Source organism: Marmota marmota, unplaced genomic scaffold, assembly GCF_001458135.2.
Source record: "Marmota marmota marmota unplaced genomic scaffold, marMar, whole genome shotgun sequence".
NCBI lineage: Eukaryota > Metazoa > Chordata > Mammalia > Rodentia > Sciuridae > Marmota > Marmota marmota.
The window spans coordinates 3,922,282-3,994,370 of NW_026000241.1; the positions used below are offsets into that span (position 1 = coordinate 3,922,282).

General features: G+C 39.8%; 3 protein-coding genes and 4 pseudogenes across 3 annotated transcripts; 5 read left to right on the forward strand and 2 right to left on the reverse strand.

The window, feature by feature from the left end:
- Window positions 1–8,454: 8,454 nt before the first annotated feature.
- On the reverse strand, window positions 8,455–10,457 carry LOC107145013 (annotated as a pseudogene).
- Window positions 10,458–13,530: 3,073 nt separating this feature from the next.
- Window positions 13,531–20,045, reverse strand: LOC107145015 (annotated as a pseudogene).
- Window positions 20,046–27,544: 7,499 nt separating this feature from the next.
- LOC125613804 lies at window positions 27,545–28,597 on the forward strand (annotated as a pseudogene).
- A 6,421-nt stretch (window positions 28,598–35,018) lies between these two features.
- On the forward strand, window positions 35,019–35,966 carry LOC107145016 (olfactory receptor 7A10-like). The gene has a single exon (XM_015488860.1). The coding sequence runs from the start codon at window positions 35,019–35,021 to the stop codon at window positions 35,964–35,966; it is 948 nt and encodes a 315-aa protein (XP_015344346.1).
- Window positions 35,967–43,087: 7,121 nt separating this feature from the next.
- Window positions 43,088–44,014, forward strand: LOC107145583 (olfactory receptor 7A17-like). The gene has a single exon (XM_015489604.1). It carries the CDS (start codon window positions 43,088–43,090, stop codon window positions 44,012–44,014), a length of 927 nt encoding a protein of 308 aa, XP_015345090.1.
- A 7,764-nt stretch (window positions 44,015–51,778) lies between these two features.
- Window positions 51,779–52,746, forward strand: LOC107145017 (annotated as a pseudogene).
- Window positions 52,747–66,667: 13,921 nt separating this feature from the next.
- On the forward strand, window positions 66,668–67,618 carry LOC107145018 (olfactory receptor 7C2-like). Its single transcript, XM_015488861.1, has one exon. It carries the CDS (start codon window positions 66,668–66,670, stop codon window positions 67,616–67,618), a length of 951 nt encoding a protein of 316 aa, XP_015344347.1.
- Window positions 67,619–72,089: the final 4,471 nt, after the last annotated feature.

The window sequence follows — 72,089 nt, forward strand, 5'->3', positions numbered from 1 at the left end:
ATCACACCTGTACCATAATTGTTTCTTTTGTAGTTTATAATATGTAACTATGTATTTAAGAAAGAACCAGTAAGTGTAGCCCTTATGATTACAGTGTAGCAAATGGAGAGTAATCCTGAGAGTAACCCTCTGGGCCCCCCAAATTCCAACATACTAATCAGTTTTGTGTTTCTATACACAATAATTGATAAATGTTCTGAGTCTCAATTTTTTAAGTTATAAAAATGTGGTGATCATAGTAACCAGTTTGTAAAGCTCTTGTAAGAATTAAATGAGATGATATATGACAAAATTTTAATTTGTTTGGTAAGAGGTAGGAGACTGTTAAGAGTTGATTTTCCAAAGTGTTGAAGGTTGCTAGGTACATATCCACAGGAAGCAAAATCGGAGAGTGAATAGATCTCTGCATCCCACGTTTATTGTGGAACTGTTCATAATCGTTAAGATACAGAATCAGGCCAAGTGCCCATTCATGGATGAAGAGAATGTGTACAATCAGACAAGTGTTTTAAGTTCAGCCTTAAAAAGAATGAAACCTTGTCACTTCCAGGATCATGATAGAACTGGAAGACATTAAGTAAGTGAAATATGCCAGGCCCAGAAAGACACACACTGCCTGTCCTCACCAATGTGTGGAAGCTAAAGATAAGGGATCTCATGGAAGACAAGGGTGGACTAATGGCCAATGCAGCTGGGAAGAGTAGGGCACAGAAGAGAGAAAGATTGGATTACAGTACCTAAACACAGTTAGAAAAGACAATGTGTTCTGCTGTTTTATAACATAGTAGTGTAATTATACACTAACCAACCTGTCTTTCAAAAAAGCTAAAAAAGAAGGCTCCAAAGTATCCCAAATAAACAGTAATGACAAATACTCACAGAGGTGGAAGTGACAGTCCCACTCAGTTCATCCCTACACATTGGACACATGTCAAGTTATCCTACTGAGTCCTGAAATATGTGCCAATGTTATGTTTCCATTAAAAGTATATAAAAGGTATAGAAGAAGGGGTCTCCTGCTGCCACCAAACCATCAGGACCAAAGGACTGCCTTGGCCCATTTTTTTTTTTTTTTGCATTTGCACTTATTTAAGTTGTCTGAACAACTTTCCTTGAATTGAAATGGATTCTCTTTTTACTTCGATCTATTGTCTTGAGTTCTGGGCTCTGGATGATGAATCCCCATTAGGAATACAAAAGATCTTCCCTAATTTATTATTTTTATAACTTATATTATGGCCTAATTAACCTAGAACAAGTGGAAAATACTGTAAATTGAAAATGCCTTGACTGTCTGTAACCTACTGGGCATCCCAGCTGGGCAACACAGTAACTGTAGCCTCAGTGCAGTTCTGAGCCCTTGCAAGCCCTTGCAATGTTGAACTGGCAGGGCACATGCTGTCTGTTCTCAGCATCATGAGGGTATCATACAGCATAACACCAGCCTGGAAAAGAATCTAAGTTCAAAATTCAATGTACAGTTTCTTCAGAATGCACATTGCTTTACACCGTTGAAAAGTCAAGGAATAACAGGTAGAACCATCTCACCTTGGCGAGAGTCTGTATACTATGCCCAGGTACCTCTCCTCTGAAACCTGCTCTCCTCCCTAAAGGTACACACACCCACCCAACACACACAGCCCTGTACACACAGCACGATGTGATAACACAAGGCTCTTCTCACTCCCAGCCACACCATAGGAAAGAAATGGATTCCAGCTACTGATATCAAATTAACTTGCCTGAATGAATGTAGAATTGCTTGTCAGAAATGCTAAGCTGTCAGTTTTCAATCACAGGTTACATAGGAGTTCCCTTTTGCTATAGCCATTATCTGACCTGTGTTAAAATAAACAATCAAAAAATATTCTCAAAAACAGGGGGTTGGCAAATGGACCTGGAGGAAGAAGTTCTAATAAGCACAAGGAGGTCCCCAGGAGACGTTAAGGAAGGAACAGTTTCCATTTGTCTGGTGGCATTCCAGGTCCCATTCTATCTCCTTGATGTCCTTGAGGTCAAAACCACATTAGCCAAGAGAACAGAGTGAGGATAACATCAGAGTGTTGAAAAGCACATACGTCAAACATCTAAATAGAAGAAACTGTTACCTAGAGAGTAAATCAACAACTCACCAAAGGAAATACACCAAGAACCACAAATGCTCTTTGTCCTGTTTTGTGAGACAGAATGGCCTTTCATGTGCTCACCCCCATTGGTTTCCCCACTGGTCTTCACAGGACTGGATGGCAGGTGAGGAGGGCCTCCGTCTTTCCTCAGATAGCTCTTTTCTTGGGTCTTAGACTTTCTTTATAATAGTTCTAAAATTTACCACTGATGCATCATGTTTGTTGATATTTGGGGTACAATGTGACATGTCAATATACATCCACACTGTGTAACCATCAGGTCAGAGTCATGTGTGTATACAGCACCTTGAACCTTCATGGTTTCTTCATGTGGGGACATTCACAAAGCCTCTCCACCAGCTGCTTTGAAACCCACAAGTATTGTCCACCACAGTTACCACGACATGGGAAGTTACTGCTCCAGGCTGTACCCATGGGCCCTCCTCTCTCTACACCATGTCTTCCCAGCCTCTGGCAACCACTGTTCAGCTCTCTGACGCACCAGATGGGCTCACCCTGGTCCTGTTCTGGACTTAGTCCAACATTTGAAGGCCCCCCCTACTCTACAAAATTGTGCTCCTGTGATGAGTACAACCTTTCACACACATGACACTCTCCATATGGTATATATCTGAGGACACGATGCCACACACATTTATTTGGCTATACTCTGTGCCATTTTAATGCAAGGGACAAATGAGCAGGGATTTTCATCTGTTATTTTCACCTTTATGTTTCCACAATGATATGTGAATACATGTGCATTATTTAGAAAGTTTACAGCATGGGAGAAGTTTTTTTAAATGTTTTTGTTAGTATATTATAGTTATATATCATAATAGGGTTCATTTTGAAGAAGTTTTGAAATAAAAATAATTGCAAGGCAATAGAACCAGGTTGAATACCTTGGTTTCAAAATAACCATAACAAACAACATTTTAAAAAGAATTAAACATAAAGGAAGAAAGAAATTTTAGCAATTTAATTATATCAACATGGGTTCATAATTAAATTGGTACATAATTTGATATGTGTATACACACATATACACACATACATATATAGATTTCCTATAATTATTTGCTGAATTAGGAATTATGTCTCAGCATATATGGAAATTTGTTAAATGGCAAAATTATATTTGGTAAAGCTTAAAAAGTTAAATAAAAGCTGGTGTAAGTGGCTGTGTGCTTTAGTCAGCTTTTTCACTGCTGAGATCAAAGGACCCAACAAGAATAATTTTAAGGAGGAAATGTTGATTTGGTGACTCACAGCTTCAGAGGTCTCAGTCCATTAGATGGCTGACTCCACTCCTTGGGGCTCGGGGTGAGGGAGAACACCGTGGTGGAGGAAAGCAGGTCAGGGCATGACAATCAGGAAGCACAGAGCTCCACTCAATATAATATAAATACAATATAAACCCCAAAGGCATGCCCCCAGGGACCCACCTCCTCCAGCCACACTCCACCTGCCTACAGTCACCACTCAGTTAATCCCTATCAGGGGATTAATTCACGGACTGGCTTGAGGATCTTATAACCCCAATCATTTCGCTTCTAAACTTTCTTGCATTTTCTCAAAAATGAGCTTTTGGAAAACAAGTATCTAAGCCATAACACTGTGTATCTGGAGTAAAATAAAGGTGGCCCCCTAGCTCACATATCATATGTTACCAAAAGGTCAGAGGAGTTAAAAGAACTTGGTGTAAACGTAATTAATACATTTCAGATAAACATCCAGGAAGACTATATACAAAATCTGTGAGTGGGAAATTTATCTTAATTAAGACAAGAAAATCAGAAGTAAGAAGCGAGACACATATTTCACTAAATAAAATATTAAAGTTTTTACTGCCAAAATATATGAAAACCAGTTAAGAAACAATAATCTGTATGCTCATTTGAAATGTTAACTGTAGATAATGAACTGTAATAAAAATAGATTGAAATGGTGATTGGACATATAAATATTTACTGAAAATTTTACATGGGAAAAACATGAATAGCTATTAAATCAATGGGGTTGGAAGTTTTAAAGAGGTGGGAAAAGGGATGCTCTGATTTTTCCGGAAATGGGAAGAGTCATGAGCCTGGGAGAAAGATCTAAATGCAGCTGTCAATACTAAAAGTGCAAGTGATCCTAACTCTGCTTTCTCAGCCAAGGGACATTGACTTCCCAGGCCTCCTTGCTGTGCTGTCCTCTGCCTGGTGCGATATTAGCAGGTCACCCCTCCTGGTGTTTCAGTCAAGGCAATCTCTAGCCATTTCCCAGTGTCCCCAAGGGGTCCTAAATAAACCTTGTCTACAACCATGGTTTTAAATAACCAATGCCCAAATACTTCTGTAGACATTATGGTAGATAGATTGTATTATATCGGTTTAATGAAGAACAATGTCATAGACAGTCGGAAGTGTAAATGTTAAGCCATACCATAAAATATTTTGTGGTCAGTTAAATAATTAGTGTTTGCACTACTTGATAGGAGAGACTTTCTAAGATGCTGTTGAATAAGAAGTAATAAAAGAAACAGGATGTAACAAGATGATGTATTGGGTGAAACCAAATTAGTCGATTTTCACACTTTCCACCAAATACATTTAGAATAATAAATGAACAAGACAGCAAACATTAAAATTGGTTTTTAAAAAGTCCAATTCTTAATTTTGAAAGCATGTGTACCTCTGGACAAGGGTGAAGCATTGGTGCACAGCCTGAAGGTACAGAACACACATCAATTTCATGTTTAGGCTTGTGCCCATTCCCAAGGTAACTCATTATGCATGTGCAGATATTCCAAAATCAGAAAAAAATCCCAAACCTGCAACACTTTTGGTTTCACATATTTAGGATAAGGGTTACTCAGCTTGTAACATTTCCCCAACTAAATTAAAACACAACATTATCAACTATTAAATTTCTAGACATATGGAGACTTCTGATTCATTCAACAAATAATGAGTATCTGGCAAGTTTCCAACATTCTAGAAAAATCCTGTATTATATTTTTTATCAGTCGCTGTCAATTTAATTACTAACTTGTAATTTATTGATGTTTTCTATCTTGTTTCAGTTAATATTATTGTTCTGTCAAATTTTGTTTATTATCATTTTAAAAAAATAAAATTAATTTTTAATTGAAAAAATTATGTGTGTTTAGGGCTTACAACATGACATCTTGATCTATGTATACATTATACAAAGACTCAATCTAGTTAATAATTCTATTACCTCACCAGTGTATCATTTTATGTGGTGAGAACATGAAATGTCTATTTTATTTTATTAAGTATTATTATGAACATGTATTAATTGTATAATTTAATGGGATTCACTGTGATATTTCCACCCATGCACACATTGTACATTGACCATGTCCATCCATTCTTCTACCCTCTCCCACCCTCCCCCAGCCCTCTTCCCAAGTGCCTGGAAATTCCTCTTCTACTTATAGGTCATCTTCATTTTTCTAGTTTCCACATATGAAAGGGCAGATGCATTACCTGTCTTTCTGTTTCTGACAATTCTCCAATTCTATTCATTCTGCTGCAAATGGCAGGATTTCCTGCATGTCTCAAAAATACTCCCTAGTGTTGATATACCATATTCTCTTTATCCACTCATCTGTTGATGGGCACTGAGACTGACCTCATGTTACAAGCTTATTTCAGGAATTTTAAAATATTAAACAAATTGTTATAAACTGTGGTCACCCTGCAGGGAAGTATGTCACTAAAACTTATTCCTCCAGTCTGATTGAAACTTTGTGCTTTTCCATCTCTCTCCCAATACCTTCCTACCCTCTGGTAAGCAAGAGTTCATCATGACTCTGTTCCTGTTATGGTTTGATTTTGAAATGTTCCCCCAAAGTTCCAGTATTAATGTTCAGAGGTGAAATGATTAGAGTGGGATCTGTAACCTATTCAATGGATTGATCCATTTTGTGGATTAATAATTTTAAAGAATTGCTCTCTGGGTGGCAACTGCAGGCAGGTGTGGCAGGGCTGGAGGAAGTGTGTGCCCGGGGGTGTGCCCTTGGGGATTAGGCATTGTGCCCCTGGATCCTCCCACCCTCTCTCTACTTCCTGGTTACCATGAGGTGAGCAGCTTCCTCCACCATTACTTCCTGCTATGATGTTCTATGTCACCTTGGGCCTAGAATAATGGAGTTGAATGACCGTGGACTGAACCTCAGAAACCATGGTGCTAAATGAACTTTCTTCTCCTCTAAGGTGTTCTTGTCTCTTATTTTGGTCACAGCAGAGAAAAGCTGACTAATATAGAAACTGTTATGAAGAAGTTGGGTCATTATTGTGACTAATCTTACCACATGGTTCAGAAGACATTGGAAATTATTTGCAGGAGAAATTTGAACAAGTTTGGAAATACAAATAGAGAAGTCTTAGAATGTTATAAGTGGAGCTTAAAGAGTGATCTGGTGGGAGCTCAGGGACCAGAATGCAGATAAGAATACAGATAGTAAGAACGGTGCTCCAGAGGTTTCAAAGGGGAATGAGGACTCTATTGGCAATTGGACTAGAAGCCACTTATATTACATTCTGGAAAAGAATTTGTCAACATTTTCCCCATGTTCAGAGACTTTGTGGGAGGCTAAATTTAAAAGTTATGGACTAAATAATCTGGCAGAGAAAATTTTAAGGCAGCACAGCATTCAGGTAATGGCAGGGGTATTGTTGGCCACCTTTAGCCACATTTACTGTGAGATTCAGAAGTAAAAATCAGAGAGGCAAGAACTGGAAAACTTTCAGTTTAGCCAGAAATGTGTGTGTGTGTGATGTTGGGGACAAGGAAGATGTGGTTGTTGAAGAGGTTACTGTCGCTAGAGTGAAGCTAAGTATTTTGCACAGAGACAATAGGAAAAATACCTTGAAAGCATCTCAGAAAGACCCCACTCACTTCAGGATCAAGGGTATAAAAGTGAAAATTCTAGTGAAAAATCAAAACTATATCAACATTGCATCTCATTCCAGTGAGAATGGCAATTATCAAGAATTCAAGCAACAGTAAATGTTGGTGAGGATGTGGGGGAAATGATACATGCATATCTGGTGTAAAAAAGACACTATGAAATGTGTAGCTCAAAAATTACTGTTGCAACGTTGCCAGCATTCCTTGTCTGGATCATACTCATTAACAAGAAAACTAACCCATAGATCAATGGCACAATATGGCCATAAGTGGGTTTGAGACATAAGAGTATGACATTGTGATACAACATTGTGGCTGGGCCTCAGAATCACAATGCAGAGACTCAGCTGATTAGGCTCAGGAGGCCAGGAGGGCTCAGGATGCCTCTGCCTCCTCATACCCTTCCATCTCCTCACATGGCATTGGAAGTAACTCTCTGGTTTCAGGATGGGTGGATGTGCAGCAATAGCCCCTGGGAGGATATATAGCATAGAACACATGTCAGTTATAATATTCTGCTGCTTCTTATTTTTAGCATTTCTTCGGATGTTTAAAAACAGTATTCATAATTGCTCCACTTTCCAAATTCACTTTGGAGAATTGTAAAAAGCGGCTAGACTGAAGTTCCTTTCATGGCAACCAGAGGAGGTTGAAAGGATGTGGAGATGAGTGGACGAGGACCTAGGATCCTGAATCATGGGACCAGGCAGGAATCGAGCACAACTGCAAGTCATTCTGTGATTGGGAAGATGGAAGTCCAAGCATAAGAAAGACCTGTGATTGGTGATATTGACACTGTCCATTCACTGCTCCTTTAATAGCTGTGACAAAATTTGGAAAAGAAGAGTATTTAATTTAGCACAATGGGAGGAGTCATATTTGTGGGCAACACTGGAAGTTTTCAAGCAGAAACACTATGCTTGAAATAATTCCACATTTAAACATGAAATATGTCCCCGGTCCTTAACTCCAATGAATAACCACCTTCCTCATGAACACCAAACGTGCATACATTAAATGAGTTAATATACAGCATGAAAACAAAATATTTTACATGATAATACCATGCATGATTTGAAGTTCACTTCATCATCTTTCAGGTTATCTCCAACTGGAAATACACAGGCAGCTTTCGGATTTTGAACTGGTGAATATTCTAGATGTGTAGAAAAAGCATGACACACACTGGGATCTCAGTCACACCACTTGGGATGCTGTGTGTGTAGGTGCAAGACCTAGAAGCCGCCAACCTGCTTGTGATTGGGTGACTTTGTTCTTTGCTTTTTCGTTTTGCTGTTTCTTGTAATCCACACACTAAACTTTAAAATTAAAGACTATTTTAAAGACCTGAAAAAAATTTCTCTTTCGACATAGACTCCAGGTGTAGACGTATCTTTGATAATTACTTTTTATGAGTGATGATAACACTGTGGAAAATAAGCGGAAAAAGGAACACAGGCCCCATGAGAATAAAACCTGAGACATTTACAAAGTGTGCTGGGATACTAAAGTCTATGTATCTGATAGAGTAGAAAACTAGAGAAATTCAAAAGAAAGTTCACCACATTTACTACAGGATTGCCTAGACATCCTAAGTTACCCAAAGCAGTATTCTCCATAGGAGTAATAAAACTCATATCTAAAATTACAACAACCACCAAAGAATTACTTGGTATGATATATATGTCATTGGTGGAAATATTATTTTTAGAAATATGGGTTTATCTGTTTTAGTCAGTTTTTTTTCAGTGACCAAAAGACCTCACAAGAAAAATTTTAGAGGAGGAAAAGTTCATTTGGTGCTCACTGTTTCAGAGATTTCATCCTATAGACAGCTGACTCCATTCCTCAAGTCCCATCATGGCAGAAGGGTGTGTCAGAGGAAAGCAGCTCAGGACATTGGCACCAGGAAGGAGAGAGAGAGAGAGAGAGAGAGAGAGAGAGAGAGAGAGAGAGACTGCAGACATGGGAAAAAAATATATATATATACATCAAAGAGACACCCCCCCATGGACCCGCCTACTCCAGCCACACCCCTACTTGCCTACAGCTATCATCCATTAACCCATTCAGGTGAGTTAATGCACTGACTAGGTAAAGAATCTTATAGCCCAATTATTTGACTTCTAAACTTCCTTGCATGGTCTCACACCTGAGCTTTTGGGGGACACCTACTACCTAAACCATAACAACCTTTGCATAAAATGAAATTTCCAAATACGTATGATTCCAAGTATGAAAACTTGAGAAGAAGAAAAATGATGAGAAAAATATATCGGATTATCAGTGAGAGCCCAAAGCTTGGTGAAGAATATTTCTTAAATTGTATACAGAAGTTGCAGTCAAAGAAATAACAATTTAAAGAAATACACAAAAGGAGCAAGTTCAACTCCAACAATCTGGTCAAAGTAGTCACAGTTCCTGGGTCTGAGTCTTTGAGTTCTGAAATCATGGGAATTGATTCAATGACCCTTTTATAGTTTCCCTCCAAAAGACGATTTTTAGAGCACTCTTGATGTCCTTATTCCTCAGGCTGTAGATGTAGGGGTTCAGCATGGGGGTGACCACACTGTACATCACTGAAGCTATAGTACCTGAGTGTGAGTTTTGTGTCACAGAAGAACTGAGGTACACACCTAGGCTTGTGCTGTAAAATAAGGAGACCACAGAGAGGTGAGATGCACAGGTGGAGAAGGCTTTGTACTTGCCCTGAGCTGATGAGATTTCACGGATGGAGGAGACGATCTTGGAATAGGAGTAAAGGATGCCAGTAAGGGGACCAACAGCCAGCAGCACAGCTGAAAAATACATCACTATGTCATTAAGAAAAGTGTCAGAGCAAGCATGGTGGACCACCTGGTTAAGTTCACAGAAAAAGTGAGAGATGTCCAGGTCTGTGCAGAAGTTCAGCCACAGCATCATCAAGCTGTGTAACAAGGAATGCAGGCCACTGATGATACAGGATACCAGAACCATCAGCACGCAGAACCTGGGGTTCATGATGACTGTGTAGTGCAGGGGGTGACAGATGGCCACATACCAGTCATAGGCCATTATGGTCAGCAGAATGATGTCCAACCCTGCAAAGAGTAGGAAAAAATACATTTGGGTGATGCAACCCGTGTAGGTAATGGCCTTGCTCTGTGCCTGGATGTTCACCAGCATCTTGGGGATGGTGGTGGAGGTGAAGCAGATGTCCACAAAGGACAGGTTGGAGAGGAAGAAGTACATGGGCGTGTGCAGGTGGGAGTCTGAGATGGTGGCCAGGATAATGAGCAGGTTCCCCAGCACAGTGACCAGGTACATGGACAGGAAAAGCCCAAAGATGAGGGGCAACATATTTGGGTCCTCTGAAAATCCCAGAAGAAGGAATTCTGAAATTTGTGTGTCATTCCTCGGTTCCATGTGGTTGATGTGACTATCACAGGGACGTGGGAAAAGAGAGAGAGATAGAGATAGAGGTAGAGATAGAGATAAAGAGAGAGAGAGAGAGAGAGAGAGAGAGAGAGAGAGAGGCATTACTAATCTTTTTAGAATTTCTATCATTTCTATTTCACTGTTCAGAAATTACCTTTATATTTCATTTATGAATCTGATCACCTTTAATGCATCACCCTGCATCTCTGATTAGAAATTCCTTTCAGATCTCCACCTTTCTTCAAGGAGTCATGTATTCCAAAATTGTATGAAGAAATTCTTTAAAGAATGATGAAATCATGCCATTTGTTAGCCAATGGGTGTAATTGGAGAGCATGACGCTAAGTGAAATAGGCAGGCTCAGATGTCCAGGGCCGGATGTTGTCTCTCATATGAAAGCTAGAGAGAGAGAGGAATGTTTTAAAAGGGGGAAAACCCAGGAAAATAGAGGGTAGAGCAATGGCAAAAAGGAAGAGCATCAGAGCAGGGAGAGGAAGGATCAATAAAAGGAGGAACTGCTGAAAATTTTTGACCCAAATATGCTATGTGTATGTGTCAATATGTCACAATGATTTCCACTTTCGTACATCACTATAATACAATAATTTTTAAAAAATAATAAAAGAAAAATCAACAGAGGATGAGGGGAAGGAAGGATGGGAGGGAGGAGGTAGTACCAGGGATTATGATGGAGCAATTTATGTTATAGGCATCCATAACTATGTCCATATGAACCCGACAAGTAAGTAAAGGTCTCTACAAAATTCTGCACACCCCAAGACAGTCATGTCCTTTCACATTGAATAACACTCTGCATAACACGTCCCTGGGGACATTGTGTCATGACCAAATTTATTTGATTATGATCTGTTTGCCATTATATTGCAGGTTACAAATGAGCAGTAGATTTCACGTTATTTATTCAGCATTGTATTCTTAGAGAAGTATATGAACCAGTATGCATTGTGTAAAAACACATTTAAAGGAAAGGAAAGTATTAAAACAAAAAGAATGGCACGGAACAGAACCAGGTTAAATAGAACGGTTTAAAAAAAACTCTATTAAACAAAAATTGAATGAAGTATTGACCATGAACTGAAACAGATATAACATAGGAATTCTTTAATGATATCAATGTGGACTCCTAATTAAAATGGTAAGTATTTAGAAATAAAATAAAATAATGTTACTAGAATGTTCTAGAACATACAAATGTTATTATTTGTTGAGTGAGTCAGAAATTATGTCTCAGTATACTTGAAAAGATTGTATTTCACTTGAGCTGGAAAAGGTTCAGTAGTCCCATAAAAGCTGACATAAATGACTGCCTACACAGAGGAGAATGAGGGTCGTCCCAATGTCATGCCTTCGTTTTAAAAAATCAGAGAAAGATTGAGTAAGAAAATAAATAATATGTTTTCTTGGAACAACAAGAAACCATCATGAAAAGCTCATAGATGGGCAAAATCAATTTGAATAGGCAAGAAACTCAGACATGAAAAAATATATTGAAATGCAATTTAAAACTTTTTGTGGACAAAAAGTATTCTTCAAAAATGAATTGAATAAAATAACCTATAAAAATACCTGAAATGCTGATAAGTGCTGAAAAGCAGGCACAGATTGATAACAGAAAAATTGAAATGGTGATTTGGATTAAGAATATTTGTTCAAACTTACTAGTAATTGAAGGAAGTAGTAGTAGTAAACCTTTTTCAAACCTATCTATGTGGGGAAATTTTAACCTGTCACATTATGGGGTCCAAGCTTTACACAGGAGCAGAAATGGAAGTGTTACATTAATTTGGGACAATATCTACAGACGACTATAAGTATGAAAAATTCAGATAATTTTCAACTCAAATTTTCTAAGTTAAGGGAATATGGACATTCTGGGTGAGATCATCAATGGTGGTCATGTCCGTCCTGTGCCCTGTAGGATGTTTAACAGAACATTCTGGTCCACTCACCCTTCTCAGTGACAGTCAAAATCATCTCCAGCTAGTTCTCAATGTCCCCTGGGGGGCGAAGAATATCTTATTGAGAGCCACAGTTTTAAATAAACAATCTCCAAATATCTTTGTATAAATCAGGATAGATCATATCAATTTAATGAGGAAAAATACCAAAGGTCATCGAAAGAATAAATGTTGCAGTATACCATGACATTGTACACAGTCTATTAAATAAATTGCATTGCACTTGATGGAAGAAACTTCCTTAAGGTACCACTGAACAAGGCAGCAAGGCAGATGCACAATAGAGAAGCAGGCTGCCCTAAACACAAGCAGGGTACATGATGTGTGGAGAGGGCTGATTATTCATTGGTAGGAAAAGTGCAGGAGTTGAGCAAGTGTGTGACAACAAAGAATCTGTAAACTTTCACACATTCCCTCCAAGTACAATTTTACTACATTGTGGAACAAAGGGGCAAACCCTAAGTTGGTGAAAACTCCTATCCTTAAGTTTGAATGAGTGCAATTAAAAAAAGAAAACAGGAATGAAACCTTTTTGTACCTTCCACACCAAACAAAGTGTTCCCACAGAAATTTTCAAATACAGAAAAAAAAAACTAACAAATTCAAGATATATTTAACATAATGCTTTGGGAAATACTTGCAATCAAAACTAGTGAGTGTGGTCCCTTTCTCCTACAAAATAACTTTTTAAATGTGAACATGAAAGAAGATACTGCAATATGATTGACACATGACTGTTGTTGCCAGGTAAGATTCGCAAGTCATCCCTTGGTCTAATCTTATCAGTATACTCATATATGAAGGTATACTCATATATGCTCCATCTTAGAAATAAAATTGAAATGCCGTCATTTAAATGTTTCCATCCGTAGCAAAGGCCCCATTTCTCTATCCCCCTTAATTGCGAAGATCCTAGGGAAAAAAAAAAGTATCTACTTTTACTGAAATGACAGTACCCCTCCCATGCCCTCTTCAAATTGTGCTTTGATTACTTTTATTGCCAGTGATGACCCTGCAATACTGAGTTCAACTGACACTTCCCTATTAGCATCATAAATATATACATTAATTAACTCAATAAATCAAGTGGGCAAACAGCCCTGACGACTGCCCTGTCTCGGTTCAGGGTGAGTCAGGTTTGGCTCAGAGGACCTCAGATGAGCACCCTCGGCATCCATTCTCTGAACCTCTCCTGCCAGACTGGCTGCATCTCGTACTGACCCAGATGAACACTCTGAGCAGAAGGGCTCTGTGTGGAAATCCGGATTCCTCTCTGAACAGTTGCAGATGAAGATTGGAGACCCAGACAAGACAGGAGGAATGAGTCAAGCATTGGTCTCGGAGCCAGACTTTAGACCTCAGAAAGAACGATCACATCCTGCCCTGCCCAAGGTCAAGTATTCTGAGAGAGCGCAGCAGAGGAGATATACACAGCTCCTGAGACTTCATTAGACTTTTCTCTTGCAACTCCAACCCTGGGGCACCTCATTCCTCTGTGGGACTTGATTCTACACAAAAAAAGATTTCTCTCCCCTGCAGATTCTCTGTTCCCAAGAGACCAGGTGAAAATCCAGGGGAATCCATTATTTTTTACTTCTTCTCCATTAACTTTTCTGCCTTCCAGAGCTCTAACCTCCTAACACCTCAATCCCAGCCCTGATTTAAAGTTTTCTTCCAAGCCTGACGCTGAGGAACCTGCTTTAATGAGGCCACTTGGGTCCCCAGAGCCCTGTATGCATTGGGGACACAGTCCTGATAATGCCAGGAAATTGCTATTTGCTCTTCAAAAAAAAGAGTTAACTATGACTCTTTGATTTTAAGACTATCCCTACACATTCCTTCGTTTCATGACACTTCCCCCCAAACATTTAGAAAATGCATACTTACAATATATACTTACAATGTAAAGAACCATTATTTACTCCTTGATTTAGAAAATTTTTAGCAATTTTAAGTAATACATTCAGATCTTTTTATGCATATTGCCCCAAGATTATTACCTTACATATATTCTCATTTGTTTTTCACATTTTGTGAAAACCTCCACACACATGCACCTGTTGTCTGAGCTACTTAAGAAGCTGAAGCTGGAGGATCCACTTGTGCCCAGGATTCAGGACCAGCCTGGGCAAAATGACAAGTGCCATCTCTTAAAACAAAAATGGAAATCAAAGGATTAAAGCCCATTCTGAGTGATCAATACTGTGATGACCTCATTCTTCATTTTGCAGATGTGGATCTCAGAAGGATAATTAATCAAATAAAGTTATACACAAGGTAAACTGCAATGGCTTTCCTTGGAACCCCATCAAGATGTTGCTTATTCTATGCAGGTGACCTCACCCAGGGACAATTTTGTCTCTAATGGACACTAGGAAATAACTGGAGAATTCTGTTTATCCCAATTGGGTGGTGCTTCTAATGGATTAAGGCCAGGGGTATTGCTGCACCAGCCCTCAGCACAGAGTTATCTACAGAAACATCAGCAGTATGACATTGTGAAACCCTGCTCTAAACCAGAACATCTTCAGCCTCAATGGAGTCTATGGATCCCTTGGGAACATTGCACAGATACAGATTCTGATTCCACAGGTCCAGGGTTGCGCAGAGATTCTGCATTTGTAACTGTATCCCACTTAATACTGATGTTGCGGGTCATTGTAAATGGTCTGCTCTTGGAGTATTACAGCTGTGGTCCAGTGTAAAAATCCAATGTAGGTGTATTGAGGTTTTCTGAACCCTCCATCCACCTCACATCTGACCTTAGGTGTCAAATGTTGGATTTGGTACCTGAGTATCTGCATATAGTAGCTTACAAGTACCTGAAGATCCCACCTACTGTATGAAGCTGATATGAGAAGCAAGCTATGTTTTAGAGCTCACAGGAAGTTACCTGGTACAATAAGATCATCTCCATATCAAATCCATATCAATTCCACATCAGCTATTGAGAATATGCTCCACATTTTCTAAGCTTCTTATGATACCAGGTAAGTCTCTTGGAGCATTAAGTGAGTCCAGAAATGCCCTATTCCTAGGAGTCAGAAATTGTGATCATACATGTTGACACACTTGGGGTGCAGCACTGGGGGCCCCCACCTGCAGGAGACTTTGTACTACAGATTCAACATTTTCACTCATTAATGGTCTGTTCAGGTTTTCTACTAATGATGGTTCAATATCTGAGGGTGGCATATATCCAGGTTGTACATGTCCAGGAATTTATCCATTTCTTCCTGGTTTTACAATTTGTGAGAGTTTAGTTATTTTTATAGCCTCTGATGATCCTTTGGGTTTTTGTGGACACAATTGGCAGAGACCACATGGCTGGAAATAGCAGGTGCTCAATAGACATTCAGGTTCCACACATAAAGAAACAACACATGTTTCAGGAGATGGGAATGCCAATAACCCTGATTTGATTATTGATATATTCCTTTCAAATTATTACTGTATCCCATAAAGATATGCAATTATGGGTCCAACAAAAATGAACTTTAAAACCCTAAGTCATCTGCTGATGGGTGATTTGACTTCTTGCTTTTCAACTTAGATACTATTTCTCTTGTGTAAATTGCTCTTGATAGAACTTCCTGCACCCAAACAAAACACACATTGGATTTCCTATCTCAACAACTGGAAGGTAGCAAAATACTGTTCTTTTTATGCTGATTTATGTCAGTTGTTAATAAAGGGAAAGAATCATACACACACAGCAGCCCTTATAATTGAAGTGTTTGACAGAATGTATTGACAGCTCTAACAAAATCCATGTTCTGGTATTGAGGAAAAGGCCAAGATTAGACAGAAATTGGAAAGGCAACAACTTAGCTCTATTTTCACCGAGAAAAACTGGGCAAGATTATTTTATGTTAGAGGAAGTAAAAGGGCAAATTTTGGCTTGCTTTTTATTATGAACCACAAAACATTGTTTTCAAAACATGGTAAAATTAGCCTAAATTTTAATAGACATCTTAACAAAGCAGAATTACTACAAAATCTTCAATCAAATTAAAAAGTATTATATTATGAACATCACAAATTCATGAAGAAGAGAAGGATTTTGAAACGAATGGTGCTTGGATGATAATTTGTTGAAATAAAGTTTGATTTGTTAACATGAATAACCATAATCAATTGAATTTGGAGTACAGAGTCCAAGAGGATACACCTTTTGCAAGAAATGGAAGAAATATAGGAGTAGAACTGAGAACATGTTCAATGGTCTCAAATGCACTGAAGTCATGCACATTCCCAGGACATTATTTTTCATGAAATAAGGTGCATGCAGACAGACAAATTCCACATCTTGCCTCTCATATGCAGTTTTTTAAAAGGTAATTAGAATATGTGCTAGTGATTGCCAGAAGCTGGGAAACGTTTCACTGGGAGGATAGAGAGCCAGCACAGAGACATGGAGAGAAAAAGGAATAAGTTCTATTTTCTACAGCCTGAAAGGGTGATCATCCTAGAGAATAACCCACTGTAGACGTGAACAATGAGAAAAGAGGAGCTCAAATTTTCCAAACAAGCAGAAGAATGGAAATGGGATCATTTGATTCACATTTACTATTTACATGTATTGAAACATATAGCATTTCCCATAACTATGTAGAATTATTAAATTAATCAAACAAATTTTTAAACTTGTTTAAATAAATATGAATGTTAACTATCCTGGTTTGATCAATATCCAGTACATATTATCGAATTATAATACCATATCCCATACTTTTGTATGATTAAGATATTTTTAAAAATATTTTTTAAAAAATGTTCATGTTGTTGGGGCTCGGGATGTGGCTCAAGCAGTAATGCGCTCGCCTGGCATGTGCGGGGTGCTGGGTTTGATCCTCAGTACCACATAAAATAAAAAGATGTTGTGTCTACCGAAAACTGAAAAATAAACATTAAAAAATTCTCTCTCTCTCTCCTCTCTCTCTCTCTCTCCTCTCTCTCTCTCTTTAAAAAATGTTCATGTTGAAAATATTGTTAAGAAGATACAAAGCATTAGGATACAATATGTAATATATTGTATATTAAGGAAAACTGACTTGCTTTGGTAACATTTTACTATCTGTGTAAATCCCATAATACCATGTTGTAAACCTCAAATATACACAATGCTACTTAATTCAAATATAACGGTATTAAAATAAATTCAAAATAGCAAACAGGCATATGCAAACTGTTTCAATTAGAATTTTAAAAACACAAAATTATCTAAAAAGTTTGTGAATCAGTGATTTAAAGAAATAATTCAAGTGTCTCATAAATGTGAAAGGTGATCAATTCCATGAATGTACAAAGAAAATCACCTTAAACTATCAAGGGAAACTTCAGAAACCTTACTTTGGTGTTTGCTTTATTCCTAAGACTGCAACATTCTGAGATAGAGCACTTGTTTCTTGGGGAGAAATCCAGAAGCAGGAGTTTATATTTGAAGGCTTCCCTTTGAGCTTTAATAATTATCATCATGAAGTTTGTCTTCAGGCAACTTCCCATCAGGCTAAGAGAGCAGCCTGGTTGCTATAGCCTTGGGTTTGAGAATCTTCGTCTCATCTGTGACCTGGAGCTTGTTGCCTAGTTACCATGAGCTCCTGCTTCCTCATAAAGGAGTTAATGGAATCATTCAAGCTAGTGGTTCAACAGCACTGGCAGATACAGAGTGTCATTTTATTAATGTGTTTTAATGAGCTCCAGCATGATATTTCAAACATGCATATAGTGTGCACTGACCGGGTCAGGGTAAGTAACATTTCCCTGCCCATATCATTTCTTAATATCTGTTGTCTTTGAACTCCACCCTCCTAATCTTCATAAAGTATATAACAAGATATTGCACTCTGTGCTCCCCATGTTGGGCATCAGAACTTAATCCTTCTGTCTGTGTTTGAGTGCCATTGCCTCACATAAATTCATCCCTCCCTCCCTTCCATCCTTCCCAGATTTCAGGAATCACTATTATATATTCATCATAACTTTTCTTTAGCTTCCACATAGGACAGAGAATGTATAGCATTTGTCTTCTGGTTTATTTCACATAACAATGTCCAATCCCATCCATGTTCCTGCTAATGACGAGATTTCATTCATCTTTATATCTGAATAATATTCTATTGTGTATAAATACCACATTTTCTTTTTTCATTCATCCATCAATGGGAAGCTAGGTTAATCCATATATTGGCTATTGTGAATAATGCCACAGTAAATGTGGGGCTTCAGGAGTATTTCTGCAGGCTGACTTCATTTCCTTAGTGGTGATACAATTATCAAAATCAAAGTCAATGAGTTTGAAATATTTTCCCACCTCAAATTCCCTTCTTAAACTAACCCATTCGTACTTTCTGGTTCAGACTCTATACAACAATCCCCTGTGCAAATTTTAACAAAAATTCAGAATATAAACACCTTAAAAAGAACTGTACTACAGATCACAGATGCAAACATTCATGCAATCTAGTCTTGAACATCAAGGAATCCATATTGTGTGTGAGGAGAAAAACGGAATCAAAAATGAATCAAACAAAAAAGAATCAGAAAATCATTGAGGATTGGATCTCACTGAGGGCAGAAAGTGCAACAAGTGAAATACATAATTGATTATATGGAGAAACTGAAATCAAAGAAAGTAAAACTCCAACAGTAAAGTAGAAGGAGCAAGTTCTGCTTCCACCTTCTGGTAGGACCCCAGTTTCTGGCTCTGAGGCTCTGAGCCCTGAGATCATGAGCACTTCTTCAATCTCAGCACAAATGATGCTTTCACAGTTTCTCTTTTCACAGAGTCTTCTCAGAGCGTTCTTGATGTCCTTATTCCTCAGACTGTAGATGAAGGGGTTCAGCATGGGGGTGACCACGATGTACATCACCGAGGCTGTTGCAGTAGAGGGTGAGTTTTGGGTCACAGTAGAACTGAGGTACACACCTAGGCTTGTGCCATAAAACAAGGAGACCACAGAGAGGTGAGATGCACAGGTGGAGAAGGCTTTGTATTTGCCCTGAGCTGATGAGATTGCACGGATGGAGGACACTATCTTAGAATAAGAGTAAAGGATACCAGCAAGGGGACAACCAGCCAGTAGCACAGTTGCAAAGTATATCACCACATCATTAAGAAAAGTGTCAGAGCAGGCTCGGTGGACCACCTGGTTAAGTTAACAGAAAAAATGGGGGATTTCCACATCTGTGCAGAAGGATAGTCACAACATCATTAAGCTTTGCAACAATGCATGTGACATACTCACAACCCAGGACACCAGAACCAGCCACACACAGAACCAGGGCTTCATAATAACTGTGTAGTGCAGAGGGTGACAGATGGCCACAAAGCAGTCATAAGCCATATGGTCAGCAAAAAAATGTCTACCACTGAAAAGAGCAGGAAGAAATGCATTTGAGCGATGCAGCTTTTAAACCCGATGACCTTGCTCTGTGTCTGGATGTTCACCAGCATCTTGGGGATGGTGGTGGAAGTGAAGCACATGTCCACAAAGGACAGATTGGAGAGGAAGAAGTACATGGGCGTGTGCAGGTGGGAGTCTTAGATGGTGGCCAGGATGATGAGCAGGTTTCCCAGAACAGTGACCAGGTACATGGGGAGGAAAAGCCCAAAGATGAGGGGCTGCTGTTCTGGGTCCTCTGAAAACCCCAGCAGAAGGAATTCTGAAATTCTTGTGTCATTTTCTGTCCCCATGTGTTTGATGTAACTGGGGAGAGAGAGAGAGAGAGAGAAAAAGAGATATGACCCAACATGCAATGCTAACCTGATGGGAATGCAGTCATTTCTATTATGCAGTTAGGACACCAATGTCTCAGTTCTGGTGTGATTCTCCTTTCCTTCAGGGATCCCTCTGTCATCTCTGATCAGGAATACCTGTATTACTCTCAGCCTTTCCCCCAAATACTATGGATTTGAAATTTTCCCATGTATTGGAGGAATGTAATTTAGTGGCCATCATGTTCTAGGCATGGTCTAGGCAGTGATTGGTCAATGCTAAAAGACAAATGTTCCTTTATCTAATGATGGAGGAAGAGTACACACAAATGTCAAGAAATAATCCTGTGGCGTGCCAGAAGTTAACAGGTTCTCTGAAGAACAAAGGGCAGGTGTGAAGGAGAATACGGAGAGAAAGTCTTCTTCTCTTCTGGGTGTTCAGGAAAGACAGGCAGAGGCTGGCACTGGAAAAGAGACCCAGGAAGAGTCAGAAGGATCCATGGAGTCATCTGTAGAAGAGTGTACCTGGAAAGGAGAAAGCTAGTGCAAAGGCCCCAAGGGAGGTGCCTGTTTCACATGTCCAGGGTCAACAAGGACTCTGTGACCAGTGGAATAAGAAAGGGGGAGAGGGATGTGAGCTGCTGTTAGAGAATAATGAAGCTCACAGTGACCTCATTGCTGCTGAATGCTCAGCCCCAACGAGACTGTGGGCACATATTGCATTTGCATTTTAAGTTGGTTGCCAAGATGCCTTCTGAATGGAAATTCATCCCTTCGTTATTTCTATCTGTTGTTTTATCTTCTGGTATTTGGGTTATGCGTTGGTTTTGCAATATATTGAGCCTACAAACTAAAGACACACACACACACACACACACACACACACACATGCACACACACATATGCTATGGTCTTCTAGGGCTATGTTAAGAGTGGCTTCCTGTCATGCCCAGGGCACTCTTAGGAAGGAGTAAACACCAGGAAATCTGTTGATATTAACTTATCTTTATCAGGTTGGACAAATAGTACCCATAAATTCCTGTTATTAAATATTCCATACACATGGCATCCTGGAGTTCTTCTTTGCTTTGGCCATTTTCTGCCCTGAGTACAAGGAAACATCAGACAGGTTGGGCATGTAGCTCTGTGGTAGCCCACCTGGCTATCATACGCAAGGCCCTGGGTTCCAGCCCCAGCACAGGAAAAACAAAGAAAAAGAAAGAGGAAGGGAAGGAGGATTGACCCTGGGTTTCATCCCCAGCACAGCAGAACAAGAAGAGCAAAACCCAGGAAATATAAAAACTCTTCAAAATAAGCAGAGAGCCAACGAAATGGCTTAAATGGGGGAAAAGCTCTAATAAGCTCGGGTGGACTTGGAGAGAAAGTAAGAAAAAAAGAATATTCCTCATCTATGGCTGCATCCCAAGTCATATCTGCTAAGGATCTGGGGTAGGGAGGGGGAGCATGAGAGGAATAGATGAATTCTAGATAGGGCAGAGGGGTGGGAGGGAAAGAGAGCGGGCAGGGGGTTAGCAAGGATGGTGGATGTGATGGGCATCATTATCCAAAGTACATGTATGAAGACACAAATTGGTGTCAACATACTTTATATACAACCAGATATATGAAAAAGTGTGCTGTATACGTGTAATAAGAATTGTAATACATTCTGCTGTCATTTATTTTTTAAATCAATTAGAAAACACAAAATTCTCAAAAACAATGTAATAATAATATTTTTGGTGCCAATATAGTTGAAGATTGATCTACGTGGGGGAAAAGCAAATACAGAGGAAAGGAAAAAGAAAAATTCAAAACAGGAAAACAAAATTTGTATATTTTATATAAAATATAAAGAGATGTTTTCCTGTGCCATATAAAACTGACAATTAGACAATTGGGATTTATGTTTCATTTCCTTTTAATTGACACATATAATGGTACATATTTAAGGGTATAATGTGGATTTCAGGACATGTATACATTGTGCAATGATCAAATCAGGTTAATTAACATATCCATTACCCCAAATATTAATCATTGCATTGTGCTGAGGATATTCAAAACTTTTGCTCCTGGTGATTTTGAAATGTATGATTCTTATTTGTTAACCACAGACACGCTACTGTGAATATGATTACCAAAGTTGACGCAGCTGCCTAACTGGGAATTAATGCTCATTTGTCAACTCTTCTCCATTTCTGTTCCCCTTCCTCTCCCCACTCTCTGCTAACCACTGTTCTCTCCACTTCTGTGAGATCAACGTTCTTTGGATTCCACAGTGAAAACCAGTTGGTATTTGCCATTGTATGAAATAAGCCAGATGCTAAAAGACAAATACCAACTGGTGACTGTGTGGATGGTAGTGGTTAAGGTGGCCCCCTCTCCAAGGACTCACATGGTGTCTTTCTGTGTTATTTCTGGGCTTTCTGTTTGGAACTCTGGTGACAAACCCAGTGGGCACCTTCTAGTTCACTGGTTGTAGTTCTCAGTCAACAGGAAAAGGACTCCTAACAGCATATTCTATAAACTCCTGCACACACCATGACAGGACCATCCTTTCACAATGAATAAAATTCTGCATGTGGCTTATCCCCGAGGCCATCACAGCACACACTTAACACAAGGTACAACTGTCTTTGGCCTCATGAGGCAAGATCCAAAGAGCTGAGTTCACCTGTGTGGTTCGCCTTCCTGTTTTCACAATGGCATGTGCACACATTATCTAGAGTCAAATTAAAGTAAAGGAAGGTTGTCTAACCAGAAGAATGGTAGGGGAATAAAACTAGTTTAAACTGAAGGGTTTTAAAACAACTGTTAAATAAAATGGAATGGAGCAACAAGCAGTATGTGAAAGAAGTTATATAATAAAAATAGTTTGATGTGATCAAATGGATTTGTAATTAAATCAGCAGAGACTTAGACATAAAAGAATATAATCAAAGACTTTCCTCAGATTGTGCGGCTGGTTAGTTACTATTTGATAGATGGATCGGGAATTCAGCCTCGGTATAATAGTCATTGAAAGATACCATCTCACTCCAGTAAGATTGGCAGTCATTATGAAGTCAAACAACAACAAGTGCTGGCGAGGATGTGGGGAAAAGGGTACACTTGTACATTGCTGGTGGGACTGCAAATTGGTGCGGCCAATTTGGAAAGCAGTATGGAGATTTCTTGGAAAGCTGGGAATGGAACCACCATTTGACCCAGCTATTCCCCCTCTTGGTCTATTCCCTAAAGACTTAAAAGGAGCATACTACAGGGACACTGCTACATCGATGTTCATAGCAGCACAATTCACAATAGCAAGACTGTGGAACCAACCTAGATGCCCTTCAATAGACGAATGGATAAAAAAATTGTGGCATTTATACACAAAGGAGTATTACTCTGCATTAAAAAATGACAAAACCATAGAATTTGCAGGGAAATGGATGGCATTAGAGCAGATTATGCTAAGTGAAGCTAGACAATCCCTAAAAAACAAATGCCAAATGTCTTCTTTGATATAAGGAGAGTAATTAAGAACAGAGTTGGGAAGAATAGCATGAGAAGAAGATTAAAATTAAACAGGGATGAGAGGTGGGAGGGAAAGGGAGAGAGAAGGGAAATTGCATGGAAATGGAAGGAGACCCTCAGGGTTATACAAAATTACATACAAGAGGAAGTGAGGGGAAAGGGAAAAAAAACAAGGGGGAGAAATGAATTACAGTAGATGGGGTAGAGAGAGAAGAAGGGAGTGGAGGGGAGGGGAGGGGGATAGTAGAGGATAGGAAAGGCAGCAGAATACAACAGACACTAGTATGGCAATATGTAAATCAGTGGATGTGTAACTGATGTGATTCTGCAATCTGTATATGGGGTAAAAATGAGAGTTCATAACCCACTTGAATCAAAAGGTGAAATATGATATATCAAGAACTATGTAATGTTTTGAACAACCAACAATAAAAATTATAAAAAAAAAGAAAGTAAGACAGGGTTGTATTTCTGTTTAGTAAAAGGAACATTGAAAGGTTCTTAAAAGACTGACATAAATGGCTACCTGTCCAGAAATATTGAAGGAGGCCCCCTTGCTCATGTCTCACAACAAATCTGAAGAACTTAAAGACTCAGTATGAAAATAAACAATACATTCTAGAGGAACATTGGGGAAATGACATATAAAACTTATGAGTGGGCAAAATCATCTAAAATAAGGCAAGAAACTCAGAAGTAATAAGATACACATATTTTACTAAATAGAATCTAAAAATTTTGGTGGTCAAAATAATCATTCCCAAAGTTAATAAAGAAAAATAAACTGGAAAATTCCACTCATGGTAATACTGATAAATTTCAAACATGGGCACGTGATAATAACAAGAAAATCGAGAGTGGAAGCAAGACAAAAATAAGGAAAAAGGGGGTCCTTGTGTGAAAATAGAAGAGCAATCAGGGAGCAGAAGAAGGGATTGAGAGGGAGGGAGGAGGGAGGGGGAAATGGAGGAACGGTGGTTGAATCTGACCTCACTTTCCTGTGTATGTATGTGAATGTACCAGGGATTTTCACCATCATGGAGATCCACAAAACTCTAATTAAAAATAAATAGCAGAGGAAAGGGAACAGGGGGAGGAAGGAAGGAGGGAAAAGGGAATTCCTGGGGACTGAATTGGAGCTACTTTTATTTCATGCTTGTATAATTACATCCAAATTAATGCTAATGCTATGTAGAACTAAAACAACCTCATAAAAAAAAATTAAAATGAGCAGATAAAACCGCTGCTCCATCTCAGAAATTTAAAAAATGCCCTCCTTTCCTTTGGGTCCCTCTACAGATAGTGCACATTTCTCATTTCCATACAATTGTTTGCAAAGGTCCTGGGACACACACTCTGCTTTCACTGAAACCACTCTGAACCTCCACTCCCTCTTCTGTGGGGATGCTTTTTCCCTCACCCCATGGTCATCAAGGACCTGCCTGGCATTGCTGAGCTCACTGTTCACTCCTGTTTTTAGCATATGGTAAATACATGCATCACTGCATAATCAAATAATTGAGCAAACAACCACAGCAACCTACGGCTCTGGGTGAGGCTGTATTGGCTCCAAGTGACCTTAGGGCCATGTTCTTGGCTTCCAGCCTGCTCTCTGACTCACCTGGGCAGGTTCTGAATGAAGGGTCTCATGGAACCAAATTCTTCCCTGGATGTGCGATGATGGCGACTGAAGCAATGTTGTCCAACTAGCCAGCAGGAAGGGGTCACACATCAGTCCCTGAGCCAGATGCCAGGCTCCTAAGTAAAAAAAGCTGTGTCTCATGCAATTCAAGTCTGAGGCAGCAACGGAGAAGGGCAGGGAGCTACCTCCAGCTCTGCGTGTCTGCTCATTAGGCATCATGTTCCTCTGGGACTTCGCTTTGCATTGGAAGCACTTTTTTTTTTTCTTGCTGATTTCTGCTCCCAAGACACCAAATTAAATTCCAGGGGAATCACTCTTTGTTTCTTCTTCTCCGTGTAATCTTCTGACCTCCAGAGAGCTGAACTCCTAACACCTGACCCAACCCTGACTGAAAGTCTTCTCCAACATCTTGGATGGATGAATCTGTCTTGGCCAGGTCCTCTGGATCCACAAAACCTTAGCTTGTGTTGGGGACACAGCCCCTGATATTTTGAGAAAATGGATTATTTTCTATGATCCTTGCATATGTAACACTTTTCAATATTTAAAAAATACCATATTTGTAACCCATGTGGAGAGCGGTCATTGAGTCCTGTTTCTATAAATATTTTGATCATTCAAAGACGTAGTTGGCTATTTTTATGGATGTAGTCCTGAGGTTAGCAACTTAAATGAACTCTCTTTGTTAGTTTTTACACGAAGTTCATTCTTTGTGTTCTGTTCCACCATGAACCTCATTCTACATTCATACAAATCATGCTCAGGATGGTTAATGGGACCTACACAGTTGTGCCCAGTAGGAGTTAGACTCTCAACATGGAACAGAATGGAAACACTCTGACGACAGGGACTGCCTACTCTTTGCCACAGTGCCCAATAGACATTTGGGCTCCACACACAAAGAAAGAAACAATAAATGTTTAAGGAGATGAACATGCTAATAACCCTCATTTGATCATTGCGTAGGGTATGCACATTTCAAATAATGCCTGTGCCCCATAATTATTTATGATTATGTGTCAATGGGAAATATATTTAAAAATCATGTCTTTTGCAAATGATTAATTTGATTTCCTCTTTCCCAAATTTAGGTGGCCTCTTTCTTTCTCTTATCTACTTGCTCCAGCTGGAACTTCCAGTACTATGATGAGTACTACTGATGGTGGGCATGCTGCACTTGTTGTAGGTCCTAGAGGAAAAGCTGAAAGCTTTGCAGTATGATATAAGCTGTGGGTGTGTCACTGGTAGCCTTTATTGTGCTGAGGACCATTCCTTCTACACCTAATTTGTTGAGAGCTTTCCTGTGAAGTGATGTTGAAGTTTATCAAGTAGCTCTTTCTATACCTATTGAGATGATCAGATAGTTTTTTGTCCTTCATTCTGTTGCTGTGATGCACCAAGATTGACCTGTGTCCTTTTGTTCTTCAGATATATGCTACTCCATAAGGGTGTCATCATTTTAATGTGCTGTTGGGTTTGGTTTGTCGGTATTTTGTTGAGGGTTTTTGCATTGATCTTCATCAGGGACCCTTCCCTATAATTTTCTGTGTCCTTGCCTGGAATTGGTATTAGGGTAATGTTCTCCTTACAGAAGGAGCTTGGAAGAGTTCCCATCTGTTTTATTTTGGAGGGAAGTTTAAGAAGCTTGCTGTTAGATCTTCACATGTTAGGTAGAACTCAGCTGCGATGCCATCAGGTCCCGAGTTTCTTGGTGGAATACTTCTTACTGCTGATTCATTCTCTCCACTCCTATCAGGATGTTCAGATTTTCCATTTGTTCCTGATTCAGTCATGATGTTTTCTGTTTCCAGAGATTATTTTTCTCTCAGTGTTCCCATATATTGGCATATTTTTATGGTAGTTTTTTGATTCTTCGTGTTGCTGTGGTGACAGCTGTCATTTTTCCACTTTCATTTGATTTTGCATAATTTGGTCTTTTAGATTTTTTAGTTGAAAGTGATTTTGTTCAGAGAAAAGTTAATTTTGTTGATCTTTTTTATTGTTTTGCTAGTCTCTATTTCATTGATTTCTGCTTCAACTGTATATATATATATATANTTTTTTCTTTTTCTTTTTTCCTTCTGTTAACATTCATCTTTGGATACCAAATTAGATTTTGTGTCTGGGTTTTCTAGACAGTGGGGCTACAAAGGGGAATTTGTTTGCATTAAGAAGCCCCAATTTGGCCATCACCAGAGAAGGGATCACCAAGCTAATGCCTCCTCTCCTCCGAGCACCGAGTCCAAGCTGCAGGCAGCCAGGTTCTGGAGATGGCTGCAGACTCCTCACTTCCCAGACTGCTGCCTCTCCCCGGGGACCTTTGCTTTACATGGAACCAGAAAACCACATGGGGACTCCAGGATTTCTCCTCCAGGGACTTTCTGAGAAGCCAGGGATTCAGTCTGTTCTCTCTGGGCTGTTCCTGTCCTTGTACTTGGTGACCATCTTTGGCAACCTGCTCATCATCCTGGCCACCATCTCAGACCCCCACCTGCACATACCCATGTAGTTCCTCCTCTCCAACCTGTCCTTTGTAGACATCTGCTTCACCTCCACCACCATCCCCAAGATGCTGGTGAACATCCAGACACAGAGAAAGGCATTACCTACGCAGGCTGCATCACCCAGATGTGCTTCTTCACGGTTTTTGGACTGCTGGACAATGGACTTCTTACCGTGATGGCTTATGACTGCTTCGTGGCCATCTGCTATGTGAACCCTGCACTACACGGTACTCATGAGCCCCAAGCTCTGTGCTCAGTTCTTCTCCTGAGCTGGCTCATCAGTGTGCTGGGAGCCCTTCCTGAGAGCGTGAGGGGACTGAGGCTCTCCCCCTGCACAGATGTGGAAATCCCACACTATTTCTGTGAATTTCCTGAGGTCCTCAAGCTCGCCTGCTCATACCTTCATCAGTAGCGTCATATTGTACATAGTGACAGGCATTATGGTTTATTTTTTCACCTCTTGCTGGGATTTTTTCCCCTTATTCTAAAATTGTGGCTTCTGTCCTGTGAATCTCCACAGCAGGAGGGAAGTACAAGGCCTTTTCCACCTGCGGTTCTCACCTCTCAGTTGTCTCCCTGTTCTATGGAACCTGCCTGGGGGTCTACCTCAGCTCCACAGGGACACGTGCTCTTGGACAGGGGTGTTGGCCTCCACCCTGTACACCCTGGTCACCCCCATGGCGAACCCCTTCATCTACAGCCTGAGGAACAGGGACATGAAAAGGGCCCTGGGAACACATCTGTGCGGACTGCTGACCTCATGATGACAGTGATACTGACCCTGTGCCTGGACAATTATCACCAAGGATGACGGAACAGGTGCTTCATAGTTTGGACACCGAATCACCCTGACTCAACTAAAATATAGATGCTTTGCTTATTGTGCTTAATGACAATTTATAAATATTCTCTTACAAAGGGTGTCTTTAATCCATTGCCATTATGTATTTATTTCTTTTCAATTTGTAGGAAAAATTAAATTCTTTGTTGGATGTATATGTGTGGTTCTAACCAATGTCTTCCTTTTACACTGTATTCATTGGGTCTACCAGGAATTAAACCAAGGGGTGCTTAACCCCTGAGCCACATCCACATCCCTTTATATTTTTGTTTTGTTTTGTAACAAGATTCTGCCCATGTCCTGTGTGGGGAAGGAGTAGATATCTGTCACAAGTGTGGGCCAGCTGGAAATAAAAGCTAGAAAAGTAATACCAAAAAAACAAAGACAAGAATTACATATTCAAAAGTGGGAGCATTTACAGGGTTGGACAGACCTGTTGGGTTTGATCCAAACAAAGAGAAAAGACCATGAATGCTTTATTTATAGCAATATATACCAAAGGGACTCAGTGAAAAGCTTCTTTAGGAAAACAGGATAAGAGTGGGGAAAGCAGGTAGCTTGGTGCTTGGCAGGTTATGCCCATCTCTCTGTGGCTGTATTTGAACCTGAGGCTGTGAGCTAAGGCAGGGTGCATCATGATCTAGCCTTTTTCAAACTGAGGAATTTCACCCAGGACCTCCCAGAAAAGGCCTCCCTGACTGATGATGGCTCAAACAGACCCATAATTCACACACAGCTTCCAACAGCTAAGTTGCTAGGGCCTCACTAAGTTGCAGGGGCTGGCTTTGAACTTGAGATCACCCTGCCTCAGCCTCCCATGCCAGCAGGATCACTGGCTCGAGCCACCATGCCAGCAATCTTATACAGTCTTAATGAAGTTCAATTTGTCTCTTTTCAAAAATTCCCTTTCCTTTCTGTAGATCACAATTTGGATCATGAAAAGTATTAGAGCTCAAAAGTAAGCCATCCCAACTGTCCCTAACTTACCAGTTTTGAACTTTAAGATGATGTGAAGGTAATAGACATTCAGTAGAAATCCTACTTCGCATTCTGGCTTTTCCCAGGCTAGCGATATGTGACATAAAGCTGAGCAGGAAAGAGCAACCCACAGCTCCCAGTCATCCGCACCATCAGATGAAAATGTAATGAATAACTTGATGAACTAAGAAACATCATCTTCATAGATATTCTCAAGAGCTGACCATACTAAAACAGATTAAGAGTCCAAAATCCTGACTGTGGCTACTTAAAGCCACCATGAGTGGATCAGAAATAGCATCCATTAGTCCAACACAGCATAGGGAGGTGGACTCAGGCTCTGAGCTTCCTGCCTGGATCCTGGAAGGACGTCCACTCCACCACCCTCCCTGTCTCCCAAGAACAGCTCAATACTGGACTCACTTTCTGTGCCAGGAAACCCTTGTGATGTCACAGTGACCTGAGCCAATGAGGAGCAAGGTTGTGGTCACCATGGCAGCTATCTGTGGAGCATCTGCTCTGAGCAGGTCATTTCCTGTGAGATTTAACCTACAACTTAGTTCACACAGAAACTGAAGAAGGAGGAATCTACCAAGTATATAAGGAGCCAAGGTCTATAAGTTTGATTTCCTGTCATAAAGGATGTATACAAGGGCAAGTGTCAACTTGTCTAGGCAGAAGCTGAGCTACTGAGTCCACATCTGACCACCTAAGAACAGAACTGAGGTGGGTGGAGGCCTTCATGATGGAGAAGGCTTCAGAATGCCTGCATTCCACTCTTATGCTGGACCACAGCCTCGGTGCTGAATAATGGAATCACCGTAACTACATCTAAATATACCTTTTATAATTATCAAGTGTTTCATTAATGACATTTCTTGTTTTTTTAAATTTTTTTCTTAGTTGTAGTTGGACACAATACCTTTATTTTATTTATTTATTCTTATGTGGCACTGAGGATTGAACCTAGCACCTTGCACACGCTAGGTGAGTGCTCTACTGCTGAGCCACAACCCCAGCCCAGTTGTTTCTTAACTTGTGTTCCAAGCATGACCATCCTTACATGTTCTGTAAAAAGCCTCATGAAGCAAAAGGGTAACTTGCCATGGTATTATTAAAAAATGAATGCAGTCCTCTCCTTTGATGAAGGGGGAATAGCCATTTTCTGAAGATAATAATAGATGTGTTCCCTGTACAAGCCAGTGCTTTGGGTTCCCAAAGACTAAAAGTCAGGTACCTCAGACTTAATACATCAAAAGTTCTAGGGAGGTTAGACTTCTAGAGGGCAGGACACTTCATGGAGAAGGAGCATCAGAGACTGGATCCACCCGATTTCTAACCAGATGTCTTGGGACTATAAAAAGAGCAGGAAAAAGTTCCTTTCTGCTCTGACCAGTGTCCCATAGGGACATCAAGTGATCAGGGACTGAAGTAACTAGAGGAAATGTACCTAATGAGCAGACACAGGGAGGTATAATAGACACTCTGATGTCAATCAGAGGATACAACCTTGGATGGAACAAGACATGGTCATTTCTTTTGAATCCTGAGTCAGGCTAGGTTCCAATGCTTCACTCCTTCATATCATCTTATATGGGCACAGGATTTCACTCTCCATCATCAACCAGTCAGGGAGGAATCCAGACTTTTACCGGGAGGCTGCTTTTCAGAGACAACATCCAGGTGAGTCTGAGAGCCGAGCAGGTATTATAAAAAGGTTCAGCAAGAAGAGAAGGAGGCTGAGGCCACCTGAGAACCGAGCCAGCACAGTCCAAAGCTGAAAGTCACTGTGTGCTTTCATCTCTGACTAACTCATCTGCAATTTATTGAAAGTGTTTTAAAGGGTGTATTTCTGAGACTTGGCAGTGTGTAGATCATTTCTGACAGAAATGGAACTGCAGTTGGATGGGTCTGAATGAGGAAGTGGTGCATGGTATTATTGGGAAATATCCAAGGAGGTTCACCATTAAGGAGTAATAAAATTGTGTACTAGGCATGGCGGGGTGTTCATGAAGCTAGGGTCTTTTCCTCTGTAGTTTTAACATGAAGTCTATTTAAGTCTGTTTTTCTCTTCATTACCAAGACCAGACTAATACTCTGTATAAAAAACCTCTTTGTAGTAAAAGTTCATGAGACACTTCAGAATACCTTCTCTCATGCAGGGTGTTCACATGAAAAACAAATAAATTTTGTTTGGTAGGTAAAGAGACAACTAAGGGCTACAAAGTGAAATTCTTTCTCTACTGTTGATGCTGAATATATTTTGAAATTTGTTAGTTTTTTTCCTTCTCTTCGTGATTCCAAATTGTTTATGTAAGCTCTATGTTTTCATGGAGTCTGTTTTTTATCTTTTAAATTTCAAAGGAAGTACTGGAAGTTTTTTCCCACTGAATTTTCTGCTTGCCATCTGGTTCTCTTGTACAGGTACAAGACATGTTTTAGAAGGAGGGTATGTGAGACTTCATGAATCTTGTGCGACCAAATCTGCCAGTCATCTTGATCATCCTATCACCTTTAAGTTCAGAGAGTTCTTCTGCATCCAGATATCTGTAAAGTACCTTGTATACCTGTTGCCTTCTGATTTCATATCAGCTTTTCCTTAATATGACAGTTTTGCCTTTTGTGACTGCTTGTTTTTTATAAATAACCACCATCTCCTAACGTCTTGTGGAACATATTATTTTGCATTTAACTAGGGATTGTCTACATATTTTAAAAATAAACATGCCTTTATACATACAAATATCAGTATTTTGGGGGAATCCCCTTTTTACAAAAAAAGCATAAAATTTGTTTTCTTGAGGTTCCTGTGAGAAATAAGGAAGATCATGCATGTAATTAGTCCAGCTCACCCAGTGGGTAGGAACTCATGAAGGGAGCAATGGTAATATTTTAATCACTGTTATTAATTTCTTTCCTGTTGCCACTGTGTTCCATGTCACAAGCACATTTCACATCATTTATATGTAAGATGAAATTATAACCTTAGATATTGTTTCTTCCTTGCTCCTAAACAGATCTATTTTTTATTATCTTATTTCTACCTCTTTGTCAATTAAATCTTGATTTAGAGATCCAGATTGATGTGGTTAAATGATGGCTATTTTAGATAGTTTTGATGAGAATTTATTTTAGGTTATTGCTGAATTTTATTTCATGTGGTTGTTTTGAGTGCATTTTACTAGCTCGATCCTTCTCTTTATTGTACAATCTCTTAATTTCTTACATTTTTTCTATATAAATGCCCACCTTCATGAAAACACAAAAATGTGAACAAAGCAGGTAAGATCTCTTCTCATTTGGATTTTACATTTTTACTGCTAAACCCTGCAGACAACAATGAAATAAATGCACCTATGCTATAACACCCTTGGGGATAAATCCTATGTGGAAGAGGACAGGTTGTCATGACAGATGCAGGATTCTATAGATTGCTACCGAGTAAGCAGTCCTCAGAGCAGCTGCACTTGTACTCTTATGTTCAAAAGTAGGAATAATATTTCTATTTATTTTTTTATTTCTTATTGATTCATTTCTGTTACATACAACAGTGGGATGCATTTTGACATAAGCACAAAAACAAGGAATTTAATTTGCTCTAATTCAGTTCCGAGCACTTCCCTCCTCCCTCTCCCAATCTTTCCTATGTACATACATGAATTCAACACAAGACACATTAAAAAACTATAAATACATCTCACAAAGTTTAGTAAAGGAAGGAAGCAGGGAGAGAAAATCATGCTTCTAACATGCTATTGAATTTGGTATTACTATTAATTTGAGGAGCATTTTGGCATCTGTGTTTATCAGGAATATTGACCTGGAAGGATCTTTTCTTACAGAGCCCTTCTCTGGCCAAACTGTGATTCTCACAGTTCAGACAACTGATCCTAACCCACAGAGAGAACTCAGGAGGGATTCAATTGGATTCACCAGATGCTTTTGAAATCAAAATAACGGGGGGCTGAGGGTATGGCTCAGTTGGTAGAGTGCTTACCTCATATGCACAAGGTCCTGGGTTCAATCCCCAGCACCAAAAAAAGAACAGTTGGCTTTGAATAAACTTTAAAAGAAAATCAAAATAATGCAAAATTGCACTTAAATAACTAAAATAGTCAAACTCATGAATGCCAGAATACGATGGTGGTGATGGGGTAGTGGAGGACGGACACATGAGTTATTTTAATGGTTATAAAGTTAGACTTATATATGATGGTGGGTTTCTAGATGCTTGCTCTGTGACTTACTGCCAAACGCTAACTGTATGATATTGTGCATGTATGAAATTACTGTTAGGGTAGGTCTTATGTTAAATGCTCTTAGCCCAGGAAAAATGAAATAAAACCCAGAAGGGACACAAGGACACTCTGGGAATCAGTAGATGTGTCTAAAACATGGGATGTGGTGATGGGATCACTAGGGTTTGCATATATCTAAATACATCCAACCAAGCACACTGCATACATGCAGTTCTTCATATATCAACTGCACCTCAACAAAGCTGCTTAAAACAAAGCAAAAGAGACAACGTGTGGTCCAAAGACCCTCTGCTTATGGAGAAACTTAATACCTCTGTAGAAGCAGCCAGGAGGCCAGCTCCTTCCTCAACATTCAGACACAATCTCTACACCTCCCTCTTGCTATCCTGGCTGCCTCTATGGCTCCCTTTGGAACTGGGGTGTATGCAGCGAGCCCCATCCTCAGGGCTGCGGCTCTGTTCACTCCTCCAGGTGGGCTCCTGCAGGCAAGCACAGGTTTCTGCAGACAAACACATGGGTCCCCTCCTCCTTGAAGTCTCTTCAAGTGCCAACTTCTTTACCTGTATTTCCTGCGCCCCTATAAAAAGTAGCACTTCTGCCTACTCTCCATATCACCTGTCATGTTTGATCCAGGGAAGTTGCACTGTATATGTTGAACGATCACTGCTTCTTTTGTTTTTAACTCATACATGTTTATGAGATGCCATGAGCTGTTTCAATGTATGGATACATTCTATAATGTTTAAATGTCTCTTTCTCTAAACATGTACCCTTTCATTATGGTGTAAACATTATAAAAATCTCATTCTAGCTCTGTTATTTGAACTAATTAACCTATTAATATTTCTTCTTCAGGATTGGATTGTAAGTGATTTTATATTGAAGGTATCACTGCCTAGACAGTGCCAGGAACATCATTTTAACGCAGTTTACATTCCTCAGAAGCATGAAAGAATTGCTCCCGAAAACTGTAGAATATGCAATATATTGAGGACAAGGCAGAGAGGAACAGGAACTCCTAATCAGAGATGGCACAGAGGATCTTCTAAAAAGATCTGATACAAAAAATAGTTGTATTTTTCTCTTTCTAGTGTTCACCTACAGCACATGGAACCACAAAACGACACACAGATTTTGGAATTCCTTCTTCTGGGATTTTCAGAGGACCCAGAACTGCAGCCCCTCATCTTTGGCCTTTTCCTGTCCATGTACCTGGTCACTGTGCTGGGAAACCTGCTCATCATCCTGGCCACCATCTCAGACTCCCACCTGCACACGCCCATGTACTTCTTCCTCTCCAACCTGTCCTTTGTGGACATCTGCTTCACCTCCACCACCATCCCCAAGATGCTGGTGAACATCCAGACACAGAGAAAGGCCATAAGGTATGAAGGCTGCATCATACAAATTTATTTTTTCACATTACTTGTAGGGTTGGACAACTTCCTTTTGACCGTGATGGCCTATGACCGGTATGTGGCCATCTGTCACCCCCTGCACTACATGATCATCATGAAGCCCCAGTTCTGTGTGTTGCTGGTTCTGGCATCCTGGATCACAAGTGCCCTAAATTCTTTACTGCAGAGCTTAATGGTGTTGAAACTATCCTTCTGCACAGACATGGAAATCCCCCACTTTTTCTGTGAACCTAATCAGTTGGTTCACCTTGCCTGTTCTGACACTTTCTTAAATAATATGATGCTCTATTTTGTAGCTGGGCTGCTGGGTGGTGGATCTCTTGCTGGTATCCTTTACTCTTATGCTAAGATAGTGTCCTCCATCCGTGCAATCTCATCAGCTCAGGGCAGGTACAAAGCCTTCTCCACCTGTGCATCTCACCTGTCTGTGGTCTCCTTATTTTATTGCACACTCCTGGGAGTGTACCTCAGTTCTGCCGTGACCCAGAATGCACACTCCAGTGCAACAGCCTCCGTGATGTACAGTGTGGTCACCCCCATGCTGAACCCCTTCATCTACAGTCTGAGGAATAAAGACATCAAGAGCGCTCTGAAAACACTCTTTGAGAGAGAAACTCTAAAAACTCTTGCATCTTAAAAGTTACTGTTGATTGCAGGACTTGAAAGCTCAAAGCCAGAAATTAAATGATTTTGATCCAACTGTAGAAGTTCTATTTATTTTCTAGAGTGTTTGTTTCCTTGATTTCAACTTATTTAATTCTCCTTGCTAAGCTTTGTGCTCTCTCTGGCATCCAAACCTCTCTGACATCTCCTCTATCATTTCTGTATTTCCTCAAAGTTATCTTCAAAACTGGATTGGAAATATGGTAATTCCAATTTATCTCAGGAGTCAACATGGATTTCTGGAGAATAATTTCTCCTCAAATGACATAAATCACAAGTTATTTATTTCTTGTTGACATTAGAAGCCATAATGTATCATTGTACTCCTTCCACAGATAAATCACATTTGACAACCAAGGCCGCTTGTGTAATTTTTTAAAAAAATATTATGTAGTTGTCAATGAACCTTTATTTTTGTTATTTATATGCAATGCTGAGAATCAAACCAGTGCCTCATGCATGCTAGGCAAGCACCCTATCACTGGACTATGACCCCAGCCCTCTTGTGTAATTTTGTACTAGAGGAAATCCTGGGACTACAGTTTTACCCTTGTGGGTTGCCTGCCTGCAGACATCACTATCTCAACTGCCCTTTCTGATGATGTGGCCTTTAACAGAGCAGTGAGCTTTGTGACTGAGCCGCGGCTTTTCTTGTCATTTTCAGGATTCTGTTTTCTTACCCAGCTTGGTGTCCACAGTGTCTACCACCATCACTGGCAAAAGAGAGAGAGAAAAAAAGATTAGCGAATACATATCTCCAAGTGAAGTCCACATGGAAAGCTTCTAACTGACTAACTCCACATAGGGACATTACCCTGGATTATCTGATGAATCCAAAGCAAACACAAAATGCCTTAAATATGGAATAAACTGTAGAAAAGTCATTGTGAAGATAATGCACTGAAAGCAAGACCCCACCTTCCCTAGCAGGCCTGCTTTGGTCATTATGAGCTCTACACATGCATCAGCTTGTCACACCACACCACATAAATATTGTTAAGACAAAACAAATGAAAATGTAGGGGAAATGTATAATATATTGCATATTACAGAAACCAACATTTTAGTAACCATTTTTATAATTAAGTTAAATCCAAAATAGCAAATTAGACATAAACGAATTATTTGAAACAAACTAGAATTTATAGAAAAAAAAACTTTTAAAAAATGGTTGAAATATATGAACCTGTGATTTAGAATGATAAATACAGTTAACTTATAAATGCAAAAAGGTGCTCATTTTCATGACTATACCAAGAAATTTACATTAAAACATTAAGGGACCCTTAAGAATTCTTACTTTGGAGTTTATTTCTGTGATTACAACATCTGGTTACAGAGCTTTTCTCTTTTGTGGAGAATTACTGAAGTAGGAGTTTATATAGGAAGTTTTCCATTTTATTTGAGCTTCAGCTACCGCTATTATAACACTTCTCTAGAAACCACTTAATATCAGACCTAAAAGAATGGCCTGATTTACACAGTCTCCTAAAGAACTGTACTAGATATTGCAGTTGCAAACACAGGTAAGTTATAGTACTGAATTTTAAGAAAACCCTATTGGGCATGAGGAGAAAAAATCAGTAAATTGGGTAGGACTGAAAGGAGAGAGAATCAAATAAAACGGAAGGAAATCTTTGATGCTGAAATCATTTATATTACCTCAGAACAAGTCTTTGTAAATAAATCTTCAGGGTAACATTTCCAAAGAAGCACAAATAACATCACTTCCAAAGATATAAATTTAAATATTCAAGATTCGATTTATTAAAAACTTAAAAAGAAATCATCACTGTAGATAACTGAAAAATTGGGTGGCTGCACTAATTAAAAATTAAAATTACTCTATTGTTTAATTTAATTGGTGCTTGGTACAAATACATAAAGCTGGGAAATTCGTTGTGGTCTGTTCACGTGTGTACATAGCATAATTTGGTCAATTTCTTCAAACCTGTAAAAGAAGGGAAAGATGGACAGGGAGACCTGCCCCCCTGACCTCCCTGATCATAATCCGCATTCACACAAATCCCCAAGTGATTCATATTCATATTGACCCTGGAAAAATTCTGGTGTTTCTCAAACTCCCCATGTTGACCTCTGTGTTAGGTGACTCTCTGGGGTGTGTCATAATACCATGCACTGTGGAATGACAAGCAGCATCCCTGGCTTCACCCACTAGGTGCAACACCTACTCCCAGCTCTAAACTCCAAATTTCTCCCAATGTCACCAGTATCTCCAGGAGAAATCATCACCCTGGTGGAGGACCACTGCCCTGGAGCAGAAACAGGAACATTTTGAGCTCATTGTTACTCAAGTTGTAACATTAGGCAGGTCACTTAGCTTCTCTGAACCTCATTTGTGCAAATGTAAAGTCCCTAATAGGGTTAATTTCTTATAATGAACATGTAGAAATTAAATATCCTCATAATATTTCAACTTCAATCTAAGGTGCATAAAAAATATAAAATATCTCCTATAATTTCCAAAAGTTTCAGAAATGAAGGAATCAATGAAAATTCTTGTGTTCCAAACATGAAATTGCTACATTAGTTGTAAATACTTGTTATAGTTTTTGTTTAAAAAATGAACTCAGTTCTCTCCTTCTATGAAGGGGGAATAGCAATTTTCAAAAGATCTCAGGAGCTTCGTCCCCTTTACAAGCCAGTGATTAGGAGTTCTGAGGAATCTAGCAAATTCAGGTAACTCAGACTTTAGAGAGAATTATAAGTAAAACTTGGGCAAAAGTGTAAGGAGTTTAGATTTCTGGATGGAAGGGAAATTCATGGACAAGGAGTAATAAAGACCAGATTCACCTGATTTCTAACTGGTCACTTGGGAACAGAGAATGAGCAGGAAAAGTTTTCTTTCTGCTCAGACCAATATCCCACAGGGACATCAGGTACTACTCAGGGGTTGGAATTAACAAGAGGAACTGCACTTCCTCAGAAGAGATGGGGAGCTATAAATAGAGCCTGGGATGCTGTCCCTCAGAGAGGTGCTGAATAGAACAATGTGGCTTATTTTGGTGTTTGAGGTCTGTTTAGGGGACCAGGGCATCAGTCCGTCTGCTGTATTGTCTGGGGACAGAGCTTCGGTCTCCATCATCACCAACCAGGGAGAAATCCAGAACTCCACACAGAGTCCTGCATACTAGACACCCCGTCCAGGTGAGCCTGAGACACAGGTACTGCAGGAAAGGGTCAGCAAGGATGGAACCTGAAAAAATGAACCAGAGGTCACCTGAGGACCAAGCCAGCTCAGCCCAGAGCTCAGGGACCTCTGTGTTTCTTTACTGGACTAATTTCAACTCATTCACTGTGTTAACAAGAGAAGTGTCTTTTAGACTCTGCAGTGCATAGAGCCTGTGGACAATGACATGGGGAGCAGGGAAGACCAGTGGGGGTGAGACTCATGCATGACAGGCAGAAAGCATTCCCATAAAATCAGATTATATTCAAGGAGATTTTCTATTAGGGAGCATGAAAACGGAGTTAGCATTAGGTTAGGGGATGTAGAGTGAAGAGAGGGTGTTTTTTCTTCTTTAATTTTTAACATGGAGTGTATTTGAGCCTATTTTCTTACCTGTTACAAATATCTGACTAGTGTTTTGCTTACAAATACTACTTTACAACAGCAGCTCGAGACATGCATTTCATGGATCTTCTCTTCATACTTAACATTCACATAAAAAAGCTTTACTTGATAGGTCAAAAGAACAGAAGGAACTTTACCTTGTATCTTTTTTATTATTATTATTATTTTACTGCTTAAATTGAATATATGTTTGAGTTTGTTGGTCTTTCCTTCCTCTGCAATTCTGAATTGTTCATGCAAAATGTTTGTTTGTAAGGAAATTAATTTCATCTGTTTTTTTTAAATTATTCTTTCAATGAAAGAATTGGAGATTTTTCTCTAAGTTTGCTGCTTGCCATTTCTTTAACATAAGAATACAAATATTTGGGGAAAGGGTTTGAATGTATATCAACTTTGGGGAAATCTATCAGCCAGGCATTTTGCAAACTCATTCCCTCTTTAGCTTTTTAAATACAGAAAGTTCCTCTGCATGATTAGTAGTTATTAATTACTTCTTGTGCCTTTAACAATTTTTTTGCCTATGTTTTTCCTGATCACTGTCTTTCTGGTTGGTGTGATTGGTTCTATTTGGATGAGCAGCCATCATCTTCTGCCACCAGGTGGAACATACATTATGCATTCAACAAAAGCTTGCCTACATCTTTCTCATAGCTTATATTTCACACATAAAAGCTTCATTATATTTATAATTTCCATTTATGTATTGTGGGATTAAATATTATTATAGGTGAGGAATAAATGGGATAATACATGTAATGGATGTACCTCACATGCATGGAAAGACTCCTAAAAGAAGCTCTGAGAATATTTTGTTCACAGAGATGACATAATTTCTTTATTCTTGCAATTGTGTCTAGTGTCATAAGCATATCTGAATAAATTTGTGTTTATATAGGATGAGATTATAACTTTAGATACTATTTCTTCCAACGGTCCTTAAGAAGTATCTATTAGGGCTGGGGATGTGGCTCAAGTGGTAGCGCGCTCGCCTGGCATGCGTGCAGCCCGGGTTCGATCCTCAGCACCACATACAAAGATGTTGTGTCCGCCAAAAACTAAAAAATAAATATTGAAAAAATTCTCTCTGTCTCTCTCTCTCTCACCTCTCTCTTTTAAAAAAAAAAAAGAAGTATCTATTATTATTATTTCATTTCCAGGTGTTTGCCAATGTAATGTTGACTCATGTTGATGGAATTACATTATTGCTACTTTAGGTGTCTTCCTTGAGAATTTATTTTAAACTTTAATTTCATTTTACTTAATGCAGTTAGTTTTGCATTAAATAAATATTTTGCAGTCATTTATTCACCTGGCATTCTTTTTATTGTACAAACCATTAATTTTATTTTTTATGCATTCTGATTTTTTTCCTTTGTGAAAATGCATAAATGAGGAAAGCAGGTAAGATCTATGCTCACGTGCATCTTATAATGGCAAAGGAAGAGTGTAGAGGAAGAAGTTCATCTATGGTAGAACGTCCACAAGAGTATACCACAGGAAGAGGAGGATGGAGGGCCATGGCAGGTGCGGACTTTTATAGAGATTCATATAAAGTGAGCATACCTCAGAGCCAGGGCCCTCGAGCTCATGTATTCCAAACTGGGAATAATCTTCCTACATGCTGATGAGTTCATTTTGCTCATATTTTGCTGGGGATTTTTACATCTGTGTTCATTAAGGATGTAAGCCTCTAATTTTCTTTTCTTGTACAGTTGTTGTCTGGCCAAACTGTGACTGTTATAACACAGGCATCTGATTCTTAAATAACTGAGAGATTTTAGGAGGGATCCACAGGATGCCTTTTAAATCAAAATACCACATTATTCCAAGTACATGATATATAAAGCTATTGATCTCATGGATGCATGGGACAGTGTGGTGTTGGGGAGACCAGGAAAGAATGTGTGGGCTGATCTTAGAGGGTATCCGGTCAGGCTTATATAAGATCATTCATTTCCACCTGCTGTGCAACACAGGGCCAGGCAGTAACAAATGACTCTGTACATTTGAAGTCCTGCTATGAGGATAGATCTCATGCTAATCGTTTTTACCACAGAAAAGAAGAAAGTGAAACTCTAAAGGATACGCTGGGCGGGTGATGGGTGTGTCTGTGGCGTAGATTGCATGAGGGGCACCAAGGTTCCATATGTCTGAACTCATCAGATTGTGCTTACTGCATACATGCATTTATTCAGATATAACTACCCTTCAGTACAGCTGCTTCAAACAGAAGACAAGGAATAACATGTGCACAAAGGACCCTCTTCACCTTGAGAATCACAACCTTCAGCGGTGTAAGGAGGCCACCTCCTTCCTCCCAGTTCTCAAACTTGGTCCCTCCTCCATCTCCTCCTGTTTGTTCTGGTTGCCACCATGGCTTGATTTTGAAATAACAGCACCCTCAGGGCCTTTGCACTGCTCACTCCTCCAGCCAGGCACATATCTCTGAGGACAGTCTCATAGATCTGACTCTCTGCCCTGAGATCTCTACTCAAATGTCTTACCTGTGCCCCTTAAAAAATAGCACCTCCATTCACCCTTCTTTTTACCTGAACATGTTTTCTTTATAGCAATTATTACTTATTACAGAAGTAATAATTGCAGAAGCATTTATATTTTTAAGGCTTTTTATTTTTAACGTTTGTGTTAGCTATACATAACAGTGGGGTTCATTTTGACATAATCACATACTCATGGAATATAATTTATTCCACTTCAGTTTGTAATTCCCTCTTGTTTCACCCTGCTTTACTCCACTGGCCTTACCCCCATGTATTTATTGTTTTTTTGGGGGGGGCGTGTACCAGGGATTGAATTCAGGTACACTCAGCCACTGAGTCACACGCCAGTCCTATTTTTGTATTTTATTTAGAGAAGGGTCTCACTGAGTTGCTTAGCACCTTGCTTTTGCTGGCTTTGAACTCGTGATCCTCCTGTCTCAGCCTCCAGAGCCACTTGGATTACAGGCATGTGTCACTGCACTCACCTATTTATTTTTAAAAATTGGTACTTTATATGTATAAATAGGTGTGGAATTCACCATGTCTTTTTAATATTTTAACTGATATATTACAACTCTATGTATTTATGGGATGCAATGTGATGTTTTAATAATTGTATACATTGTATAAAATTAAAATCTGCTCAAACATGTATCATTCTTTTATAGTGAAAACTCTCAAAACCCCCCTTTAGCTCCTGGTTTTGATTAATTTCCTTACACATGATTATTTTCTGCACGAATGGATTGTAGGTACTTTTATTTTAAAGGCTCACTGCCAAGACAGTGCCAGGATCATGGATGGACTTAACTTATATCCCACAGGTTCATAAAAGAATAGTTCATTAAAACTGTAGAGTATATGATACATTGATAAAAAGGTGGAGAGGGACAGGAATTCCTAATCTGAGATGTGCAGGGAGGGGGTGGCGCTTTAAAGAAAATCAGATAGAAAAATTAATGATGTTATTTTTCTCTTTCCTGATGTCAATCAAAGCACATGGGACCACAAAATGACACACAAATTTCCGAATTTTTTCTTCTGGGATTTTCAGAGGAATCAGAACTACAGCTCCTCATCTTTGGACTTTTCTTCTCCCTGTACCTGGTCACTGTGCTGGGGAACCTGCTCATCATTCTGGCTGTCATCTCAGCCTCCCACCTGCACACACCCATGTACTTCTTCCTCTCCAACCTGTCCTTTGTGGACATCAGCTTCACTTCTACTACTGTCCCAAAGATGTTGGTGAACATTCAGATGCAAAGGAAAGTCATTACCTATGTAGGCTGCATCATACAGATTTATTTTTTTGCATTATTTGCAGGGTTGGACAACTTCCTCCTGGCCGTGATGGCCTATGACAGGTATGTGGCCATCTGTCACCCCCTGCACTACACACTCACCATGAACCCCAGGCTCTGTGGATTTCTGGTGCTGGTGTCCTGGGTCACAAGTGCCCTCAATTCTTTATTGCACAGCTTAATGGTGTTGCGACTGTCTTTCTGCACAGACTTGGAAATCCAACACTTTTTCTGTGAACCTAATCAGGTGGTCCACCTTGCCTGCTCTGACACTTTCCTTAATGACCTGGTGGTGTATATTACAGCTGTGTTGCTGGCTGGTGGCCCCCTCAGTGGTATCCTTTACTCTTACTCCAGAATATTGTCCTCCATCCGTGCAATCTCATCAGCTCAAGGCAAGTACAAAGCCTTCTCCACCTGTGTGTCTCACCTCTCTGTGGTCTCCTTGTTCTATTGCACACTCCTGGGGGTGTATCTTAGTTCTGCTGTGACCCACAACTCACCCTCAAGTGCAACAGCCTCTGTGATGTACACTGTGGTCACCCCCATGCTGAACCCCTTCATCTACAGTCTGAGGAATAAGGACATCAAGAGCGCTCTGAAAACACTCTTTGAGAAACTATAAAAGCTCCCATTATCCTGGACCGTCAAAACTACTGCTGATTGCAAGGCTTGAAGCCTCAGAGCAAGAAATTACAATATTTTATTGAGATTGTGGAACTAGAACTGCCTCCTATTTGCTTTATGGAGTTTCCATTTCTTTGATTTTTAACTTCTCCAAAAAATATATGTAAGTCACCTCATGAGCTTTCTGCTCTGACGTAAACAGAACATTCCCCTTTATCCGTGACACAATTCCTCAAAATTGTTTTCAATCATGGATTGGAAAGGCTGGAAGTTCCCATTTATTTCATGGGACAAGATGAATTTCTGAAGAATAATTTCTTCTCAGGATACAGATTACACAGTTATTTTTGATTAGTTTGTACTAAAAAATATTTCCATATGTTGTGTGTGCTCTTCTGATGGAAAAATCCCACACTTGACAATGAAGGTCATTTGCATAGTTTCATCCTGGAGGAGAGGCCAGGATCACAGTTTTCTCTTGCAGTTCATCATTCCTTTGTACCTCACTGTCCGTGTCTTATCTGCTTAAGAGTGTGAGTTTTGAATTCATTGTTTTGTTACTGAGCAGAAGCTTTTCTTCTCTTCATTGGTGTTCTGTTATATAGCTTGGTATTCACAGTATTTACCACTGTCACAGGGAAAACAAATTATCTAATATCCATCTGCAAGAGAAGGCTGCAACAGAAAGTAAATGAGAAATAATAGATTGATTTATTTGGCCTCAGAGTCAGAGTGAACCTTAAACATCATGAGATAGACTTATACATTGCACATTGCATATTGTATTGCTATGCAAAATATGGCTTTTCATATTGCAAATGGAATTGCTGAAGTGTGGAAGACTACTCTCTTTGTGGAGGGGGATTTGCTCACTGAAGATTGGTGGACAGTTCTTGTGGTTTATTACTGACTTATCTTTCCATTTCTGCTTGAAAATTTCTAGTGCTGCCTAGAAAAATGAATCCTTATGTTGTTCTAAGTGAACTATCGACCCTTTTCTGAATTTTGCCATACCATGAGAGGTTGTAAATGAGCAATATCAGTATCATCCACTTATATATGCCCTTTATGCTCAAGTATCACTCCTACAAGCATCATGAGCTCAGTGTAACTTACAAAAGAGCCTGGATTCTTACCCAGTTTTGTAATATCAGGCCACAAGCTCTCTTGCAAAAATATTTATATTCCTTCACAAAAACCAAGCTCAGAATAACTCCTCTCATGTGGTCCCATTTGTATAAAGGCACTACATTAAACCAATGGCATTTAGGAATGCTTGTTATGCAGCAAGCCTCACTATTACAATAAAGAAAGAAGGGCTGGGGATGTGGCTCAAGCGCCAGCGCGCTCGCCTGGCATGTGTGCGGCCCGGGTTCGATCCTCAGCACCACATACAAACAAAGATGTTGTGTCCACCGAGAACTAAAAAATAAATATTAAAAAAATTTTCTCTCTCTCTCTCTCTCTCTCTCTCTCTCTCTCTCCCCCTCCCTCTCTCACTCTATCTTTAAAAAAAAAGAAAGAAAGAAAGAAAGAAAACAGGACAGAGTAGAAGTATAATAATCTGCTACTTAATTTTTTGGCATTGGTATAATATTTAAAGACAATATTCACAACTGTATGATAAAGGTCAGGTAACATAGTCACAGTTTGCAGGGATGAGAACTTGGATACGTGTGGGGGACCGTCCTTCTCTCTTTCATATCCTCTATCCACCAAGAAGCTCTTACTGAAGAAAGGTCACTCACATATGCAGGCATCCACAAATAAGGTTCTCACCTTGCCTACTTGCTTGAATGGAGTGGCCAGCAAACTTCTGTGAAGGGGCAGATAATAAATGTCTTGGGCTTTAGAGGCCAGATTGTCTTTCACAGTGACTCAGCTCTGCCATGAGGGTGGAAGCAGCCAGAGACAAAATACACACACACACACACACACACACACACGATGTGACCATCTCTCAGTAAAACTTCACTTATGGAGACCAAAATTTGAACTTGATGCAAATCAAAACCACATCTCTTCAAAGAACACAGAAATGCTAATTAGCATGATTCACTTTTAGTTGGAATCTAAAAAAAAGCTGATCTCATAGAAGATGAAAGTAGAACCAAGGACTGACAGGAAATTCAAGAGGAGCAATGGGAAGAAGTTGGTCAATGGATATAATGAGAGCTTTGGCATAATTTCAGCCATCTTGTTTCCCCTCGCCCTCACTTTATGAATACTGTTCTTATTCTCAAGAAATAGAAACTAGCCCAAGGTAAAACCTACCTGTCTGGAGATGGCTGGTCTCTCCCTGTTCTCTCATTGAGAGATAGGAGACATCTTACCGGCCCCTGAGATGGGACATACTGGTTTCCCTGTTCTCTCCTTGAGAAGATAAAGGGACATGCCACTTTCCCTGTTCCTCCTCTGAGAGATAGAACTGCCTGTCTCTGGTCCCAAGAAACAAATCAGCTTTCCACAAGTTCAGGGGATGCATACTATGTCACAATTTTTCTGTGCCTTAAAATAATAATAATAATAATAATGATAATAATATAATAATAATAATAATAATAATAATAATCCACCTACCAGGACTGGGAGCCTGTAGCCTGACTGGAAACTCTTGCAAAAGCACAACCTCTGGCCACACCAACCTGTCAAATCATAACCTGCATTTCAACCAGATCCCCAAGTGATTCATATTCACACTGAATTTGGAAACATTCTGGTCAGAAAAGTGTTTCTCAAACTCCCCACTGTTGATATTTGTGCGAAATAACACTTTGATGTGTGGTGCCCTGTGCTTTTTTGGCCACTGAGCAGGATCCCAGGCTTCCACCTCCTAGGTTCTGTACAAATCCCAAGTGATAAAAAGCCAAAATTTCCTCAACAATTACCACCCATCTCCAGGTGGCCTGTTCATGCCTGGTGGAAGACTGGTGCCCTGGAGAAGGAGGATAGGGAACAAGCTCATTCTAACTCAGTTCATAATTGGAGGCAGATCTATTAGCCTCTCTGGTCCCCATTTATACAAATATAAAATAAGTCATGACACTATTGACCTCATACAATATGCATCTATAAAAAATAAATGAAACAATCCTTGTAAGATTCTAACTTCAGTCCATGCTGCAAGCATGTGCACACATACACACAAAAATACCTAAGTATATCACTAACAATTGCCTAATATTTTATTAAATAAAGGCATGGATGACACTTTTTTTTCCAAAGCAGACTGTGACACTATATTCTGTCTTTTCAAATGACAGTTTTTAACTTTAGTTCCAAGCATGAAAAAACTAAGTGCTTTGTAAAAAGCATCATGAATTCAAGAGTTGTGGTAAATTTTCAAGACTTTATAACAAACACAGTTTTATCTCCTGAAGAAGAGACAATAGCAATTCTCTGGAGGTATTGGAGGCTGTGTCCCTTCAAGCCAGTGCTTGGTCAGTCCATGAATCTAGCAAAGTCAAGTAGCTTGGAGGAAATTGTAGGTAAAGATTGGGCAAAAATTCTAAGGAGTGTAGATTTCTGGAAGGTGAAGGATTTTATGGAGAAAGAAAAACAAAGACCATATTCACCTAATTGCCCTGGTCTCTTGGGAATATAGAATAAGCAAGAACATTTTACTTTCAGCTCTGACCAATGTCCCCCAGGAAAGTCAGGAGCTCAGGGGATGGAGTGAAGACAGGACTGTATCTAATGAGCAGAGAGGGAGCTACAAGTACCTGCCCTGATGTTGTCCCTCAGAGTGTGCAATCACAGGCTGAGCAGACTTGGTGGCTTGTTCTGGAGTCCTAAGTCTGGCTCGGGGGCCAGGGCTTCCCTCTCCTGCTGTCTTGTCTGGGGAGAGAGCTTCAGTCTCCACCATCAACTTCCCCAAGGACTTCCACAGGAGACCTTCTCAGAGACCCCATCCATGTGAGTCTGAGACCTGGTAGGTCCCACAGGAAATGTTTAGCAAGAACAGAAGCTGACAACATGACCCACCAGCCCAGAGCTGAGAGAGCTGAGTGCTGACTCACCCACCTGCCACTGGTTAACATGTTAATAAGAGAAGCGACTCTCAGACTCTGCAGTGCTTAGATCATTGCTGACGACTATATAATGGTAACAGAGTCCAATTGGACAAGACTGGGAAAGTGTATCAAGTATTTTCCCTAAAATGAGAACATATCCTGGGAGCGTCCCTGTAGCAGTTTGGGCAAAATGAGTCTCAGGGGTGGCAGGTTGTGCAGTGAGGTGAGAGCATTTCTTTCTTTAATTTCAGCCTGGAGTGTATTCAAGCTACTTCCATATTCATTACAAAGGTGAAACTAGGGCTGCTTACAAATACTGCCTTCAGGGGACACACATCTCACAGCATCCTCTCTCGTGCTATGTGGTCACATGAAATAAGTCTTACTTAACATGTTAGTGTAGAAAATTAAAGAGCTTTATTTTGCAATTTTTATTGCAAAGGCTGAGTCTATCTTAGCTTGTTAGCCTTTTCTTTCTCTTTGTAATTGCAAGTACTTTGCTTTTATGAGAACTGGGTATTTTTTTTTAACTCTGAGAAGAATTGGAAGTTGTTTTCACTAAGATTGCTTGCTGTTTGCATTTAGTTCTTTTATATATGTATTTCCCTTTCGAGGGAGAACATGTGAGTTAATAAATTTCATGTGGCCAAACCTATGAGTTGGTCACATTGCTGACCCACCCCTCCATTATTTTTTATATTAAAGTTCTTCTTCATTATCGGAAGTAATTAAGTCCCTTTTATATAAATTTTGCATCTCATTTCTTATCCGTTCTTCCTTATTACTCCCTTTTTGCTTTAGAGTTGGTTCTATTTTTATGAGTAGCAATCACCCCCTGCCTCTTGTGGAAGATATTTCATTGCAATCAAGTAAAGATCACCTGTATCTTTCTCATACGCACATTTCATACACAGGAGTTTCATTATATCTGCAGAGATGTCCTCTCCGTGCACAGTTGGAATAGGCACCTGGCCTCATGGACTTCCTGCTGGGAATAGGTGGGAAGATGCAGATAGCACTCCTGGCCCACATTAGTGGTGGGAACTCATGAAGGCAGTGGTGGTGACGCTCTAACCATGGTTGTTACTCACTCCATCACTCCTGCTCTTATGTCCAGTGTCCTAAGCACATTTGGGTCCACTTAAGTTTTTACAGGATTAAAGTATAAATTTGTATACCACTTCTATCACCGCTCCTAAAAAAGTATCTTTTATTATTTATTTCTAGGTCTTTGTCAATCTTGAATTAGAGACTCATGATGATGGTTATTTTAGTTCTTTTGATGAAAATTTTATGCTAGATTTTAATTCATTTCATTTAATGAAGTTGATTTGCAACCATTTATTCACCTGATTATTCTTTTCTTACAGAAACTCTAAATTTATTAATTTTTTCTATTAAACTGTCCACATTTGTGAAATCACAAAATGAAGAGAAAAGGTAGAATATCTTCTCAATTGGACCTTAGATTATAATGGCAAATGTAGACTACACAGAAACAAATGCATGTGTGTTATAATGTCCTCAGGGATAAGTCCTCTGAGGAAAGACAGCAGAATACCAGGAGAGGGGCAGGATTTTATGGAGACAGTATTATAGATCGGGGCAATTCAGTTCCTGTATTCCAAATTGTAATAATCCTCTTACCATGCCATTGAAAGTATTTTGCTTTTATTTTGTTGAAGTTTGTGCCTCTCTATGTTCATCTAGCACAATGGCCTGTTGCCGCAGTCTGGCTGGGCACAATTCATGAGCCACTTATCAAGCAGAAACGAACTTTATTTGTAGAACACACACACTGCACCACATGAGCTCTTCAGGAATTCCCTCAGAGCCCAACTGCCACCACCGGCTTCCCACAAGCCTCTTAACACCCCCCATTCCTCCTGCTCTTGAGGCCCATTGACTGAGTCGTGTTGGCAGAGCCAAAAGAGTCCCCCAATGAGCAGCTCCGTGGTCTGAAAGGGTGGGGAAACAGCCCAATGAGCATCACCACAGAGGAGCCAATCAGCTGGCAGTTGGAAGTTTGCTGGGGCGGCTGTAAGCAAATCATCAGCTGGAAGCTGGAAGTTTGCTGGGGCCCCTTTGGATGTGGCTCTCAACATCTCCCCCTCTCTGTTTAAACAACAAGCATGTGGCTTAGGGACCGTGCCTGCCTTAGATTTTCCAATACTACATATGGTCCTTACCCGTCATCTGATGAGCTGACCTCAAGGCGTCAGCCTCCTGTTTTAGGTTGGTACCATTGCAATTGGATCTTACCGGTCATTGAATACCAGTCAAGCATACAGCCACACCTGTGGATAGGCCTTTGTACCAGGCAGGGGGGGGGGGTGAGGTTCTTTGCCTCACCTCTGTTGGCTCCCAAATTTTAGCTGAATGACCATCACAAGTAGAAGGGAGGAGGATACACCAAGCCAATTGACGGCTCCCTTTGGAAAAATTGTACCACCGATGACACCATCAGCAAAAATACCCCAACACTACCACAAGTCGCTGCACCAACAGATAGTTCACAATGCATACAAGTGAGTTCACAATGCATACAAGTGATATATAGTCCAGGCAAGTTCTGCAAGCAGTTCAGGATAGCTATTGCAGAAGCTGTAGATTGGGTTTATCTTTGTNGTATCTTTTCTTTAGTCAGGGGCCACTGAGGAACCCATACTGGTCTTTCTGATTTCCAAGTAATTTTTATTGTCTCAGTGACCCCTCCTGAAAACCCAATCCATGTCTGTCTGTTCCTTGATCTATTTGTATTGGTGCTGCTATACCTTGTTCTTGTTCTCCTAATCTTTTTCCTTTCCTAAAACCTTGTCTAGCCATAGTAGTGGACGCATTTGATGTTATTTCTTAATGTTATCCTTCCCCTGTGGCTTCCTTTGAAACAAGAATGTGCACAGAAAGCACTGTCCTCAGGACCCTGCACCGCTCACCCCTCCTGCCAGGTCCAGGTCTCTGCAGACCACCTCAGGGCACCCTCATCTCTTGCAGGCCTCGGCTCAAGTGTCACCTTTGACCCCACAAAGAACAGCCCCTCTATCTCCTTCCCTTTTTATCTGTCCTAGTTGGATTCAAATTGACTATACCATGTGACATTATGAGGACATATTATGAAGATGTTTCTTCTTAATTTTAATGATTACATAACATTTACACATATGCATGTTGTGCCTTGTGATATGCTTATCTAGGTACACTCTGATGTTTAAATCTAGCTCCTCAACAGGTATCATCACTTTATGGAGAAAACATTAGAAACCCTCTTCTAGAGATGCCTTTTTTAAAAAAGAAATTATAGTTGTTATTGGACACAATACCTTTATTTATTTATTTTTATGTGGTCCTGAGGATCGAACCCAGGGCCTTATATGTGCTTGGTGAGCGCTCTACCACTGAGCCACAACCCCAGCCCCAAGAGCTGCTGTTTTTAATAATTGTCTACATAAATTTGTTCTCCATAATGAAAACTTAGGGTCTTTTATTTTTCAGCACCCTGTGCCCATTGCAGAGCCAGTGCCAGGAACAGGATCGGAATTCAAGGCCCCTTCCTCAAGGATATGGAAGAATTGTTCATTGGTAGAATACAAACCATGCTGAGGAAAAGGTAGAGAAGGAATGAAACTTCTAAATAGGAATAAATCAGCTTATTAGGGAACAAATCTGCTAAGTAGGAATGGTACTGGGGTCACCCTTAAAGGGATTAGTTTCAAAAACTACTCATGTTCAATTTTTTCTCTTCACAGCACATGGAATCAAAGAATTTCACACAAATTTCTGAATTTCTTCTTCTGGGACTTTCAGAGGACCCAGAACTGCAGCCCCTTATCTTTGGGCTTTTCCTGTCCACGTACTTGGCCAATGTGCTGGGGAACCTGCTCATTATCCTGGCCACCATCTCAGACTCCAACCTGCACACGCCCATGTACTTCTTCCTCTCCAACCTGTCTTTGTGGACATCTGCTTCACCTCCACCACTGTCCCCAAGATGCTGGTGAACATCCAGACACAGAGCAAGGCCACAACCTATGCAGGTTGCATCATGCAGATTCACTTTTTTACATTGTTTGTAGGGTTGGAGAACTTCCTCCTGGCTGTGATGGCCTATGACCAGTATGTGGCCATCTGTCACCCCCTGCAATGCATGGTCATCATGAACCCTAGGCTCTGTGGACTTCTGGTTTTGGTTTCCTGGATCACACGTGCTCTCGATTCCTTGTTACAAAGTTTAATGATATTGCGACTGTCCTTCTGCACAGAAGTGGAAATACCACACTTTTTTTGTGAACCTAATCAGTTGGTTTATCTTACCTGTTCTGACACTTTCTTGAATAATATGGTGCTCTATCTTGTGGCAGGGCTGCTGGGAGATGGCCCCCTCACTGGCATCCTGTACTCCTACTCCAAGATCATTTCCTCCATCCGTGCAATCTCATCAGCTCAAGGCAAGTACAAATCCTTCTCCACCTGTGCATCTCACTTTTCCGTGGTCTCCTTATTCTATTGCACACTCCTGGGAGTGTACCTTAGTTCTTGTATTGCACAAAATGCACACTCCAGTGCCACAGCCTCAGTGATGTATACTGTGGTCACCCCCATGATGAACCCCTTCATCTACAGTCTGAGGAATCAAGACATCAAGAGTGCTCTGAGAAGACTCTTTGGGGAAGAAATTATTCAAAAACCCATTTGGTGGATCTTTAAAAATTGCTTTTGATCACAGGGCTCAAAGCCTCATATTGAAAAATTAGAAATGTTTTTGTAAGAATTTTGAAATATGACTTGTTCCTTCTATCCATTTCCTGGAGTTTTTCTTTCTTCGATTTCAACTTCTCTATGAGAGTCATAAAACACAGTTGCTAAACTTCTACTTCCTCTGAGATCCGAGCAGTCTTCCTCTTTATCATCTACATATTTCCTCAAAGTGATTTTCAATCCTGAATTAGAGCTTTGGAAATTCACACTTATCTCATGGGACAACATACATTTCTGAAAATCATTTTTTTTTTTTGTCAAATGATGGATCATACCAAGTGACTTTCCTTTTGTTGATACCAAAACACACTAATCTGCTGTCCCCCATGTATAAAAAATGCATTTGACAGTTAAGATGGCCTGTGTAATAATCCTATAATGGAGGGAATCCCACAGCATGGCTTTGCCCTTGTGGGTCCCTCATGCCTCCGCGCATCCCCATCTCAGCTGCTCTTCCTGATGAGGTCGATTCCAACAGACCAGTGAGCTTCATGGCTGAGCTTTGGCTTTGCTTCTCACCATTGGGATTCTTTTCTCTTGCCCAGCATGGTGTCCAGTCTCTGCCATAATCACTGGAAAACTTATTTTCAAATACATGTTTCCACTTGAAGTCTAAATGGAAAGAAAAAAAATGAAATGAAAATATGATTACTTTGGCCTCAAATTCAGAGAGGACTTTAAATATGAGATAAACTTCTACATTACACATTGCATTACTTTGTAAATATATCTTTTCATACTGCAAAGTAATTGCATTACTTTGTAAATATATCTTTTCACTGAAGTGGGGAAGGTTGGTGTTCATGTGTCAGGGGTTTGTTTACTGAGGACTGGTCAGCATTTTTTTAGGTTGTGTTATTGAGTCACTGACGTGTTTCTGCTTAAAAATATCCAGTGCTGCCTAGAAATATTAATCCTTCCATTGTTCTAAGTAAAATATTCCTTCCCTTTCTGAATTTTGCCACAGCACTATAAGGGTAGTATACCCATATCCTTCAGTATGTGTCTCCTTCAGGCTCAGAATGACTTCAGTCCTCAAGATCAAAGGATGGCTCACAAGGGAGATGAATTCCTGCCCCTCATGTGATTTCAGGCCATGGGCTCTCCTGAAAACATGCATGTGCTTTTCCTGAGCCAGATTTAGAAAACCAGATTGTTCCATTTGTTGAAAAAAAATCCTTATTAGACCATTTGCATTGAGGACTGCTTGTTCTGCAGCAATAGCTAGCTATTATAAAAACTAAAGGAAATAGAACTGAGGACAATTGTAATAATATCCCAGTATGTATTTTTTTATTTGTTCTGATTTTAAAGACAATATTCACAGTTGAACACAAAAGGTGGAGTAAAATAGTCAGAAGTTTCAGGAATGAGGGCTTAGACACCTGTGGCATCTGTCCTTCTGTCCATTACATTCTCTACCCACCAAGCAGCTCTGACCTAGGGAAGTGTCCCCCCCACACACACACACACACATTCACTAACATGGTTCTCACTCTGTCTACTTGCTTGAATGGAGTGGCCACCAAATTTCTGTGAAGGGGCAGATAATAAATGTCTTAGGCTTCACAGACCAGATGGTCCCTCACAGTGACACTGCTCTGCAACAGGGGTGGCAACCATCATAGGTAAAACACAAATGAGCAGGTGTGACTGTCTCCCAATAAACTTGACTTATAGAGACCAAAATTTGAATTTGATGCAAAATCACAATAAGATACTATTAACATTCCTACAAATGAACCTAAAATAGCTGATCTCTTGGAAGTGGAGAGTAGAGTAAGGGTTACCAGTAGCTGGACAGGGGAATAGAAAAGGGTAATGGAGACAGGTTGGTCAACAGGCACAAAGGTACAGGTAGACAGGAGGAATGTACTCTCTTGTTTCATTGCATATGAAGGTGACTAAACAACAAAATCATGCTCTATATGTGTAATAAGAATTGTAATGCATTCCACTGTTGTTGTGTATTTAAAAAAATAATAAAATCAAATAAATAAATAAATAAATAAAAGATCGCTGGATGAGAGGATTTTGGATGATCTCAGCACAAAGATATGATACCTGTTTAAGGTGATGATAGGCCAATAACCTTCACCTGATCACTACATAATGTATACATATATCAAAATATCATTTATAACTCATAATTACATAAAATTATCATCAATCAAAAATAGACTAATAATTCAAAAGTAACATAAACTTTTAGGAAGAAAATAATAATGTTGATGAGAAGGGGGAGAACCAGGAATCCTCACACATTACCACCAGGAATGGAGAATTGCTCCACTACTGGGGAAAACACTTGGGCAGTTCCTCAAAACAGAATTATCTTACACCCAATAACTCCACCCCATCAAAGAATGGAAAACAGGGACTCAAATAGACACTTGTACATCAGTGTCCACAGCAGCAATATTTGTAGCAACCAAAAATGGGGGAAAACAGTGTCCACCAGCAGTCACCGGCATGAACATGGTGTGTGCTCATCACAAATCATTCAGCCAGGGAAAGAATCTACGTGCTGACACTTGCTGCAAGGGTGAACTTTGCAGCATTAAACTAAATAATAAACTAAAACAGAAGGACACATCTAGTGGGATTCCACTCATATGAAATAGCTAAAATATGCAAAATTGTAGAGATAGGGAGTAGATGGGAACTGAGTAGGGGCTGGGGGAGGGAAGTGAAGAGCTCTTTCTCAATAGTTACAGAGTCTCTTTGGAGTGACAATAACTTTTGGAAACTGTAGTAATTGTGAAATGTATTTTGTTCCACTTCAATTAACATGGCAAATTTTATGTTATATGTCTTAATCACAGTAAAAACAAATAATTATTCAATTTGAGTATCATACAGTTTTCAAGTGTCACAATTACTGCTCTTGCTTTGATTTTTTTCAGCTACTTGAAAACATAAAACCCACTCATGCCTAATTTCAAAACAGGGGCTAATGGGTTTGGCCTGTGGACCATGGCTTTCCAGCTCCTCCTCCAATGTGCTTTGGGACTAGAGTGTGCTGTCCCAGAGCTGTTTCTGATCTGGTGGGCTCCTGGGTGCATGGTATGGGGGAAGATGTGGGGGGTGGTAATGTTGGGGAGGATGACTGGAGACAAGGCCTGAATGGAGCTGGAATATTGGGTGACCCAGTCCTTCATGTCCCCAGCTGTGGAGGAGTGCCGCTCTGTGCAATGCCAGGGCCACAACTCCACTTGCTGTGTCAATGTGAAGGGCAGCCAGAGATTCTACCATTGTCATGGACAGGTGGCTGCATACAGGCCCCTGATTGGCTAATGTCCATGATTTATGAAGGTGTATGACCCTGACACACAAGCATGTGTGCATTGATATACACGCACGTGTGCTCACAAATACACACACATACACTCTGCTCATGGGTATACATGGGAGCACACTTGTATGTGAGAAAACTTAAGCATACATGGGCACACACATGCACAAGCAAATGAAAGGCAAGCACATGCAAGCATGGGTGCACGCATGCTCACACTCAGGTGCACACACACCCACACACACCAATGTGTGCTTCTGCAGCTTTTCCCCACAGAGGTCCCTACTCTACACCACCTTCTGGAGGCAACAGCCAGTGAGTGGAAGCCACATCAGAAGACCAGCACAGAGAAGGACTCTCACCAACAGCATCTGCTCCGCTCTCTGCCCCAAGGTCTGCAAATCTGGCTCTGACTCCCTCATTTCTCTTCTACCCCATGTTCCTCCCACTTCATTGACAAAGCCCAGAGTTGTTCTGAGACTTCCTGATGCTCAGCCAGTAACTAAATGTTGGGTGACAATGCAAAGGAGGTGAGACTTCAGGAAGGCAGGAAGATTCGTGGACAAGCAGCAATAGAGGCTAGCTCCACCTGAGTTCTAACCTGGTCTCATGCAAACAGGGAAAGAGCAGGAAAATTTTCCTCTCTGCTCAGACCAATATCCCACTGGGACATCAATGCTCAGGGATTGAAGGATCCAGAGGAGATTCACCTAATGAGCAGGAGAGGGAGCTGTCAGTAGAGCCTCTGATGCTGTCACCCAGAGGATGCATCTTGGGCTGGATGGGGACATTTGTGGTCTGTTCTTAATCAAGCTAGGGGTCAAAGGCTTCACTCCTTCTTGCTTGTCTGAGGACAGAGTTTCAGTATCCATCCACCAGGCTAGAATCCAGACTCCCACCCATGGACCTTCTTTTCAGAAACCCCATCCAGGTGAGTATGAGACCCCAGTAGATACTGCAGGAATATTCAGCAAGAATGAAAGTTGGCAGAATTTACCTAAGGTCACCTGAACCAAGCCAGCCTAGCTGAGACATCCCTGTCATTGTGTACTTGACTACTTGGCAATTTATTTAATGTGTTAAAATTATACTGGTTTTTAGAAGCTACAATGCATGGATCATGGTTGACAATTATATATTGGGAATAGAAGTCTAATTGAATCAGACTCGATAAAGAAGTAGTGTAAAGTATTTTCCATAAAATTAGAACATATCCAAAGGAGTTTAACATTATAAAGATCAGACTATTACACTACTGACAAATACCACTTTGCAACACAGCTCCGAGATTCCACAGTAACTACTGTCTTGCTGGGTTTGCACAGGAGCAAAGTAACTTATTCACTAGCTCAAAGGGGAAAATACATGGCTTTACATTGAAACACTGCTGAGGCTGGATGCATTTTGGGTGTGTTAGCCAATCTCTTTCTCTGCAATTCCATATTGCTTGTGCAAGTTCTTTTTTTCTTTTAGTTTTATTGATTTTAATTTTTTAAATACATGACAGCAGAATTCATTACAGTTCTTATTAAACAAACAAACAAACAAAAACTCTTACCGATGCATTTCTTTCTTTGTCATCATCCAGTATGTGGAGTTGTCTCATCCAGTAGCTGTATCTGCCCTCAGGAGGGTGTAGGTAATCAGGGTGAGAATACTGGACCTGGTGTGGAGCATCTGGAAGTGGGGAGTGCCACCCACCAGTCCCAGCAGGGAAATTGCACCTCACAGGTCTTTTTTGAGACCACTCCTCGGACTTGAGCCCCCGGTGTCCTCTCCATCTCTTGCCTGGAGATTTCCCAGATCCTAGTCTCTCTGTTAAGCTCCAGAGTTTAGTCCCCTCCCCTCTCTTACTTATCAGGTCCCAACTGCCTGACCTCTCACCCCCAGGCTCACACCAGGTGGGCGGTGCCCTGTTTGCAATGCACTCCTGTCCAGCTGAGAGCTGTTTTTGTGGTGGGTGGCCACTGTGCTGAGTTAACGCTGTTGGGAAGGTGGGGGCGGGGACTGGAAATCAGGTACCCGCTCAGAAGGCGATCCAATCTGATGGCCACGCCCACCACAAGGTGGTGAGGAGGGTTTTCCAAGATGGAGTCCATCTGCTTCCAGCGCCAGGGTGTCAGATGAGGTGGGGGGAGCTGGGCGATGGCCTTATGTTTTGTGTAGGTAGCAGTGGAGTAGTGACCTGCTTGGGAGCGGTGTGCAGTCTGGAGCTCTGCAGAGGTGCTGACAGGTGGTTCTTCTAAGCCATTTGTGAGCCATGTGTGCACTAGAACTGCGGGCTTTGGGTCCAGAATCATGAGACTTACTCGGGCCCAGAGGCCTGATATCTGCGCAGCGCTGGTGATTTCTGTGAAAACCCGATGCATAGGGGTCCTCTCACACTCTCTGAGATATTGTTCTGTCTAGGTGAGACCTTGTGGAGAATTTCCCTGTCTGCTGTCTTGGTTTCATGCCACAGAGCAGCCAGAGACAGGACTCCTCTATTTCGCCATCTTGGATCTCCTGTTCGTGCAAGTTCTTTTTTTCTTTTCTCTTTTTTTTGGTGGGAGGGGAACCGAGTGTTCTAACTTGTGATTTTGTTCTTTCACAGGATTAATTGATTTTCCACTGTTTGCCATTTACAATTTCATTATTCTATATATTATAGATATATTTGGGGGAGGGGCAATGTGAGAGTTCATAAACTTTTGGTGGTCAAACCTACATCAGTCATATTACAGACCCAATCCCTCCATAGCTTTTTAAATCTAGACAGATCTTCTGCACAGCTTTTGGTAATCAATTGCCTCTTTTGCTTTTTGCTACCTTATTGCACATGTTTTTCCTTATTGCTTTCTGGAATTGATACTATTTATATAAATAGCAAACATATCCTGCCACATGATGGAACCTATTTTTTTGCACTCAACTAAAGATTGCCCACGTCTTCTCATGAGCATACTTTTATACATAGAAGCTTTACTGTATTTATGGAGATTCCCTGTCTATACAACAAGTGTAAATAATTGGCATCATAGGATTCCTATGAGGAACAATTAAAAGAAGTATGCAATGTGTCTAGCTCTCACATGTGGTGAGAACTCGGAAAGCAATCCAAGAGTTCTCATCATGGTTGAGACTTAATTTCATCATTCTTGCCATCATGTCCAGAGTCATAAGCTCTTTTGAATCCATTTGTGTTTATATAGGATGAAATGATAATTGTGGGTGCTTCTTTCACTGCTCCCAAGGATCTGTTTTTATTATTATATTTCTAGGACTTTGCCAATTCAATCTTGAATTAGATGCCCATGTTGACGGAATAAAATTATTATTTGGGGCCTTTTGTTGAGAATTTACTTGAAATGTTATTCAATTTCATTCAATGCAGTTATTTGATACCCCTTTAAATACTCAATCATTCTTTTTAAAAAATACCTTTATTTTATTTATTTTTATGTGGTGCTGGAGATTGAACCCAGCACCTCGCATGTGCTAGGCAAGTGCTCTACCACTGAGCCACAACCCCAGCCCCAAATACTCGGTCATCCTTTTCAGTGTATAAACCAGTTTGCTTCAATATTTTCTGTATTTTCTAACATTTTTTTCACCTTTGTAAAAACACACAAAAAAGCAGGTAAGATCTCCACTCATGTGGATCTAACATTGTAATGACAAAGGTAGAATATGATGCATGACGTGTGTCTGTGAGAGAACATCCACAAGGATAAATCACATAGAGAAGTGGACAGAGTGTCTTGAGGGGGGCAGGATGCCATGGAGGTTATAGAGAGTGGTCTTCAGAGCTGTGGTCCTTGAGCTCATGTATTCTCAGTGGGGAACAATCCTTTCAAGGTGCTGTTGAATTCATCTTGTGTATATTTTGCTGAGGGTATTTTTATTTATGTTCATGAAGAACATCAGTCTGCAATTTTTCTTTCTTCATAGAGACCTTGTCTGTCCAGATCATAACTTTTAAATACAGATGCCTGAAACAAAGGAATCCACATGGGTCTAGGGGATGCCTTTGAAATCAAATACCATGTGATTCCACCTACGTGAGAAGTCTAAAGTGACCAAGCTCATGGAGCACAGAGCAGAAGGGTGTTGAGGGAGTGTGGGAGGGAACAGTTGCTTCTTCATTGGGTATAAAGTTAATTATATAAGACATTTAATTTCTAGACACCTGATTACAACATAATGCCTGGCACTAGCAAATGATATTGAAAACATTCCATGAGGTCAGAACTGGTGTTAATTGTTCTTACCACAGACAAAGACAAAGCAAAAACCAAAACAAAACAAAACTTGGGAAGGGATTGATGTGTCTAGGGCATTGATTGCATGGGGGCACCAGGCTCTGTACATATCTGGACTCATCAGATTGTGCACATGACGTATGTGCAGTCCTTCAACTATAGCTAGGTCTCAGGGAAGCTGCTTAAAACTAAAATATAAGGAACAACTTGTTTCCTCCATCTGTGAGATCTCATCAGCTCAGAGGAGTTATAAAGCATCCACCTATGTATCTCACCTCTCTGTGGTCCCCTTATTTTATTGTACTATTCTAAGTGTATACCTGAGTTCTGCTGTGACCCAAAACTCACACTCAAGTGCAAGAGCCTTGGTGACATACACTGTGGTCACCCCCATGACGAACCACTTCATTTACAGTCTGAGGAATAAGGACATCAAGAGTGCTCTGAAAATATTCTCAGATAAACTATATAAGCATCCACTGTCCTGAGACTAAAAAATTGCTGTTGACTGCAAAGTTTGAAGCCTCAGAACAAGAAATGGCCAGTTTGTTCAGATGGTGGAAGTAGAACTTGTTCCTTCAGTTTATTTTCTTGAGTTTCCCTTTCTTTGGTTTCAACTCCTCTACAACAGTTTCATAACTCACTTTGTGAAGCTTTCTGCTCTTTGTCATCCTAACTGTGTTCACCTTTTCTCTTCCATACCTTCTCAAAGTTATTTCATAACTTTGATTTGAAATATTGGAAATGCCCGTTTATCTCAAGGGACAACTTGCATTTTTAAAGAATAATCTCTTCTCAAAGGCCAGGGAATGCACGAGTAAGTTTTCTTTCATTTTCACTCAAAAGCACATACATGTGTTGAACTCCTCCTGTGAAGAAGATGCCAGCTTCTGTATATAGATTGAGGCTCCATTGGCCTCCACATACAAATGCTCACATGCAGTGTTTGCTTCTGGCTGGCATCTTTCATGTAACCCAAGGACCTGGGTTACAAGGGATACAAAACTGGCTGCATGCAAAATTATCTTTCTAGTTTGGTTTTCTCACTTATGGAAACTCAATTGCTCAGAGAATAGAATAACAATGTAACAATTAATTTAATGAGCATTCATGAGAATTCAACCTCCCAGGCCCTGGAAATAGTAAATATGCCCCTGATCCTCTCAACCAAGCTCAGCTCTGCCAGGAATGAGAGGATTCACCAGAACCTTGAAGAGCACTCATGCCTGAGGCCACCTCCTGCATTTCCTCAGGACTGAGCTGACCCTCATCACCCAGGGAAGGAAGAGCAGGAGCTCACCACCCCAAGGGCTGCTGATGTAAGAGCAGGTGGGAGGCAGAAAAGCCTCACAGAAGGAGACTTGGTGGCTCAACTGGGGACACTGTGGTGAGGAGGGGCCCTCACCTCAAGCAGTCTGTGCAGTCAGCTCCCGTGTCTCTCGACTTCTCTCCCTCTCCCTCCCCTCTCATCTTACTTCTCTTTTCTGGTACCCAGATCTGAGCATCTCTCACCTTCCTGATGGAACTGACCTTCTCTCAAGTGTTCCCTGCACATCTCCACCATTGTTCTGGAGCCACTAGAGGGGACTTTCTTCTCCTGTATCAGAGAAGCTTCTTTTTCTTTTATCTATGAAACTACCCCTTCATTATGTCACGGTACCTTCTTTTGTATATTGTATAGTTAACTCAAGTCCAGCCATACATCTTCTGACATCATGTTATGGAATGTTTTTTGTCTCAGTTTCTATATTCATGAAATACGGATCATAAGAGTGTTTACTTCATAGGAATCATGTTGGGATGAAATGAAAGTAAATCAGGTGTGATAAAGTGATAATATTCTCTAACAGGAAGTGAGTGCCTACACTTGTTCATTATTATCATTGCATTATCATAACACATTTTGTTTCTGTTATATAAAAACAGCAATGATGATATAATGAATCAAGTTATATAAATCATAACACAAGGCAGGTCCTCAAGTAATTATACAGATTAAATCTCCCATTGGCTGTGTGTTTGTAAGGATCTGGTCTCCATTCTAGGTATTGTAAATTTCATTAATATTTGGCATGCTGGAGATCTATTTCCTAATAAATTCTCTGCATGTAAAAATGCAACATTTTGTCCCTTCTGTCAACATTTTATTTTTTAATAAGTTAGATGTGTAGAAAAGTTATAGAGAATACTGAGACTTCTGGGTTAGAATTGAAAATGGAAATTCAGAAATAGAAAAAAGCAATATTTGCCAAAGATCTCAATGTGCTATCTGCCTCCACGCCACCTACAGTGACCTCTGCTTTTTACACACTGGCTTTGTGTGAACAGGCTTAGTAAAATCACACCCAGTTACAATAAGTCTGAAGCCACCAATCTGTCATCTGCAGCCACTCTATCCTCCATAAACCACACCTTGCCTTTTCCCTGTTTCTTACTGATGCATTTTGGTTGTACATAGTTGGGATTTGTTGGTACATATTCGTACATGCACATGCTATAACAACAGAATTTGGCCAAGATCATTCCCCAGTAGACACTTTGCCTTTTCCATAATCAGGTCTCTGGTGCCTTTTTCTCCATCTATTGCACTGGTTTGCATTTCCAGGCTGCTGACAAATGATTAGTGATGAGAAACTTAGTTTTCTTCTTTACTTAAAGAAGAATTCTGCTTCTGCTCCCACCTAAAGTTCCGGCCAGAGCATTTTTGGTGGTAAGTCTTGTAATTTTTTGGCTTTTTTCCTTGGTTGTTGATTTGTTATCTTCCATCAACTTAGGACAATCCCTAGAAATAAGTTCTACTTTGGGACAGTTACATACTTTTTTTTCCATTCATTTTATTTATTTTTTATTTGTTCTAATTAGTCATACATGACAGTAGGATGCATTTTGACACATCATACATAAATGGAGTACAACTTCTCACTCTTATGATTGTATATGATATAGAATCACACAGCTGGGGTATTCATATATGCACATAGGTTAATAATGTCCAATTCATTCTACTCTCCTTATGACCCCTATATCCTCTGTCCTCCCTTCTCTCCCTTCTGTCTAACCCCAAGTTCATCTATTCTTCTCTAACCCCCACCTGCTTACTGTGAATTAGTATATGCAACTTAGAGATGTAAGAAATATTATCTTATAAGTTTGAGCATTTCCTTACCTCTGTGTTCATTTTTCTCTTTCCTAATTCTAGACATTTCAATTCACTTTTTGTCTTTTTTTAAAAGATTTTTTTTCTAACCTTTGTTTTAATTTTTTATTTATATATGGTACTGAAGATCGAACACAGTGCCTCACACATGCTAGGCAAGCACTCTACCACTGAGCTACAATCCCAACCCATCACTTTTTGTCTTTTTGAAGGGTTTTACTAGTGCGTTGCAGTTATGCATAATATTGGGGTCATTTTACATAATCACACATGCATGGAATTTACTGCTCCTTACATCACACCTGCTCCTTCCTCCTCTTGTCTCCTTTAATCCATTTCATTTGATGTCTGACTTTTTCTAGTTGTGGATGCTATAGAATTAGATCTGGAATTTGTTTTTCTATTCTAGGGTCTTTCTCCTTTTAAGTTCTCTAGCTCTGCTTTTACCTTCATTTTATGCTTCTTTCTGCTTTAGTTTTGCCTAATGGTATTTTTATTTCCAAATTTTTTAAGTTTTAAGGTTGCTATTTTTTAAGGATCGATGACATATGTATTCATTTGCAGTTTTTATATGACACACTAAGAAACAAATCCAAAAAGAAACAATGATGTCACTACTCAGGAGATCCCTGGTCATATGCTGGTGACTCTTGTAGAATTTATAAAAGGGCTATTTGATGATTTAATTTCTGCATCCCAGAAAGGCGGACCAAGTATCCTCTCATATCAGTACCTGAAATGTTACTTCCTTTCCCCATCACAGAATTTGGCATGGCTACCTTTTTTTAAAAAAGGACTTCTCACTTACTTCCATGAAAATGGAATCTTATTTTTATTACACTTTTATAAATTAATGGTAAGAATGAAAATCTTCTCAAACATTTAATTTTAATATCCCTTTAATGAATCTTTAACTCTCTCAACCTTTTACCAAGCAATACATTAATCTTAATTTATAAGTGAGATTTTATTAATGAAATATATTAACATTGACTAACCAAGTAGATTATTTTTGCAGTTTTCTACGTGGTGCCCTTTTCCCTCCAGATGATTTCAATATAAAGTTATAATTTCTGAAGATTTTTTTTACTTCTACCAAAAATTTTTTAGTCAGTTCCTCTACTTTTCGAGATTACTCATGCCCATATATATGTTTACTTTATTTTTATATTGTGTTTTGATTATGTAGCTACTTTGGTCTTTTGCTCCACATTAAAGGCTTGGAATTTATTTAGGAACATGGAGACTGCAATCAACATTATATTTCAAAAATGGCTAGTAAGTCATTACACTCTGATGAAAATTTTAAAAAGCTTCTTCAAAGTATGCAGGGATAAACAATGCATATTAATGGGATAAAAATAACATAGTTAATATTATACCATTTAATATGAGTTGAGCATCATATTATGTGGCAAACAAAGAATTCCCTATCTTACACAAAACCTTAACAAGGATCTGGAATTAACCAAATAAAAAGGTTAGGTGTTATAAAGTGATATTATTTAGTCAAAGTAGACTTTTTTAAAAAATCATGAAATTTTTTTAAAAGTTCATAAATTATGGACATCTCATCAACACAAAAAATACAAATGCTTTCTGAATATAATCACAATAGTGGATATGATATTGCGGACCATCATTCCTAACAGCATTAATGCTTAAATATACTCAATATTATCAACAAGAAATGAACATGATCTACATTTTCTTTTAAAAACCATAAATATTTACCTAAAAATGGATTGAAATACATGGAGAGAAATTAATATTTACCTAAAATGGATTGAAATACATGGAGAGAAATTCTTGCTACTGATATGAGAATCTGAATGTTGTAATGATGTCATTTTTTCCCAAATTACTTTAAAACTTTAAGGAAATCTCTGATAAAATTCCAATAGTATTTTACTTCCAATGATGCTGATTCTAACATTCATCTACAAGAATAAGCTGGAACAAGAAATCAAATTCTGATATAAATAATGCTAGGTGACTTTCCCTACTAAACTCTTAAGTACATCATGAAGATGGACAATTTTTTACAATATGGATCTGGCAGCCTGATGAATGGTCAGTTTAAGTCAATCATTTATATGCATGTAAAAAAGAAAATACTTGATTTTTTTTAAAAAAAATGGCAGAAGTCTTTTGCAGATTATTGTAAAAGAAGAAAGTATAAACTTAAAATTAACCTTAACTGTCTTCTTTATAGAGAAAACTAGAAAAGTAAATGTCCAGAATGGGCAAGATTTGAAGAGCCATTTCCCCATGGTGGAATATTCTGTTGTGATTTTAAAAATATGCCTAAGACTCATGCCTATTTTTAGAAACTCTAGGATTTCTGTATTTAGAAATTCTATCATTTCTGAATGCATATAGTTTAAAGTCATAATTAAAATGAAATGGAAACTATAATAATAATAGTAGAGGCTGTTGGGGGCTCTAGCAAAAGAACCACACATGTCCACAGGATATGACATGTAGATATCACAGAAAAGCAGCACAGTAAAATAGAGAGCTTCCCATGACAGGACAACCTTCCTGGAACTAGGAGATGCTCATTCCCATGTTTATCAGGCATAACACAGCAGAGCACCTGGGGAATGAGGATTGGGTGGGGATGCAGGCAAGATCTAGAGCCCTGGTTCCCAAGCAGGAGTGGGCCTCTGTTCCTGACAGGGCTTCTTAAAACAGAGAAGGCTACTTCACACCTACAGCGTGAGGTTCAGGTGTCAGGTGAGGTGTGCATGAAAATGCACTTTTCAGCAAGATTCCAGGTAATGCCCAGGTGGGTATTCTTGGGGACACCATTTGAGAACTACTGACATAGAGGAACGTCTTCATTTGTTGCTTTGGCCGTAAAAATGTTAAATGAAACTTGTCAGCAAAGAGACTCAAATGATAAGACAAAATAAATGATTTTCTGAGTTCCCAAGGTTTCAATAAAATACACTGGGGAATCCATGGGAATCCCTATTTGGAAATATATATATATATAACCAGTGATTGAACCTAGAGGCACTTAACCACTGAGTCACATCCCAGGCACTTTTTTATTTTTTATTGTGAGACAGGATGTTACTAAGTTGCTGAGTCTGGCTTTCAACTTGCAGTCCTCCTATCACAGCCTCCCTAGCATCTGGCTGAAGTAAATTTGGGGTTCCTTCTGGGAAAATACACCAGCACTATGGAAAGAAGAAACCAAACAGGAGCTGGAGACTTTGTCCTCCTGGGATTCACAGATGACCCTGACCTGCAGTCCCTCCTCTTTGGCCTGCTTCTGGCCATGTACCTAGTCACTGTGCTGGGGAACCTGTTCATCATCCTGGCTGTCGTCTCAGACTCTCACCTGCACACGCCCATGTACTTCTTCCTCTCCAACCTGTCCCTGGCTGACATTGGCTTCACCTCCACCACCATCCCCAAGGCTCTCAGGAACATCCAGACTCACAGCAAAGAAATCACCTTTGCAGGCTGCGTCTCACAGATATGCTTCTTTTTAGTGTTTGGATGCCAGGACAACTTGCTCCTGACACTGATGGCCTATGACTGCTTTGTGGCCATCTGTCACCCCTTGCACTACATGGCCATCATGAACCCACGGCTCTGTCTGCTCATGGTTCTGGGGTCCTGGTTGGTCAGCATCCTAGGCACTCTCCCAGACACCTTGAGGGTTTTGAGGCTGTCCTTTTGCACCAACATGGAAATCCCCCACTTCTTCTGTGATCTTCCTGAAATCCTGAAGCTCGCCTGCTCTGACACCCTCATCAACAACATAGTGGTGTACACTGTGGCCATCGTCCTAGCTGTCTTCCCTCTCAGTGGCATCCTTCTCTCCTATTCTCAGATTTTCTCCTCCATCCTAAGGATCTCATCAGCTGAAGGGAAGTACAAAGCCTTCTCCACCTGTGGGTCTCACCTCCTGGTGGTCTCCTTGTTCTATGGCACTGGCCTTGGGGTCTACCTCAGTTCTGCTGCTACACCATCCTCTGGGATGAGTCTCATGTCCTCAGTGCTCTACACCATGCTCACCCCCATGCTGAACCCTTTCATCTACAGTCTCAGGAATAGGGAAATCAAGGTGGCCCTGGGGAGAGTCTTCAGCAAGATGATGCCTCTCAGGGCACATCTCACCTGATTCCCAGTGGAGACCAGACACCTCACCCCTTCCATCCAACACTGGCTACCTCTTCTTGGTGTACTTCACGGCAACTCATTCTTTGCATCTTCCTTTGGGCTCATTTCCACCTAGGGATTCTTCATTATGCAACATATTAGATTACCTGTGTACTATCTAACCAGTCATTGTAATTTTGCATGAATACAACTGGGCTTTTTTACTTGCAAATACTTACATTGAGCCATGGGCATTGTATTTTTATTGATACAAAATATTTGCATATGTTGATGGGGCCCTGTGTATAAAGAGTAGTGATCAAATCAAGGTAATCATCATGTCCATCCACTGAAATATTTATCATTTCTTTTACTGGGATATTTGATGCTCCTCTCTTCTGGTTTTCTAAAATTATACAATCAATTTTGTGAAATATTGTTCTCTAATGTGCTGTAGAACTTTAAAAATCATTTTTGTTATGCAACTGGATTTCACGCCCTCTAACTAACCTCCTCTTTACCATGCCTGACTTCCAGGGACCACTGTTACACTCTTGACTTGTGTGATATCAACTTCATCAGCTTCCTCACCTGAGTGAGAACTTGCAGTCCTTGCTTTCTGGTTTTTTGAGTGACATGTATCCTCAGAAGTGAATGGACATGTACCTCTGGTGTTGTGAAAATGCTGTCTTGAATACTCATTTACAGGAATGTTTTCTGAAATGAGGGGAAAAAATAACTCTAAGTTTTCCCCCTTATATCAGACCTGTGCTTCCCGTCATGCTGATTATATTGAATTTTCTACTTATCCTCTGTACAGAATCCTCAAATTTGAGAATTGGCTCTTTCCTAAGAAAGTTCATTGAATCTTTATCAAATGGAATAAATATTTGACAGGCAGGTAATTAAATGTAAAATAGAATATGGAACATAAAATAAAAAGTTATAAATTGAAATAAATATTTTGAATTTGAAAAGAAATTCAGAGTTACTAATGCTGATATTAATTACAACACTCAGTATGTTCTAGCACTATTTCCATGTTTTACACACTAGGTTTCCCAATGTCACTTTATGTGATGTATTAGTCCACTTGCATTGCTATATCAAAGTGCCAGAAACTGGGTACATTATAAACAAGTCTATTTATCTCACAGTTTGGGGGTCTATCAAGTCCTATTAGCATGACTCCATCTCTGGGAGGAGGCTCTGACTTCATCCCATCTGGGTAGAGATAGCTATGCCAGGAGCCCTCCCAAGAGGGAGAGATCACATGGAGAGACCAGATCCCAGAGAGATATGGGGGAGGGACAAGTCCTTCCCTTTTATCACAGCCACTTACACAAGCTTAGTATGACATCACCAGGTGATGAAATGTTATGAGATCACATTTATGTCTGATGGAGAAGGTACCAAAACGTGCTTATTCAGGGCACAATTGTATTTTAATTTCACTTCCTCTTTTAATCTTCTATGCCACACTCAAAAGTCCTCACAAGAACAACTTATAGCAGGAAAAGTTTATTTGGGCTTGCAGTTTCAAAGGCTCAGCCTATGGTCAGCGACACTGTAGTTCTGGGCTTGGGGTGAGGCCAGACATCATGATGGAAGGAGGTCAAGGAGAAAAGTGACTCAGGACAGGTCACCCATGAAGCAGAGAGACCTCCACTTTCCAGGAACAAAGTATAAACCCAAGGGCACACCTGAGAGTGATGGGCCATAAGTCCTTGCACAGCTTTTAAGGAGGAACCACAGACTTGGCCCTATGATCTATGACATCAGAAGGGAGAAGGGGGACTATGTTTCACAACACTCAGGACATTGCTATAAAAAGCACATATGAGTTCTCCCTAGAGCAAGCATTCCCGATACATGGACAATGAAAACAGTCACATTATTCCCAAACAGGGGTCACTGCACATTACACTCTATGACATTCTCCATTGAATTTCTTTCTTTGAATCCAACATTAGGTTTCTACAGGCTGTTTCCTATAAAACGCTTTTGTAGTGACTGATGTCTCTGTAAGTGTGAGCAAGGGATGGTTTTATCCTGAAAGGAGGAGAATGGAAAGTAGATCCAGGAACACAGCATGGCCCAGGTGTGTGCAACCCTGGAACACATGGGCATCAGGAGCCCCGTGGTAGGCCTTCCCTTCTGGGGAGAAGCTCTCACCTGTTGAATACTGCTTGACACTAAAGAGAGTACCTAAAAATAATACTCTGTGTCCTACTGTTATAATTATCTGGAATTGTTTTTAAAATGCTTGACTTGTGGTGTGAAGATCAATGCCTTATGAAATGTAAATGATGGTCCATACTCTCTGCACTGGAGTAATGAGGACCATGCATCCAGCTTTTGGGAAACTGAAAAGCTCTAGAGTCTACAGATTCCTTCCTGTCCAGCCAACACACCTCTCACTGCACTTCCCTAACCAGATGCCTGGAACTTCATCTGCACTGAACCTGTGATGGTGAACATAGAAGATTTGGCAAGGTCATTGGAAGGGCAAGGTCATTGGAAGAGCTGTGTGTGGAGTTGTATGTGTCCTGTGCACAGCTCCCACTTGAGGTGCAGGACTCACATGGGCTTGGATACTGCCTGCTCATGCCTGGGAGAGACCAAGGAGCTCCATCTCACATTTGAGGAAATACTCATGGGGAAGGACAATCATCAGTAGAGATCAAGTCCAGGGACAAAATGACATCATGAGGCAACAGCCCCAGGGGAAGGACAGACATAGCTGGAAAACAAGATGGTCCCAGAGGTGCAAAACTAGCATCATGCACAATTACCTTTCTAGTGTTGGATCCTCATTCATGGAAACTCAATTGCTCAGAGAATAGAATAAAAATGTAACAATTAATTTAATGAGCATTCATGAGAATTCAACCTCCCAGGCCTGGAAATAGTAAATATGCCCCATGATCCTCTCATCCACAGCTGAGCTCTGCCAGGAATGAATGACTTCACCTGGACGTTGAAGAGCACCGATGCCTGACCAAGTGTCCACCACTCGTAGCTGTGTCTTTCTCATGGTAGAATTTTGCATTTACTGTTTTTAACAACCACTTTGTAGAGGAAATGGCATCTTATATACATTCCCCTTTCATAGATTAATGGTAAGAATGAAAATCTCAAGAATTTAATACTCTTTGTACATTTCCTTTCATGAATCTTTAATATTATCTGCCCTTTTCTAAGAAATGCATTAGTCTTTCTATAATTTATCACTAAGACTTTATAAATCTAAGATACTAACTTTAACTAACCAGGTTATTTTTACGTCCTAACTATCTGCATGTCACTTTTTCTCCTTCAGATGTTTTCAATCAAATCACTGAACTTTACTTTTCTTATTTGTACCAAAAAAAAAAATTAACTCAGAAATGCTTCCACTTTCCATGGTAATGTGTGTCCCTGTATAAATTTATATTATGTATATACTTATGATTTCTTAAGTTAGCTGCTATAGTTTCTTGTTCCACATTAAATATTTGAAATTTATTTGAGGATATACAGATTGGATTTAAGATTATGTTTTCAAAATAGTTAATTAACCATGACACATTTATTGATGACTTTAAAGAGTCTCTCTAAATAATACAGGAATTTTAAAAATGTTTGTTAATGAAATTAAAATTACACATTGAATATGAACACTTGAATATGAGAATGAGCATCATATTAGAAGACAAAAATCTAGGGTTATGCCCTTAAAAGAAAGGAAAAAATAGAAGACTTTCATATCTTACCAAAAAAAAAAAAAACCTTTACAAGGATCTGGATTTTGGATACAAAATAATGAAACTGAAATGAGAGATAACATGTTACAAATTAACATCATTTAGTCAAAGGAGACTTTTAGAAAACATCATAAATTAATGCTAAAATGCCAAGAAATTGCATGACACTTCATCGATGAAGAAAAATAAAAAGATCTCTGCATATAATAGCAATGGTGGAGATATAATGTGGGGAATAATCATTCTTAACAATGTTAAATCAAAACTACCCTCAATATTATTAATAAGAAATGGACATAATCTAATTTTCTTTAGAAGAAAAGTTTGCTCATAAAACAATGGAAATATCTAGAGGTCAATTGTTGGAATGATAATCTGAACATAGTATGATGTCATTTATTTCTAGATTAATTTATAAATTTGAGGGGATTTCTAATGAAATCCCAGCCACATTGCTCTTACAACAGAGCTTAGTCATTCTTAAATTCACCTTTGAGTATAATCTGGTAAGAGGAATAAAATTACAGTAGAAACAATACTAAATGACTTGCCATACTCCCTCTCCATTAGGAAGAGAGACGCACTTTTTTTAACATGGGGCCAAAGATCTCACAACCTGATAAATGGTCATTTTTAATCATTTATTTATAAGAATGTGACGAAGATTATATCTGAATTTTTAAAAACTGACAGAGGCCATTTACATCTTAAGAGAAGGAAGTATAAAATTAAAATTAATCCAAACTG

Bases quoted from the DNA above. Each gene is read 5' to 3' on its own strand.
- LOC107145016 (XM_015488860.1), top strand. From the start codon at position 35,019: ATGGAACCACAAAACGACACACAGATTTTGGAATTCCTTCTTCTGGGA.
- LOC107145583 (XM_015489604.1), top strand. From the start codon at position 43,088: ATGGGACCACAAAATGACACACAAATTTCCGAATTTTTTCTTCTGGGA.
- LOC107145018 (XM_015488861.1), top strand. From the start codon at position 66,668: ATGGAAAGAAGAAACCAAACAGGAGCTGGAGACTTTGTCCTCCTGGGA.